The sequence below is a fragment of the Callorhinus ursinus genome, unplaced genomic scaffold, assembly GCF_003265705.2.
Source record: "Callorhinus ursinus isolate GAN/ISIS: 27379988/994484 unplaced genomic scaffold, GSC_fseal_2.0 scaffold159, whole genome shotgun sequence".
Taxonomy (NCBI): domain Eukaryota; kingdom Metazoa; phylum Chordata; class Mammalia; order Carnivora; family Otariidae; genus Callorhinus; species Callorhinus ursinus.
The window spans coordinates 28714-100802 of record NW_027397221.1 but is presented as its reverse complement, the minus strand read 5'-3'; the positions used below and the strand labels follow the sequence as shown (position 1 = coordinate 100802).

General features: G+C 36.4%; 2 pseudogenes; both read left to right on the top strand.

Moving 5' to 3' along the window:
* The first annotated feature begins 49230 nt into the window (after positions 1 to 49230).
* Positions 49231 to 49559, top strand: LOC141371979 (small nuclear ribonucleoprotein Sm D2 pseudogene; annotated as a pseudogene).
* A 387-nt stretch (positions 49560 to 49946) lies between these two features.
* Positions 49947 to 52428, top strand: LOC141371978 (serine/threonine-protein kinase MARK2 pseudogene; annotated as a pseudogene).
* The last annotated feature ends 19661 nt before the right edge of the window (positions 52429 to 72089 follow it).

Below are 72089 nucleotides of genomic sequence, written 5' to 3'. Positions count from 1 at the left end.
TAGCTAGAAGGTATCAGTAAACAGGGTAAAGAGAAGGTAAAGTTTTATTATTTTTTAATTATTTTAAGTAGGCTCTACACCCAGTGTGGAGTTTGAACTCACGACCCTGAGATTAAGAGTCTCGTCCAACTGAGCCAGCAGGCACCCTGAAAAGGTGAAGTTTTAAAACAAGTATTCTTAATTTGGGCTTAGACATAATTCTGGAATATTTCTAGAATCAGATTATTGTGTATAATTGGAAAGACGTAATTTATGTGAGAGAGACTCTATAGCATTTAAAACTCTTCAAAATATTTGATAGCTGTTGTTTAAAATACATATACCTCAATGTTAAAAATTCATGAGAGTAAATTTAAGAAGAAAAAACATAACTGGAAAAAATTCTAACAGCACTCAAGCTTTTTCCTTTATTGTTTCCCCCCTCTTTAAATACCTCACTGCCACTGTCATCCAATTATTTAAACCATCTGGATCCCCTTTTTAGTCAAGAAACAGTTCCCATTTTTTGTTCCTAAGCAATCATTTTTATTAAAAACGAAGTACCAGAATGACACAGTTTGCAGCAGTTTGCAAATAAAATTCTCCCCTGCTATTTATTTTTAAAAATTCTAGGAAAAACCTTATATAAGATTTAAAAATATGTTATTAAGAAATAGGTAATGATAAGAAACAGTTCCCATTTTTACTGCTTATCCTTGTTTCTGTCTTACCTCCAATGTTAGGAGGAGAGATCGTAAAAACAGTTATAGTGAAGATTTTTGACTCAGGGGAGGGTGGGTTGTTCATAATTTCATATGTCATATAATGATAGCTAAGGGGGTATTTATACTTGATAAGCACTTATAAACAAAGCCAGTATTCTGTTACAAGATATTTAGAAAAAGATAATCCCTTGGAAATTGCAACAAAAACGTACATTCTCCAATTTCAATTATTATGAGAAATAGCCTATGGGAGGGCAAAAACAGACCACTGCAAGGACAAAGTTGACAGAAGATATGAAATAATGTAGAGATCTAAGAGGAAAACTGAATGTTTTAAACTGGACAGGATTCCTTCAGGAATGGATCTTGGCTTGAATTGGAGTTGGGGCTGCTGATGGTGCTCCAGGGAATCCATCTTCCCTCCCTGGCTCCCAGGGAACACTGAGGGGTGATGAGCTGGGGTTGCTGTGAACCTATTTCTTAAAACTGCTGAGCAGACAGGCAGGTATTGAGTCTCCAGGACAGCCAGGAAGGAGGGTGGCCAGGTGGTAGAATTGCCACTCTGTAGGTGGGGACCCAGGAAAATGTGTCCCTCTGTAGACCGTACTGTGCTTTCTTCTGCTTTATGCAAGTGATTCCATAACTTGCCTTATCCTATTACCATGAAGAAGAGGGCATTATATATGGACTGTTGATTTTTGTCAATGAAATCATCAGTCTGTTTTGATAACTACACATTCCAAAATTAGGATACAGTACAATCCCAATCCATATTCTAATTAATCTATTTGGGAACCTGAAAAGAAATATATCAATTCCATTTGAAACAAAGAATAAATCAAAGATATGGCTTCTAGTTTGAAATGACATTTAGCTAGCTGACCACAGATGTACATTCTACTCCAATATTTATGAAAAACCAGAGAAGAATAAAAATAAAACAGTCCCCAAGAGTAAGACCTAACTGCTTGCCTAAATCTGGCCAGAGTATTGACTCTACGAGTTGTGAAACTGAGCTGAGGATTGCAATTGTTGTCTCATACTAGTTTTGTGTGGCAAAAACGCTAGCTTGAAAAATGCAACAAAATAATTTCTTTTCCCTTCTCTGCCCCCACGAGTTGTTTTATATCCAGAAACTTAGGGCTTCTACCACCCAGAAAATGGAACAGCTGTTTCCCTACTTGTCTGAATGACCCAGCTTTAAAGGCTATCAAAACCTCACTGCCTACTCTCACCTCTGACTGAATGGTTGTTGTTATTTTTTTTTTTAAGATTTATTTATTTATTAGAGAGTGCACACATGAGTGCGAGCTGGGGGAGGGGAAGAGGGAGAGGGAGAGAAATCCTCAAGCAGACTCTGTGTTGAGTGTAGAGCCTGACTTGGGGCTCAGTGCCAGGACCCTGAGATCATAACCTAAGCCGAAATCAAGAGTCAGACAACTGAGCCACCCAGGCACCCCTCTGACTGAACAATTTTTGTATGAAAAACTGAATATACAGTACTGATATCAACTAAGGTATGGAATATGAGGGAAAGGAAATTTGGTAGGAGAGGAGGGGAGAAAGGCAAAGATGATGAGTTTGTTTTGGGATATATTGATTTTTGAGGTGTTTATATGGACTTCAAAGATGATAGTAAGATTTGTACACATGTTTCTTGATTACAGGCAAGAAGAGGCATGAAACCCACATTTTCTGTAACATTATATTTCTACTCACATCAATCCACTGTACTCTTGATTCTATCCATCACTCTACTGAAATCCATTTTGTAGATTATCAATTCCTATTGATTAAATTCAATGACTGCTTCTCAATTTTTATCTTAATGCCTCTTTTGCATTTGAAAATGTTGAGGTGTCCCTCCTTAATGAAATACAAGACACTTTTGGCTTTAACTTTAAATTTCCTCTTCTATATTAAGGTTTATTTTGTGTGTATAATGTATATATGAACTTATGTGTGTATGTATATATTTCCTTTCCAACCTCAATAGCAGCTACCCTTCCTGTTAATTAAATTTGGATTTTCCAAAATTATCCCCATATTTTCTTTTCCTCTCTAGATGGTTTTTTCAGCCTAATTTTACCCATCCTCGCGACCTTATCCATGTTTTATAATCTGATACTGTTCCAATCTTTATCTCTACATTTCCTTTAATAGATATTTTCCCACTGCCAGGAGCATTTTCCTTAATATTCTTACTTTTTTGATTGCCAAAGCTCTTTGATTTATCCTGTTTTAGGACTTGATGTGACTTTGGTTACATATATATTGAGTCCCTGTTTTTATCTTTCAGGTCCCAGATAATGAGATATCAGAAATTTTCCTACTATTTAATGCTCACATATTCCATTTCTAGCAATGGGGCAGGTGAGATATGCTTACTCTACAAACACATTGAAAACTTTGTAAACAAATGCATCGTCGAATTAAATACATAGCTGAATTCCCAATAAAATGAAAAACTCCAGGGGTAAAAAGCAAAGAAGACAGAAAACCAGAGCAGTACAGGAATAGGCAACACATCTGGCAGTATGGGGCTGGGGAGATTGTTGCCAATCTCACTAACAAAGGAGCTGGGATCTAACAGTCTTATGTGGATAGGAGAGGACCTTTTATAAAGAGGAGTGTTGGAATCAAACTTACCTAAGGCATTACTAACAAATTTTGAAAAATGTAGATTGTTTGTGGTGGATATCATAATGACTTGGGGTTTAGGGTAAACAGGGTAGAGAGGAAGGGGAAGCTCTTATATTCACAATGCCCCATGGCTACTTTTCCACTCTAGACCAGGTCTTGCAGTTCTTCTCTGTGCTGTAGTAAGAGCTGACATTTTCTTAAGTACTCACTGTATGTCAGGTACTGTTCTAAGAACTACACATGTACCAGATCATTGACATTTGCAGTAATGATTTGAGGAAGGCATCATTATTATTTCCACCTTATGCATGATGAGTCAGAGAGGCACAAAATGGTGAAGTCATTTGGCCAAGGCCATGTACATAAGAAGATATAAATGTAGCATTCAAAGTAGGGCAGTATGAGTCCAACATTTTTTTTTCAATTTGTTATTATGAGAAATTTCACTTAGAAAAGTTGAAGCGTTCCTACAGTGAACATCCATATACCCATGTGGAGATGTTTTGTATAATTCTGCTGAATAATTTGAAAATAAGTTTCAGCCATAATGACATTTCACCTCTAAATATGAGGGTTTGCTCCTACATATAGGAATGATGCCACTATCATACCTAAGAAAATTAAGACTGTATCACATAACCAATATTCAGTCCATATCCAAAATTTCCCAATTGCTTTTAAAAATATATTTTATAGCTGTTTTTTTCTTATCAAGATTCATTGAATATTTGCACATTATGTTAGATCTTATGTCTCCTTAGTCTTTTTTTAAATAGAAAAATGTTCCGTCTTTTTCTTTTCTCACAATATTGACTTTTAGAAGCAGTCATGCCAGTTGTTTTATTGAATTTCCCACATCCTGGATTTGTCTCATTTTCTCATGGTGGTGTGTAAATGGGTCTTCTATAAAGCCTGGGTTTTATCTAAGTCGCTTGTCCTCTTCTTTAAGCTCCAGGAATGGAGTCATTTACCAAGGAAACACTCATTTTAAAAAATGGTGTTGCTTCTTTATCCTTAAGTAGAATGGATAACACCTTAAAATATAAGATTGTCTTTGGTAACTGTCACAATGGCTGGCATCAGGCCCTGATTATATTGAGTATGTTAGGAATGTATTGGCCTCTTCTTCAGTGACCATCCTGGCAGCAGAGTCCTGCTGATACACATACTTAAAATGAAATAACATCGGAGTACTTACTGTTACACATGGTTCAACATGTAGGAGTCTGTTTCTGTATGGGCGTGTATGTGTGTGTGTGTGTGTGTGTGTGTGTGTGTGTGCATGTGTGTACATGTGCACACATCAGCTCTTCACAAAATCTATATGTGATAGATATTATCCATCTTAGAAATAAAAGTAGTTATATAAGTATTCAAAGCCATTATTTAAAAGAGATTTGCCTAATTCTAAAGCCCATAATATTTCCACAATTCAGCTCTCATGCCAACGTTGATTGGCTATTAGTGGCTGAATAGAATAGTCTTGAGGAGGATTCTGAGGCCACACTTCTTCCTAGGGATAAAAAGGTGACATGGAAGATCCTCAGTGTCTGCTGTGAGCCCCAGGGAGGGTAGGGGCTAATACATTTGAAAAATATCTGAGACACCACCTGACCCTACAATGAGCAGGCTCCTATCTGGGGACACCATTTCTTTCTTCCTTCAAAGACAGTCATGGCTCTCCAAACTTTTATCATGCAAAGTATCCGTGTGTTGAGGTAGTAACTCTTCCAGGGCACATGCACGTTCAGGGGTGCTGGTGGTTGGGGGAATGCAGTGCAGCTCACATAGCTCCCTAACATAGACAAGAGGTTGCTGTTTACACCTGACTAGAAATAAGTGTATGTAAATGGTCCCATAATGTGTCCTCTAACAGATTCTACAGAAGAGAGCAGTTAATTTAAAGCCACTTCATGGGTCATTTAGAAGAAATCCACAATTTTGTAAGTAAGAAGTGCTGATTAGATGCTTTCTATTGAATTCTTCTTAGAAAGCTTCAGGCCCATGGAAAGTGTGGAAAGAAAAGCAACTTTGCAGGATGTCTTCTCCAGGCTTCACTTACCCCACTGTAACTGAAGGCGTTATGACACGGTAGAGTCATTGCCTTGGAAACAAATGGTAATTAGGAATGGAGGCAGATGATTTGATTGCATTATTAAGTCTGAGGTAATTAGAGACATAATTTTATTCCCTGTAATACGGCTATTAAGTTAGAAGTCACCAACAGAGCCAAAGATGGAAGGATGTGGTTAATGCTGAAAATTTACTCTCCATCATCTTTCAAATTCTGCTGCTATCTGCCATTTCCCAACCCAAAGCATTATTTCAGCATTGAAAATATCATGAAAGCGTATACTCAGGGATCACTTTACACTTTTTAAAATAGTATTCCACCAGTTACCTAACCTGAACTCAGTAGTCGAACCCAATGAGTCAGTGAAGCTTATCCCTTACCAATACTACATTTCAAGTTGACACTTAGTAAAGTTAAATCATTGGGCCATTATTACCTTAATTTGAAAAGCTAGAACAGGGTTCTTTTCTGTTTTTTTTTTTCTTCCACATTATGATGAGTATAGAATTCAGTGTGAAAAATAATACATTATAAAGAAATGTTGGACAACACAGTGGCATGTATTAATATATAATTCTAAAGGCTTTTGTCCTTTTCACTTATTTTGTACATCCACACTCATCCCCACAACCACAAAATGGAACGTGCTCTTTCATTATGGCAGGACCTAGGGACCCAGGCATTTTTTTTATCTCATTAATGCTACTATCATTTACTATACTCATTGGTGTATGGGCACCTTTCCATTACCAAAATGACTTTGAAAACAAATAAATGTACTCTTTTTAAGTTTTTTTGTCTTCAGTTAAAGGAGAAATTGTTAAGCTATATGTAAGAATCACTTGAGGAACTTGTTAAGACAACAGATTAATAGAATCTGCCCCCAGAGAATGAGACTATGTTGGTCTTCATTTGGGACTCAGAAATATACATATTTTACAAATACTGTGGAAAGATTTAATTCAAGTTATTTTCAGAACTGAGAAATACTGCAATTAGAGGGATAACAGAAATAGCATAATGGGGAAGTTACAAATGCCCTTAATCTTTCAAAGCCTTGTAGCTAGTATCCTCCATCTATGTTCTTATCTCTTTTATAAGTTTCTTCCTTCCAACTGTATTCCTAAGAGACCTCTCTAACCTCTGCAATCTGATACCACCCTAGGAAAGGTCATAAGGATGTGGCTAGTGGCTACCATATTGGACAGAGCATCTCTAGAATCTCAGGACATGCTTGCCCATATACTACAAGGCTTTTATCCTTTACTGGATAACCCTCTCTGAGATGTTATAACTCAAATGGGTACTTCAGCACAAGTCAGAAGTTCATTTCTTTCTTCTACTCCTGACTAATATTTGAGCTTTAGTTCAGTATCACCATCTGTAATATGATATTAGAAACCTTATTTGCCAGAGATTTTCAGAGGATCATTTGAGATAAGCCATTTTCTTTTTTAAATAGGCTTCATTTTAGAGCAGTTTTAGGTTTAAAGAAAAACTGAGCAGGCAATACAGAGTTTGCATATACTCTCGCCCAGTTACCACCCTCCCCGCAGTTTTCTCCCTTAATAATTACATCTCCATTGGTGTGGTACGTTTGTTACAACTGATGAACCAATAATAATACATTTTTACTAACTAAAATCCATACTTTATATTAAATTTCATTTTTTGTGTTGTACATTTCTTTTTGTTTTGACAAACACATAATGTGACATGTTCACTAGTACAGTATCTTACCTAAGTTTTGCTGCCCTAAAAATCCTCTGTGCATTACCTTTTCATCCTTCATCTCCACATGACTCCTAGCAACCACTGATCTTTTTATTGTCTCTATAGTTTTGCCTTTTTCTTATAGTTAGAATTATATAAAATGCAACCTTTTTAGGCTAGCTTCTTTCATTTAGCAACAGGCATTTAAGATTCTCTGTTGTCTTTTCATGGCTAGATAGCTCATTTATTTTATTTTATTTTTTTACATTTTTTTATTTTATTATGGTATGTTAATCACCATACATTACATCATTAGTTTTTGATGTAGTGTTCCATGATTCATTGTTTGCCTATGACACCTAGTGCTCCATTCAGTACGTGCCCTCCTTAATACCCATCACCGGGCTAACCCATCCCCCCCCAGAATCCTCAGTTTGTTTCTCAGAGTCCATAGTCTCTCATGGCTCGTCTCCCCCTCCGATTTCCCCCCATTAATGTTTCCCTTCTTACTATCTTCTTTTTTTTTTTTTTAACATATCCTGTATTATTTGTTTCACAGGTACAGGTCTGTCGTTCAACAGTCTTGCACAATTCACAGCGCTCACCATAGCACATACCCTCCCCAATGTCTATCACCCAGCCACCCCATCCCTCCCACGCCCCACCACTCCAGCAACCCTCAGTTTGTTACCTGAGATTAAGAATTCCTTTTGCCCTTATGAGTTGAAGACTTGCATCTACACAAAAACCTGTATATGAATATTTATAGTAGTTTTCTTCATAACTGTAAGGACCTGGGAAGTAACAAAGATGTCTTTTCACTAGCTGAAATCATAAACAAACTGTGGTACACACAAACGATAGAATATTTTTCAGCAATAAAAATGAGCTATCTCATTTATTATCTCATTTCAGCTAGTGAAGGACATCTTTGTTACTTCCCAGTTCTTTACAGTTATGAAGAAAACTACTATAAATATTCATGTACGGGTTTTTGTGTAGACATAAGTTTTCAACTCATATGGGCAAATACCTCAGAGCATAGTTACTAAATCATATAGTAAGCCCATGTTTAACTTTGTAAAAATTGCCAAAGTGTCTTCCAAAATGGCTGTGCCATTTTGCATTCCCATTAGCAATGAATTGCAGTTTCTATTGCTCCACACACTTATCAACATTTGGTGTTGTCAACGTTTTTAATTTTAGTCCCTGTAATAGATATATAGTGGTATCTCATTGTTTTAATTTGCAATTCTGCAATGACATATAATATATGCTCATTTTTTTTTATCTGTACATCTTCTTTGGTGAGGTGTCCAGATCTTTTGCCTATTTTTAATTGGGTTACTTATATTCTTAATTGTTGAGTTTGGAAAAGTTTTTTATCAGATATGTGTTTTGCAAATATTTTCTCCCACTCTTTGACTTTTGTTTCTCTTAGGTGTGTCTTCCACAGAGCAGAATTTTAAATTTTAATGAGATCCAACTTACCAGTTTTTTCTCTCATGGATCATGCTTTTGATGTTGAATTTAAAAACTGATTGCTAAATCCAAAGTTGCCTAGATATGCTCCTATGTTATTTTCTAGAAGTTTCATGTATTACATTTAGGTCTGATTCATTTGGAGTTAATTCTTATAAATGCTATAAGGTCTGTGTCCAGATTCATGTTTTTGCATGTGGATATACTGTTGTTTTAGCACCATTTGTTTAAAATATCTTCCTGTCTCCATTAAATTGCCTTTTCTCCTTTGTCAAAGATCAGTTGACTGTATTTCTTTGGGTCTATTTCTAGGCTCTATATTCTATTGCATTGATCTATTTGCCTATTCTTTCACCTGTATCACACTGCCTTGATTACTGTAGCTTTACAGGAGGTCTTGAAACTGAACAATGTCAATCCTCTGACTTGGTTCTTCTTCAGTATTGTGTTGGCTGTTCTTGGTCTTTTGACTTTCCATATAAACGTTAGAATTAGTTTATCACTATCCACAAAATAATTTCATGGATTTTGAATAGGATTTTCTCATACCTTGGACCAAGTTGGAAAGAAATGACGTTTTAACAGCATTGAATCTTCCTGTCCATGAACATGGAATATCTCTCCCATTTATTAGATCTTCTTTGATTTATTTATTCAGAGTATTGTTGTTTTCTTCATATAGATCCTGTACATATTTTGTTAGATTTATACCCAAGTTTTTAATTTTTGGTACTAATGTAAATGGTATTAGGTTTCTAATTTTAAATTCCAAATGTTCATTGCTGGTACATAGAAAAGCAATTGTTTTCTGTATGTTAATATACATCCTACAAATTTCTATAATTACTATATTACTATAATCATCTATTAATTTCAGGAGTATTTTTCTTCATGTAATCTGTGAAAAAGAAGATTTTATTTCTTCCTTCCCCATCTGTATGTTCTTCATTTCCTTTTCTTATGGTACTAGTTAGAACTTTCAGTGTGATATCTGATAGTACTAGTGAAAGACTACATCCCTGCCTTGTTCCTGATCTTAGGGTTATAGCATCTAATTTCTCACAACTAAATATATTACCTATAGTTTTTTTGTAGATGTTATCCATTTGAGGAACTCTCCTTCTATTCCTAGTTTGCTGAAAATTTTTATCATGAATGAGGTTTGGAATTTGTCAAATATTTTTTCTGCATTTATCTATATTATCATGTTTTCTTTTTCTGATTTAGTTTGTTGGTAGGATAGGTTGTATAAATTGATTTCCAATGTTAGTTAAGGCATATTTTAAATGTAGTTTCACACATCAGCATAACATTTGAAGACCAGGCATTGTTATGTGCATTCTCTTGACCAAAAGAGTTATCAGATACAAGGAGTAATGGGAAGGATAGTTGGGGAGAGAAAGCCAGAGTAAAGTAGGCTGTTGCTCTTGTTGAATGTTCTGCTTCAGGAATGTTTCTTGCTGTATGCAGAACAAAGACAAGCTTGTTTTAAACACACCAGCATAGTATCCTTAGTTATGTCCCTTGAGAAAGAGGAGAAGAAAGACTTCATGTTATATCATTTGGTTTATTGGACTTTTATCCTCCTCCTCTTCAGAATCAGAATTTCAAGATTGCTTCCAGAATTGTAGATTTTTAGATTTTACAAACTAGTAAAACTTAAGGCTTCCAATTTTTCAAAAAACATTTTGCCAGTTGAGGTTTTATCTTGAAGGTTTTAGGACAAATTATGAAGGGCAACTAAGGATGCGAGAAGATGCCACAACTCTTGCTCTGTCTACTTCTTTAGAAAGGAGGGCCCCAAGTGTGTAACTAGATCACCTATATACTGTATACTCCAAACTAGTGGTGGTTATGCAGGTCACATTCAAAATTAAGGAAGATCTTGCCTAAGAAAAGAGAATTTGGTAATGTATTGTATCTGTGATCTCACAAACATGCTTTAAATTGTGCTTAGAACTACGAGATATAAATGGACAGGAAGCTAAGATTGCCATCCTCATAGAGTTGGTAGCCTATTTGAGGAGACAGAACTAAATGAGAACTACCCAGGCAGGAGGCAAACTTTATACCATTGAGGTCCGACCCAAGTATTACAGAAAATAAACATTTTAAGGAGTCAAGAAAGTGAAACCAGAGTAGGCTGAAGAAGACAAGGAAGCCTGAGAAATGGGGATTTGATTTGGGCTTAAAGGAAGTGTAGACTTTAGGGTGCAAAAGGTGTCCCAAAAACATAGGAAGAAAAAAACAGCATAAAGATGGATTGTGACTACCGTGTGCTGCTTTTAAAGCATCTTCCTCCCATCTCATAGTTTTATTCCTTTGTAGTTCACATCTCTGTGTCACTCTCTTCTTTTGTTCTTTATTCTTTTTTTTTTTTTTTTTTGAGATAGTTGTCACTTACCAAGCTCCTGATTGCTGCTTCTCATTTTTTCGTACATATTACCACCTAGCTCACCAGCTTCCTCTCAGCCCTAACCTTTATCCTCATTTGGGGTGATTTCAACATACAGTTGCACAGTCATTCTGGAAATCTAGAACTTTGTTGCAAATGGTCAACAATCTCCCCCCCTGCCCATCTCAGCCACCAATTCCATGATTACATTTTCCAAGCTATAATCTCATCCCACAGACTCCTGCCTTCCGGCTCCCTTGCTGCAGTGTCCCGCATGAAACTCCTCTTCAACTTCATAGCAACCCCTCCTTTCATGGCTCTACTTTCCACAGGATGGCTCTTGGGTTCCCTCACACAGTTTGGATCCCATGGCTCATCCTCACAAATCATATTCTTACAAGTCCTTGGCTAGCATCCATCTTCCTTGTGCTTGCATTAGAGCAGCTTAACTTGGCTGAAGAAAAAACACAAAACTAAAGAGATTCTTAATCATCAAAAATTTATAATTATGATGGCCTTGGTACACTTGCAAAAATGTTGGGAAACGTGAAACCAAACTCTACTTAGGGCTTAAGACAAGCTTGCCCCTTATACTCTCTTATACTATATAGATGTCCATAGACCTGGGTCTAAATACCTGAAGCTATGAATCCAACTAAAATACTGCCTAATGAAATATGATCTTTCCTTCTGTCTTGACAAATACACCTTCCCAATGACCTGGAAAGCCAGCTTTTAACTGGACTCTTCAGAATTCTGTGGGAGCTAGCAAATGGAGAAATAAAGTCAGTGGCTTGCCCCTTTCTCTTCTCAGTACCAGCTCTCTCCCATGTGACAAAGGTCTTGAGGACATAGACAATGTGGTGAGCATGTCCATTTACCTTGCTCATTGCAACTGCCCCTCAGACCCTCCTAGGGCCTCGAGGTCACATGTGGTCATAGCCTGATCTTATCTCAGCTGGACAGACATGGGAAAGAGGATCAAACAGAAGTAGTCTTAGGCCACAGGACAGGGAATTCTGGGTAGCCAGCTACCCAAAGTCTAGTTTAGAGGGTCAAGGTCGGCTTTGGTTGTGCACATCCCTTTAACACCATGGCTAAGGAATGTGGTTGCCCAGCGAAGAGCCAGAGTGGGGACCCCTAAAATATGAGGTGGAGGGTCAAAGCCCTTTCTGCCAGGGCATAAGGGCAGTATTGGCTCAGGACAGCTCTAAGGAAAAGCCTCATCACATAGGCACAATGAGCTGGGCCAGAGGGAAAGCCCCTGTCATTAAAAGATTACTTGTTGTTAATACCATGTATTACAGTAACACAGCATGAAGCCTGATACTCAAACTCAGTTTTCATTCAGAGAAGGGAGAAAATTTTAAGATTTTAAGCTTACTCTAAGATTCCCAGGAGCTTCTGCAAAAGATGGCACAAAAAGCCATGTTTGGGGACCTCACTAATACAGTATGAACCAAAGATAAGAGGACCATTTATTATTAGATCTCTTCAGCCTCTTCTACTCCACGGTGCCTTGCAGCTTTGAGGGCTGCAGTCTATGCAAGGAGACACTCGGAGAGAAAGTGGCAGGGGGCCCGTTGGAGACCGCAGTGAGCCGCAGACCAATGCTGGTTCCCAGAGGGGAATGACAGCAACTCCATCAAGACCAACATTATGAGAGCACTTGGGAAACATTCCCAGGGGCCTTCCGGACTATTTTGGGACAGGGCTAGTTCTTGCAGGGATTTGGACCCCCCAGAAAACAAGTTACATGAGAGACCAGAAGCCAGGATACTTCTTACTAGTCTTCAGGGTGTAGTGGAGAGGTTCTACAGTCTAACTGTTTGACACCAGAGGGTTTTGTTTTGTTTTGACACCAGAGGTTCTTAAAGATACACATACTTGGGAAAGGGGATAGGGAAGAAATGAAGTCAGTTGGCTGGAGGAATTGCCACTTAGAGTAAAAATACCAGCTGAGTTTGCTAGGGAAAGAGGAGACTTGAACTAGCATTTTGTGATGTGTATTGTGTGCTAGGCATTATACATGTGAAGTTTAATTGTCAAAAGAATCCAGTGAGATAGGTGTTATTCCAATAATACCCGAGGCTCAAACAGGTCAAGAAGTTGCCCAAAGATACACAGTAGACAGAGATACGGTTCCTGAGCAATGTTAGTCTCCTCTGCTTTGCTGCTTTCTGTAATCACAGAAGTCCCTTCCCTAAGAGATTCTGCTGTCATCTTGGCAGTGAAGGTTATTTCATAAAGAAATTCTTGCATTCAGTGTAAATAGCAGCACTCTTTTGACCTTGGCTGTCTCATCTGTTTCATAGTTCTAGATATTAAATTACATTTCATTATGTATATGTCTGAAATAGTATTAGTTCCGGGGGGATATTAGAAGCTGTTACAGAAAGGGCCTTGCATATTAAATTGGCATGTCAGTATCAAAGAGAATATCGTTTTCATGTGGGTCTTTAATAAGTAATATTTGAGGGTAAAATGGAATCCAAAGTATATTTTGAGATATATGTATATATCTCAGAATACCACTTATATCTCCTTTAGCTATTCTCTCCCCTTCTCTCTATTGAACAGCTTCAATGCTGTGCTATCCTGTCTCTCAATCTCCTATCTAGGCTCTGTCTCTGCTGCTTTTTGAAGCTCCATAGAAGAAAACTCAAAGCTGGCTTTCTTGGCCACTGCCGGAGGACAAAATCTGGGTGATGGTGGAAAGATAATCACCATTTCTGTTGCTTCAAAGAAGTCTCATGCTTTAGTGCCATGTATATAAAAGATGAGCAGCTAATTGAATTGTGGATTTTGATGCCAGTTTTATGAACTATGTAAATCCAGTGCTAATTTACCATGGTTGCCACCTATAGAGTGACCCCATTATGCCCATGGGTGAGGAGAGACATGGCTATTACACATAGCAACTTGGTCATGAAATCCCTTATTTATGATCACATTCAGAAAGCCATGAACCTTTCCCACTTACTATCGTATTTTAATTCTCTGCCATACTTGTGAGCACACATATAAATGAGTGTGCATCTTTAAAAGATAAATCTCACACCAAATCCAGGGCGAATAAGTGCATCCTGTTTTATAGAATCTGTGACCTGACTGCAAAAAGCATTTTTGATTAATCAGAACTAAGATTTTAATAAAGAAACAGCAGGTGGGCTAACCACAAAATTAAAACTCCCAACCGTCTCAGAGTAATAAAGTCATAAATATAAAAGTGCTCAAAATATCTCATTTGCATCTTTGAATAACGTCCCTGTTTAACAAGGACAGGGCACAGACTTGACCAGCAGAGGGCAGTTGCTTATATATGTTGTCATTTCCTGGTTCAGTCTTGCTGCAGTATCTTTGTCAATCTTTCACCGCGTGATAGAGCAGGGCCTGTGTGCTAATTAACTGCCATCTGCAGTGTGTTTTTACCAGTGATTTTTACACCCAGTTGCTCAATTGCAATATCAAATCAACTGCATTTCAATACAGGCTGGAGAACAAAAATGTGCCTTTGGTTTCCTAATCAAGTTTGGTCAATTTAAGGATTCTTTTTTGCAGAACTGATGTCAATTTACCTGTGTGACTGTGGTATAGCCTCCCTGTTAGTAGTTAAAATTTTATGGCTTTTTGAACAAGGCAGATCAAGGTTTGAAATCAAGCTCTGCTATGTAATGGCTGTGTAGCCTTATAGTAGTTTTGTTAATTATGCTGGGCCTATTTTTTATAGAAAAACATAAATCATGACACTATAGCCCAAGGTTGTGTTGAAGTTTCAACATCTTAAGAATTTATGAAACTAGTACTTGAAGATTTTCGGCTTAACCTGTGTAAGTTACACATACACCCAGAACATAGCTCCCTAAGTAAAGCTGCCTCAGGAATGTTTGAGCACCATAACCATGCACTACATTTACTACATCTAGGCAAACAGTCGAATCAATATGCCCAACTGTTCTTTTGGTGATTGTAAACATGGCAAAGGGATGATAACAAATATATTTTATAGTTCATGATATGCTTTTACGTGCATTATTTTATTCATTCTCCATGCCAACTCTTTAGCTAGGCAGGACAGATGTTAGGATCTTCCTTTTACAGTGAGGAAATCAAGCCTCAGAAAGCTAAGCTATTTGCCCAACGTCACATGGTGTTGATAGATACAGAACTTGAACCTTGTTCGATATGATACCCAGTGCAGGGCATTTTCAACACACACCCTGGTACCTCTGAAGAGGAGAAATGACTCATCTCTCAGTGTCTATCTCTACATGCATAATCAAGAGAATTAGGCCAAGTTACCTCCCAGTTCCCTTCTAGCTCTGACATACCAAGAGGTTCTAACAATTTCCATGAAAGGGATGGTTCTAACTCAGCAGAGATTTGTCACTGTACTTGTACTATTCTTAGAAAATGAGGCTTCAAGACTTAGAAATACCAAAGAAACTTCTTGGAGGGAAGAGAGGTAAAGAAACATATGGTGAGGCCCTATTGGACCCTGAGTCAGTTAATCATTTGATTTTAAAAAAAGTCAACTGTTTCATTCTTCTCTTTAATACCCATTAAACCTCACCTCTATCATTATTCTAAATACCACCCTCTATGACAGTACACCATAATCTAATCCTACCAAATTTCTTTCTTGATCAATAAATTATAACACACCAAATGAACCAGCTCTCCCTCACTGCCATCCAAACACGACCCCTAAAACCAAACCAAATAACCAAATAACACTTACAGTCATATTAGCAGAAGTAATAATAATAAAAACATGTAATACATTCTCTATGTGTCAGGACTATCCTTTGTGCTTTAAAGGTATAATTTCATATGATTCTTTTTTATCTCATGAGGTGGCTACTTTTAATATCCATGTTATACAGCTGAGTAGTTTGTTAAAGGCCTCACAGCCATCTCTCCTGTGCCTTTTTTTTTGTGTGGTCTAGGCTACCATGGCTAATTTCCTGGTTACTGCAATAGTCTTTTTACTGGTCTTTTTCTGCCCTTATTTACCAACACATCAGTTTACAAGGCATCTGGACTAATCTTTCAAAACACAATTTAATTATGTCATTCTCATGTTTAAATCCTTTGTGAGATTTCCGTTGTACTTAAAATGCCAAAAAGGCATTTCTGGGCACAACTACTTTGTAATGTCAGCTCATGCCTCATCCTTCTTCAGTTATGAGGCTTTAACCACATTGAAATTCTCTTTGTAACTTGGCTGGACCAAGAATTTTCCCACTCCAGGGTATTTTCCCATGGGGTCTCCTGGATGGAATATTTTTCTTTCTATCCTTACATTTGTTAATACAATGCATACCTGAATTAATGTCATTTCTACATAGAGGCTTTCCTGGGTTACTTAGTCTCAAGTAGACACACAATTCTTTTGCTGAATACCCTGCTTTTTCATTATTCTTAATACAATTAGTAGTTGTATCCTTATGTGCATGTTTATTATTATGGGTTTCTTTTAACAAGGAAAGGGTCCATGCCTCTATTTTTACACTTTATATCCAAAATTTCACACAGTTACTTGAAGGGAGTGGAAATGAATTAAATAACAAAGTCAAGGATTCAACTTCTTCATCCTTTCTAAATGTCCTTATTCCTTTCTCCCCAATTTCTTCCTCCAAAAAAATGCAAGACATTTAAACAACCTATTCTTTAGATGACAACAAAAATTATAGAACAACATGAAGCCATAATTAAAACAAAACAAGGAACAACAAATAAAAGTTGCACAAGGATAATAAAAGAATAAGCAGGAATTAAGTGGATGACTCTCATTCCTTATATAAGATTTTCACCCTCTTTTTGATTTTTCAAATAATACTTGTTCATCTGACGTTAGCATTCCAGATATTCTGGATCTAACCAATAAAGAAATTATGGAAAAATTACTGGGGAAAGTGAACTAGCATCCACCCAAGAATTAAGAAGGTACTCAGGGATGAAACTGAGAAACCACTGGGCCCATTATTTAATTGGAAGGGCCACATGATGTATGTCATAAAATCATAATTATGTGAATGAGGTGAATGGTGACTAGTTCACCCAATCCTAGAATAATAAACTGGGAGGAAGTCTTCCCAACCCACAGCTTTGAAACTTTAAAGAATTACACATTACACTGAAGGGAAATAAAGTAACAAATTTTAAAATAGAGATACATTTTAGAGAATTGATATAAACTCATGGATATTAACATTATGGTATCCTAAATGGAATGAGGTCATTGGGTAGCTATCATTTAGCATCTTAAGTAGATGTCCTAGATCAAAGACATGCTTCTCTTTAAATCATGTTCATGTCATAGATTAAACACATATTTTAAAATCTTAAAAAAAAAAAACAAAAACAGACTCCTGGGTGGCTCAGTCAGTTAAGCATCTGCCTTCCGCCCAGGTCATGATCCCAGGGTCCCGGGATGGAGTCCTGCATCGGGCTCCCTGCTCAGCAGGGAGTCTGCTTCTCCCTCTGCCTGCAACTCCCCCTGCTTGTGTTCTCTCTCTCTCTGGCAAATAAATAAATAAAATCTTTAAAAATATATATATATATTTGATGCAATGTGTTAATTTACAACTTACCAGTGTGTAGTATTTTAGTCCACATTTGGTGCCAAATACTTTTTCTTATTTTACTAGAATTCATTTAAGTAGGGCAGATCTACCATTTATTAGGTGACTGCAGGAGTGAGTGATCCTCTGGGGCATATTGTTTCCAATTAATTCTGCCCCTCAGTGTATCAGAGCTTTCATCCTAAGAAGATGGCTCCCTACTCTTTGCCTCAGTGACCACCCACTAGGGTATTCTTCCAAGGGCTTTGTTCTTACCTTATGTCATTTATTAATTTGATTATCAGTAAATACTTACTGAATACCTACTGCAAACAGGCTAGGTGCTGTAGAAATTGGAGGGGGGGGCTTGATTACATGTTTCCACTTCTTACACACATGCAAGAGAAAGAAAAATTAATGAGCGATCACTATATAGCATGTGAAGTGCTACAAGAGAGATGCATGCAAAACACATAAGACAATTGAAGACAGAAAGTCTCAGAAAATGATATTTGAGTTTAATCTTAAGTGTTCATAGGGCAACACTTGGAAGGTGGAAAGAAAACATTTATGGAAGAGAAGAGATGTGCTCAAACATAATATGCTTAAGAAATGGAACTCATGGGGTGCCTGGATGGCTCAGTCTGTTGGTTGTGCAGCTTTTGATTTTGGCTCAGGTCATGATCTCAGAGTTGTGGGATTGAGCCCTGCATCGGGCTCCATCCTCAGCAGGGGGTCTGCTTGAGATTCTCTCTTTCCCCCTGCTCCTCCACCCCCCCAGCTCACTCTCTCTCTCTTTCTCTCTCAAATAAATAAAATTAAAAAAAAAATAGAATTCACTTTTGGGGGAAATGCCTGAAGGGAGAGGTAAGCATCAGCTTAAGAAGTCATACTTAGAAGATGAAACTCTGTTCTGAAGGAATAGAGACTGGGGCCACTAAGAGAAAAGCCTTCCTTAGATTTTGAGAGACAGATGGAGGATAGGCAAGCCTTCTGACTTCTAACTTGTTCAGCAAGATGGATTATGGTGCCATACTTTGAGATGGGAAGCATGGAAGGAGGATTAATTGAGAGTATGTGCTTGTGCTTATGAGGGAGAAGGTATATGAGGGAGAAGATGCTGAGTTCACCTTTGGACATGTTAGTTTTAGATACTTGTGGATCCTTTATGCAGAGATATAGAGCAAGCAGCTCGATACACAGTCATGGAGATGAAGACTGAAGTTTTGGCTAGAGATAATGACCCAAATGTCATATAAATGACAGTGAATGCCATGGCACTGGGGTGAGGATGTGCTGGAGATGAGGAAGAACATTTCGAGTGGGAAGACTAAATGATGTTATTTAATCAGAAGTTATAAAATAATGTAATTTTCATAGAGGAAAGTAATTCTGCTACAATAACCTCAACTTGGCAAATGGGAAAATGTGAGTACATAGCAAGCCTTCATTCAGTGAATGAGCATTTACCACTTGCCAGGCACCAAGAAAGACACAGGGCATATTTATACAAAAGCTATAAAAGTAACTTTCTAAGCAAAAGTAATTCTCACAGAACTATAAATTGTGTTGATATCCAATTACTATTTGCTAAAATTTAGGAGAAATAAGCTTCCAGTTCTGATGTAGCAACACGAGGAAGGGATATGTAAGCAAGTATAGTATTACCTCCTTGGAAAAGCTGAACCAGTATGGAATAGTTCTTGGCTATGGGTGGGGTGAAATGGAAGCATGAGAACACAATAAGACAGACTACCCAAAGACAGGACTCCTGCCATATATCCAGCTGGTTTGAAATATGCATTAATATCTGTCTCAGCAGCTCGTCTTGTGAAAGCAGCTGATCCGGAAGCAGAGCAGTAGGCAACAAATGATCTACAAGTAGTCTCTTTATTGCATTCACACTAAGTACAGGTGCCTGCTATTTGGGAATACCCTTCCTTGGGACCATGGATGGACATGACTACAGGAAGTCAGCTACTTCCTTCCTTCTCTGTCCACAGTTTCTTGTTAGATAGAAATATATTAGCAAAATAAGTAGAGGTAAATAGCTAAATGGACACCTAGACGTGTACTCAATGTGCAGAAGTCAAGGAGAAAGGAGGATTGGAATAGACTGCTGCCCATCTCTGAAGCCATGTGGGATTTTAATACCTAGGAGCTCTTCATACCTAAGCATATTCAAAGGTATTGGATTTTTCTTTGGCTATACTAAAAAGTAATTTGAGGAGAAATAGCTTGGGCAAGCCAGAAGCATTTGATGAATGTAAAAGGAAGGATTTCAGAGTTATCTGGCCAAAGAATCATTAAAAACAATTGTCTGTTCATCGGAATAGACCAGGAAGAGCCCCTCACCTTTTGAAAGCTTGAATATAGTATGGAAGTAGAAGGTTAGGGAAATAACGAAAGACTTTGAATTTCAATTACTTGAAAAATAATTAAAATTGATTTCTTATATATTTTATTGTGCCGAGACTTTAGTCATATTTCTGGGCCTGCTTTTAACCATTTTATGAATTAAGGTGTGTCAGTGACAGAGTCCTATGCTTACTCCCTCAGTAAATATCAAAACCCTCTCATGTCCTTTAATTCTTATTAACTCCATTTAAGTTAAGCTATAAAGGACCAACTGACCATTGAGGGATTGAAATTTTAAAGTACAGGCAAAATTAGAAAATGATATTATGGCTTTATGCACACTTGGCTTAGCACTTTAGAGTAAATAGGCAAATAGTTCTACTGTCTGTTTCAGTGGCAGAAAAATGAATAAATTTGGCATTATTGTCTACCAGATTTCATTAATTATAAACTCTGGGAATCAAGAGACCCATGTTCTCACACAGGCCTTTTTTATAACTATCTTTATGATCTCAATAAGCTATACCTTTTGGGGGCTCTCATTTTTTTCAACTCTGAAATGAGATTAAACTCATTTTCTCAACACATTCTGTGGGTCTGTGGAATAGTGTGGGATTCAAGAGTACCTAAGCAAACCTGGACAGGAAAGAGTAGTGTCATCCTAGGCTCTGGCGGATTCATAACCAGTTGCCACAAAGGATGATGAGATTTGCAGGATCCAACAACTTTTCTGTGCCTGGATGCAAGGAGGTTTGTGTTGTAGTTCGAATCTCAGAAGCCAGGAGCTGGCCCCTTTTCCTGATTCGAGGAAGCACATGCTCTTTTACCAGCCGCTCTCAGTTATCTGTGCCCTGAAACTAGCAGGAGCAAAGACTTCAATCAAATCCACATGGGTACTTGGTGCCACTGGGCATTATGTGATTCTCTACATAACACCGCAGCCAAAATCAAATCAGAAAGCCTGGATGGCAGTTGTCAGGGCATCCATGGCTACCTCCATGCTGAGTAAATATTGCACTTTCTGTGACACAAACTTTGCCAACATGCTCCTAATTCTTTTCTAGCATGAGGACTCCCAACCAGGAACTATGTCCTGAGAGATTGTAGCAATCTCTGAGTTACACACCATTTCACACACCTGTTTTTGTCTCTGTAAATTTGCAATTACTTTTCCTCCAGGCTTAGACTGATTAGAGCATTCTTCTTTCCCCTCCAGTTGTTACACAGGCAATTTTAATGTGAATCAGCTCAAATGCCAGACCAGGTCAAATCTTTAGCTTTTAGCCTCCCCAAAGAGCCTAGTTTAAGTTTAAAAAAAAAGAAGCCTTTAAGCCTTGCTGCATAATGCTGTCTCCTGGTCTCTGAGCAAGAAACAGGAGAGTTAGTAATGATCACAGTGGAGAATTCATTAAGCTGTCCTAATTGAGGGCTGGGGTGAGAGGGAAGTGAGGGCCCCAAATTTGACCTGCTTGGACCTGGAGACTGGAGTGGGAAGACAACTAACACTTTAGGGAGCATCTAAGAACTAGAGGCTTAAACATTTTATTTTACCCTCACGGCATCTCTCTAAGTTAAGAATTATAATCAGCATTTCACAGATAGCTCAGAGAGGTTAAGTAATTTCCCCGGGGTCACATATCTAAGACTAGAAGAGCCATGAATAGAATGCAGATCTCTCTACAGGCCAGTGATCTTTTTTTCTGTTTCCTAGCCTACTGGGGAGAAAAACCCAGGCTTAGGGAAGTATAAGGCAACATGAAGAATAATTTGGGGAGCTAGTTTCCTATGGTAGCAAGAAGCTGACTGAAGCGTGTTGTCACAGAGTTGGAGGCAGGGGCATGGAGAAGGAGCAGACGGTGAGTCTGAATGAGTTACAGGTAGAGAGGGCAGACTGGGAGAGAAAGCAGCCAGGGATCAGACTTTGTAGAGAACTAGCTGGGGCCTAAGAGTCTTCATAGAGAAGGCTCAACTTACAATCCTCTCACTAGCAATGAAGACCCTCCAAAGCTAGCCACACTGGTGTTCCAACCATGTTGCTAAGTCTCACATGCCCTGTGTCATAGCCAAGTAGCATGAAAATATGTGCGTCTTCCCTGACCTTCACACGCTGGAGGGCCTTTCCCCAGGGTTTGGAGATCTGTCTCTTCTCACCTGCCCTGTTCCTTCATCAAGACCCAGACCAACTGTCCATAGCTTTCTCTGAGTCCCCAAGGTGAAAAAATGGATCTCTTCCTATTGAATTGCTTCAGCACATTTATCAAATCCTAACCACATGGCAGTTTCTGAGCAAGCCTAGTATTCCCTGATAGACTCTCAGGTCCTTAAACGCTGAGGCAAGACACATGGCAGAAGCAGCAGCACATATTTGAAGTTTGAATATATTTCCCTTCCCCCTCTCAGTGTCCTTCACAGACACAATGCTCAGAAGATATGGGTAAACCTATCCATATTATGCTTGCTGTTTCTTTCTTTCCCTTGGTAAAAAACCACTGGTCATCCACCGTGTAAGGTTTTATTTACTAAGCACCAACTATGTAGATGGGCCAAGTCATGGAAGGCTTTGCCTGTCATGTCGAGACACTGGATGCTACTCTTGCTTCAGAGAGGTATGAACAGGTATGGCACAGGGAAGTGACATAATCAGACTTGTTTTTAGAGAGGCTCTTCTGGAAGCAATGTTAAGAGTGGAAGGAGGTGAGCCAGGAAGCAAGGAGAACAGAAGGATGCTGGCAGCATTGCAGGCATGAGGTGATAAAGGCTTAAATCAGTCTTTATAATGGAGAAGAAAAGAATAATTGAACTGTGGGTATATGTTCAGTGACCTTTACAGCCCAGATTTCACTGCCTGGTCATTTACAAATGATACTTAGTATCTGGCCATTCCTTCATTTCCACTCCATGGGGTTTAACTTTTCTTCCTTGTAGATTTGCCAACATCCTCACCAACACTTTTTTTTTTTTTTTAACTATCCAAGCAGGTAGGAAGTGAAAGCTCACTGTGATTCTGATATGCAGTTTTCTAAGGATATTGAAGTTTAGTCTCATTTCTTATGATTATTGTCCATTTGTATATCTTCTCTGGATAAATACCTGTTTATACATTGTATGCTCAATTACATGAGTATACATAAAATATTTTTTCATGCATTTGTATTTTAAATCATGTGGGAAATAAAAAAATAGAGTTACAAACAATAGAGTGATATGGGTTTTTATATTTCCCCATGTATTTACCTTTACTGGAGATTTTTATTTCTTCGTGGGGCTTCAAGTCTAGCATTCTTTCATTTCAATCGAAGGACCCCCTTTAGGATTTCTTATAGGGCAAGTATAGTGGTAATGAACTCCCTTAGCTTTTTATTCATTTCTTTATTTTTGTCTAGGTATGTTTTAATTTCTCCTTCATTTTTGGAGGACAGATTTGCCAGATATAGAATTATTTCTTGATTTTTTTTCAACACTTTAACTATATCCTCATACTGCCTTCCTGTCTCCATGGCTTCTGATGAGGATCAGAAATTTTACTGTTAATTTTACTGAGGATCTCTTGTGCTTGAAAGACTGCTCTTTTTTCTCTTACTGCTTTTAAGATTCTCTTTTGTCTTTGGCTTTAGCTAGTTTGATTATAATGTGTCTTGATATGACTGTCTTTGAGATTATCAGATTTGGCATTCATTGAGTTTCTTGGATTTGTAGATCTTTGCATTTCATCAAATTTAAAATGTTTCTGGTCATTGTTTTAAATACTCTTTCTCTAATATTGCCTGTGTTTTTCCACTTCCTGGTATCAAACAGGTCCCTTAGGCTCTCTTCATTTTTCTTCATTCTTTTTTCTTTCTGTTCCTCAGACACAATTTCAATTGTCCTGTCTTCAAATTCACTGAATCTTTCTTTTGCCTGCTCCAATCAGCTGTCGAGCACCTTTACTAAATTTCTTATCTTAGTGATGTTTCTGTGGGGGAATGAGACCTGGAGGCTGCCCATCCCACGCTTTGGCTGACATTACTCCCAGTGCTTTTTTTCTGAAGGAAGATTTTATTGGGGTGAAACATACCTTCAGAAAAGTGCACAAAGTTTAAGATTAGAACTTGATGGTTTCTGAGCAATCAAAGAAATAGAATACTGCTTGCTTTCCAAATCCTCTCCTCTACCCACTTTCGCCAACTCTCGAGTGTGACAACCCTCTCATTTTCAACAATGTTGATTGCTCTATACTCTTTCTAAGCTTTTGTGAGTGGAATTATCTTGTATGTGTTCTTTCATTTTCCAACAAATTTTACTCAACATTATGTTCTAGGGATTCATCCATGAAATTCTGTGTAGAATTAATTTTAATTTCTATATTTTTATTAATTAAGTTAATTAATAAAAGTAATTTACAATTAATTGAATAGTGAACTTAATAATATCACCATTCACAAAATTCATGTATGAAAGTACATATCTGTGCTTATATATATTTGTAGTAAAGAAATGGAAAATAAACTAAAAATTTCATTCTTTTGATATGTCACCAAACATCCAAACTAATTCATTTAATTTCTATATTTTTGTACAGTTTTTCCCTTTCTCCTGTTAATGGGCATTTCAGTGTGTGCATTTGTTAACTATTTTCAGTATTTCTACTGTGTGCATTTTTGTACACATCTTTTCCTGCATATATGTGCCTATCCTTAGGAGAGAAATATCTAGGTTATAGGACACATTGTTAATCAGCTTTAGTTTTTCAAACTGGTTATGCTAAGTGACAAGCCCACCAAAAATGGATGAAAGCGGTAATTTTACCACACCTTCATTAACATTTCCTAGTGTCTGTGATTTGTTCCTTTTGACCTTTCTAGTGTGTGAGTTGTGGCTTTCTAGTATTTTACACTGCTGTCAGTGAAGTATGAGCGTTCTGATTCTTCCACATCCTTGCTGTCCTTTTTAAAGTATTGTGGTGGATGTGTAGTGAATCTCATTGTGGTTTTAAGTTGTATTTCCATGATGAATAATAACATTGAAAATGTTTTGATGTGGTTATTGGTTACTCATGTACCTTGCTTTTTGAACTCCCTTTAAATATTTTGCCCATTACCCAACTGAGTCTTTCATATATAAAATATTTAGTTGTATGAGTTATTTATAAGTGATAGATACCAATCTTTTGTCAGATATATTTTTGTGAATTTCCTTTCTAGTCTCTGATTCATGTATTCATTTTCTTAAGGGTCTTTGCATAACCAGAAGTTTTATTTTTTAGTGGAATATAGTTTATCATTTCGATTTTTTTTCATGTGTGACCTAAGAAATAGTGGCATGCCTCCAAGTCATGAAGGTAGCCTTCTACTTTGTTTTATGAAAATTTCATGATTTTAACTCCTACATTTAGATCTTGTATATACCTTAAATTAATTTTTATGTATACTGTGAGGTAAAAGTCAAAGTTTATATTTTTCATATGTATCCAAATGTTCTAACACCATTTGTTGAAAGATTTTCATTTTCTCATTAGATTCATTTGGCACCTTTGTTGAAAATTATATGAGTGTGTAAGTCTATTTTGGGGCTCACTATAATGCTCAGTGGTTCTATGTCTATCCTTATGTAACTGTCACACTCTTTTGATTAGTGTAGATTTGTACTAAAGCTTGAAGTGAGGTAGTGTAAACTCACTAACTTTGTTCTTTTTCAAAACTAATTTAATAGTTGATGACATCTTCAGATCCATATTTTTTAGAATTAGTTAACCAAATATTACGTTAAAACTTTCTGTAAATATGGTTTGAAACTGCATAGCCTATAGATCAATTTTGGAATTATTACTATCTTAACAAATTGAGCTCCAAACAGTGTATCTTTTTATTATTTAATTCTTTAATATTTCTTAGTGGTATTTTATCATGTTCAGTGTACTGAAGCTATGTATTTTCACATTTCTTGTGTTAGATACATTTCTTAGTTTGGATGATTGATGACATATCAGAAGAATGAAAATTTTAATTTATTTTCCATTTCTTTACTACTAATATATAAAGATATATATTTTTGTACATGAATTTTGTATATGGCAATATTATTAAATTCACTATTCAAGTAATTGTTTTGTAAATTTCTTAGACTTCTCTATATAAACAATTACATTACTGCCAGTAAGGAGAATTTTATATCTCTCCATTTTTATGCCTTAATATCAGTTATGTCATCTATATCTTTTCTGATATTTTATCTAGTTATTCTATCAATTAAAAGAAAGGAGTGTTAAAATCTTCAAAAATGACTATAGAATTCTCTACTTCTTTTAATTACATCAATTTTTGATTTCTGTGCTTCTAAGGATATAATTTTTTCATCTTCTTGTATTGACTTTTCTATGATTATACCCCTCTTCATCTTTTTCAAACATTTTGGTTTAAAATATGTTATATCTGACATTAATATAGGAATTCTTGCCTTATGCTTACACTTCGCATGAGGTCTCTTCTTTTCATTGTTTATGTTCAAACTGTAGTTGTTTTTATTCTTAAATATTTGTTGTATGCAAGATATAAGTGACTCATGCTTTTTTCTGACCAATTTAACCAAATCTCTGTATTTTTTTGTCTGTTTAGTCCAGTACATTTAAAATAATTAATTGAAGATGCAGTCACCTTGCCAGTTTTTACTATCTGACTTCAGGAGAGAAATATACCTGCTAAGGACTCTGAGGCTTTCTCAGATCTTCTATAATATGATTGAATTTAGTTATACCATTTTATTCTTAAATATCTCTTTGTTGTCATACATTTTTCTCTCGCCCTTCATCATTGACTAATTTCTTTTGGATTATTTAAATCTTTTTTTAGAATTCCATTTTAAGTTATTTGTTGGCATTTTAGATATGCCTTTTTTTGCATTATTTTCCTAATAATTGACATCAGTGTTAATATAATAAACTTCTCAGTTTATTTAGACCTACCATGGAACCAGTTCAAATAAACTGGAGAAATCTTGCAATAATGCATAGCCATTTATCCCCACCAATACTTTGTTCTGGAGTTCTCATATATATTGTATTTAAATAAGTAAAAAATGAACACACATTGCAATATTATTATTTTTCTCTACACCTAGGTATAGTTTTCTTCTCATTTTTATTAAGATTTTATTTTTTGAGTGATGTCAGTAACATGGCTGGATGTGATTTCCCTTGTTTGTATCCCCTGTCAACTATAATAGTTTGGCATCCTTCTTTGAATGAAGCTGCCTGTGTGAGAACTGTGGTGTCCCAACACCATAGGCCAAGAGACCCACCTACACATGCATTGGGTAGTAGCTATATAGACGTCAGTCCTGGCCGTGGACCCTGCAGTGGCTCATGAACTTGTTCTATTACCCTCTGAACTATGGTCTGGAAGCCCCTGGAAAACAGTGACTTACATAATCCCCCATGGATGAGAAAGCCTTTGTGATGTCCAGGTCTCCAGAAGAGAAGTTCCACTCTCCACTGGGGGAAAAATAATTGAGTTTGGATGCATAGAGAGGATGTGAAAGACAGATGACTTTACTTATGTCACTGCTGCCCCCAAAGTGGCACTATTTAGTGCCAAGAGAGATCTTCTCAGCCCATGATTTCTCTCTCAGGGGAAAGAGAGAGCATGCCAAGGAGTACCTGGCTTCTCGAGCTATACAAGGGGATACCAAAGAGGCCTAATTCACTTTTAACCTACCCAGAGTTCTGAGTTATGAGCTGCATGACTGGTGTTGGGAAGAAGCTGGGAAAGTGACAGGACTCTCAGAAGGCATTAAAGGGATGTGGATCTTGCTGTATCACAGATTCCATTATGAAGCCCATCCATGAGCTGCTATGGATACCTTACCCACAGATCCCTCCAACTGGCCCATGGGCATCCCTAGTGCTCCTTGTACCTTACTAATACATATCTCCACCCTCTCCAGTCCAGCTCTCTGTGGGCACCTTCTTTTTTCTTTTTTCTTTTCTTAAAAACTGCTCAATTTTCTTTTTTTCTTTCTTCTTATTTTTTAATTTTTTTTAAAATAAGCTCTACACCCAAAGTGGAGCTCAAATTCATGACCTCATGATCAAGAGTCACATACTCTACCAAGACAGCCAGGCACCCGGGGCACTTTAAACAGTGTCAAATGCAACATTTGGCAGATGGCTGGTTAGCTTGCACAGAAAGCCAGCTTGAATCTGAAGGCCAGGGTGAGACCACAAAATTTAGCTTTACCTCCACCCTTGGGAAAGCGAAAGGGGCTATCAGCACATGGCATGGTATGTTGCAGGGCAAAGGAAGGCATACGAGCTTAAAAATTTTGCCACAAGATAAAGCGAGAAGCATGGCACAGGTGTATTCATAGAAGATCTGAGAAAGCCTCAGAGTCCCTAGCAGGTATATTTCTCCCCTGAAGTCAGATAGTAAAAACTGGCAAGGTGACTGCATCTTCAAATGTGGAGAGAGAGCAACAGAAGACTTCAAGGGAACCTGAAAAATCAAGAAATCATGGCATCAACAAAGGATCGCAATAATCTTCCAGGAACTGACTCCAAAGACATGGAGATCTGTGATTTATCCAACAAAGATTTCAGAATAGCTGTTTTAAGGAAGTTCCATGAGCTACAAGGAAACAGGGAAAGATAATTCAACAATATTAGAAAAATAATACAAGAACAAAATGAGAGGTTTAACAAAATGATAGGAATAATTTAAAAGAACAAGGCAATAATTCTGGAGCTGAAGAATACAATGAATGAGATGAAAACTGCAATAGAGAGCAGCAACAACAGAATGGGTCAAGCAGAAGAAAGAATCTTTGGATACAGGACCTTTGAAATTATCCAGTCAGAGAGAACAAAGAAAAAAGAATGAAGAAAGCTTACATGATCTAGAGGAATCTCTCAACAGAAACAGTCTGTAAATTATTAGAGTCTCAGAAGAAGTGGAGAATGGGGCAGAAAGCTTATGAAGAGAAATAAAGACTGAGAACATCCCAAATCTGGGAAGAAATTTGGATATCCAAGCTCATGAAGGTCATCAAACAAGCAATGATCAAGTTGAGAAGAACTGACATCCTGACAATATTGACTCTGTCCATGAACATGGAATATGTTTCCACTTATTAAGTGTTCTTTGGTATTGTTCATCAGTTTTGTGGTTTTCCTCATAAAGATCTTGCATACATTTGGTTAGATTTATAGCAAAGAATTTCATTTTTTGGATGCTAATTTAAAATGAATTCTGTTTTATGGGGCGCCTGGGTGGCTCAGATGGTTAAGCATCTGCCTTTGGCTCAGGTTGCGATCCCAGGGTCCTGGGATCGAGTCCTGCATTGGGCTCCCTGCTCCTTGGGAGCCTGCTTCTTCCTCTGCCTCTCTTTCTCTGTCTCTGTCTCTCATGAATGAATGAATAAAATCTTTAAAAAAAAATAAAAAAATAAAAAAATAATGAATTATGTTTTTAATTTTTAACTCCACTTTTTCACTGCTGGCATATAGGAAAGAAATAGACTTTTGTATATTAACTTTCGTATATTAACTTGCATATTAACACTTTAAGTATTTCACTTCATTCTCTTCTTGCTAGTATGTTTTTTTTTTCCTTTTTTTTAATGCTGGTTTGGTTTCTGAGAAGTCAGATATAATTCTTATCTTTTTTTCTCTATAGGTAAAGTATTGTATTTTCATCTTCTGGCTTCTTTCAGGATTCTCCTTGTCTTTGACTTTCTGTGGTTTGTAAATTATATGCCTAGGTGCAATTTTATTGATATTTATCTTGCTTAGTGTTCTCTGAACTCTTTGGATCTGTAATTTAGTGTGTGATATTAATTTGGGGGAAGTCTCAGTCATTATTGTTTCAAATATTTATTCTTTTCCTTTCTCTCTTTCTTTTTCTTCTGGTATTCCCATTATCTACATGTTACATCTTTTGTAGTCTGTAGTCTCACAGTCCTTACATAGTCAGGTTTTTTTTTCAGTCTTTGTTCTCTTTGTTTTTTGGTTTTTAAACCTAAAATTATATATCCTCTAGCTCCTTTAGCTCAGATTCTTTCCTGAGCCATATCCTGTCTTGTAATAAATCCATCAAAAACATTCTTCATTTCTGTTACAGTGTTGTTGTCTTTTTTATCTCTAGCATTTCTTTTTTGATGCTTTTTTTAGTATTTCCATTTTTCTGGTTACATTGTCCATGTGTTCATGCACGCTGTCTATTTTATCCATTAGAGCCCTTATATATTAATATATATATAATATATATTAATCATTGTTGTTTTAAATTCAAGTCTGATAATTCTCTCTCTTCTATGTCTGGTTCTGATTCTTGCTTTGTCTCTTCAAATCATGTTTTTTGTTTTTGTCTTTTGATATGCCTTGTAATTGTTTCTTGATACTGGACATGATATATTGGGTAAAAACAATTATTGTAAATAGACCTTCAGTATTGTGGTTGTGAGGTGTGGGCAGAAGGGAAGTGATCTATAGTCCCATGATTAGGTCTCAGTATTTTAATGAGCCTATATTTCTGGGCTGTTAACCTCACAAGTGTTTCTTAGTTTTTTCTCCCCACCTTAGGTGAAACAAGATGGCTCAAATGGGCTGGAATTTGATATTTCCATTTTCAGGTCATTTAGGCTCTGATGATACCACAGCCAGTAAGGTTCTTATTAACTAGTTTTCTCTTAGGACAGACCTATTCATGAAAAACAGAGTGCTCGGTGTATTTCAAAATGCTTCCTTTCCCCTACCCTTCTGGGAGCAGGGGGGAGATTTTTTTCTCTGATATTTACTGTTGGAATCTGGTCTAGCTTCTAGATGTAAATTTCACAATATTTTAGAAATCCCAGTATGAATGGATGACCCTGGAGTTTTTAACTCTCAGAGTTGTCCACATTGAGCCTGCAGCAATTTGTCAATTACAATTCAGGGTTTTCTACCCTGGTACCACTGGTTCCCACAGCAGTTTCTGCTTATGAGTCTATGTTCAGGTAGGTCATGACTCCCTGTATTCACCTATCTCTCCAATTGTGGTGGCAGCAGTTTTCCCTGTATTCTTGCCTCTCTCAAGGAACCTAGAAGAGTAGTGGATTTTTGTTTAGCTCTTTACTTGTTTGTTAGAATGGAGTGTTGGCTTCCAAACTCCTTCTATGCAGAATTGGAAAATATTTTTAAAATGGAGAACAGATTAAAAGTTGCCAGGGTTTTGAGACAATGGAGAGAGGGAGGGGTAGGTGTAGTTATAAAAGGGGAATGCAACAGATCTTTGTGGTGATAGAACTCCTCAGTATCTTGATTGTCATGGTAGATTTGTGAGTCTACACATGTGATAAAATTGTGTAGAATAAATACGCAAACAATATAGTTTCTTTTTGAGCTAGAGATCCCTGTGAAGCAAATTAATAGTTGACAGTATATGACTTCTAAGTATTATCTTGTCATTCTAGGATTTTAAAATTCAGTGGTTCAGTGTCTACTACAAAAAGTGAAAAGTAATTTGACATGAAATAATGACAAGGGCCAAAAGTAGAACTGTATACATCTAAGATTATGATTTAAGTATCACTAATGTCGCTAAACAGTTTAGGAATATGCAGTTTTTTAATTTATGAAACTATGTCGTCAATTGCCAGCTTACTTTCAAAATGGCTGTTGGTATATTCATGTTATTTTAAAGTATATAAATATAATATTCTGACATTGTCAGAAATGTTATTCTTTATGCCCTCCCTTACATTCTATTTTGTACAAATCATCTTGATTATTTTAAATAAAATCTTATATAACTTAGAAGAATAAATATAATTTAAATAGGGAAAATATTTACCTGGCTTAAAAAGAAGGCAAATGTGATCCATAATGAGAACAAATAATTAATTCCAGTGGGCTCAGAACTGACCCAAATGTTCGCATTTGAAGAATAAAGCATTAAGACAGTTTTTATGACTATATATTACATGTTCAAAGAATTAAGTAATGAAAAAAAAAGAAGTAATGGCATAGGAAATAAAACAAAAACTGAAATAGAATTTATAGAAATGAGAACTACAGTGTCTTAGATGAGAAAAGCACTGGATACGTAAAAAGCAGAAGGAAGAGCAAAGAAGAAAAATGGCAGTAGAAACTGTCTACAGTGAAATACAAGAAGAGGTTTGAAATGAATAGAATATCAATTGAGAGAATCACAGAAATCCTAATATATATTATAGGAATCCCTGAAGGAGAGGAGGGAAAGGGAGGACAGAAAACAATTTTTGAAGAAATAATGGCCAAAAATAAATTCCAAACTCATATTAGTTTTATTATATTCACGGTCAGTATTTATAACATTCCATTCTGTTTGGCAAACATTATTTCCACATTTTAAAAATATTAGTTCTGTGGTTAAATATATTAATGCTCTCTACCTGTCTTTTTGCCATTATTTTTGCTTTATTTTCTTGGTCAGCTAAAATACATCTTCCAGTGACTTCTTTAGAAAGGGCTAAGAGTAATATTTCCAGAGTTTTTGTACATTCCAAAAATGTTATCTGTTTCCTTTATGGTTGAATGACTGTGCTATGATTCTTGAGTCAGACTTTTTTTTTTTGAGAATTTTTAAGTGCTCAGTTGTTCATTAGCATTGAATATGGTTGTGGAGAAGTCTGAAGTCAACATTCTTTTTTTGCTTTTAGGTGACCTGATCTTTGTCCAAAGCTAGATGTAGTAGGACATTTATTTGTACTGACATTCTGTGTCATGTTTCCATAGGACACAGAATAAATTGTTGTCTCTATATTAAGACCTTGTTTCTGGAAAGTTTTCTTGAATAATATCTTTAAAGAAAGGTTCTATTCTAACATTTTTCTTTAGTTACCCAACATATACAATTTTTGTATCTCCCTAGCCTTTTATTTTCTCATAACCTTTTTCAGAACACTTATTTATATCCATTTCACTTTCCTTGCCTGTTTAATCCTTTATGATCTTTAGGGAATATTTAGCAATGTGTATCACTGACAATTTTGCCTTCATTTCTATGATTTGTATTTTCCTCTCCCTTCTTTTCTTAGCTCTTCTATTCGCATTTCATCATATTCTAATCTTACAATTTTATTTAAATTCACATACCTTTGTCTATATCATCATTTTTACTAATTGTTTTACTGCATTTTAAAATTCATAGTAAAATACTTGCTTAAGACTTTCTGTGTTGTGATGATGATGATGATGATTTATGATGAGTGTGTTTCCTATGTCCTTTGGTTTACTCATGTTTGTTTTTCATATCATCTTTGATCTGGTAGCCCTTCCTTTTTGATTAAATATTTCTGAAGTAAGCAATTTGATTTCTGAAACCATTATTTTCAGGAAAGTTCATTGGAGGAGAAGCCAGGCCTATGTGTCATTTTTCCTTTTGAATGAAGATAATACATGTGGCTACTTTTGGCTTATGTAACCCACTAGCAAATGGAGACAGACAGGAAGTTGAGAGCTGGTCATATACTCTTTCCCTTTTATCCATTTCTTTTGATACCCTTTCCACAGATGTCAAAAATTTTGGAAGATATTGTTGAGATTCTATTTCTCATTAACCTTAATTTTGCATGATTTCCCATTAGACAATGATGGAAAGGCTATTTTTCACATATCCAAATTAGAAGGTCTCAAAGATAATGTACAAATTTGGGGGGGGGAATCCTGTATTCCTACAAATGCATCTAAACCACAGGTTTTACAATGGAAAAGCCAAGATTTTGATATTGTCGTATTCTGGATTTTCTGATATCCTGCCTAAACTAAGAGAAAGCAGGATAAATAGCCCTTTAGCCTATGGGTAAAAGGAAATGTGATTTCAGGTAAACACATCTGTTTATACTTTAAAATAACTTCTCCATGTGGTCTACAATTGCTTTTCTATAAGGAGATGAGCAAGAGTGTTGAGGAAAGCAAATTGTCTAGGCCTGATCGAAGGCAGAAAGAACATCAAATTGGTTGCTGCCGTTTAAACATTCATTGACATCACAAGAACAAAAAAAAAATCAGAGAATTAAAATTTGTAGTAAAGGCTCCAGAGAAATGATGCATTTTTCTTTTTATCTTCTGTTGATTTATATTCCCAAGTTTTCTTTTGGCTAAAATGCAAGGCCACTTCTGTGACTACAGAGATCCATTTATTAGAGCAAACGGATAGCTGAATATATCATACTGAGCAATCAAAATTGAAGGCTTTGCTTGAGCATACATGTTTAAGTGGGTGGAGGCTGATCCTTTGGAATAGTCATCAAGAGGAACTATGATAGACTCTAAAGAATGTGATGATTGATAAGATATGGATGGGGATGGAAAATTTGAGAATGATGCCTAGATGTCTTGTTTGGACATCTGAGTGGATAGTTACATCTTTCAGTGAAATCAAAAATACAGAAGCAGCAGCAGGTCTGAGAGTATAAGATAATGAGTACAGCTTTGGACAAGTTAAGTTTTAGGTGTCTGAGGGATAGCAAGGTGATACCCAGTAGTCATTTGGATATATGGTCTACTGCTCAGGAGGGAGGTGTGGGCTGGGAAAGAGATTTTAAAGTCATCAACATCATGTCAAGGGCTTGTCAAGTGGAAACTCAAGTGAAAGCTCCAAGATTCATTTTATATCCAACAGACCAAATAAAATACCAGGAAATTCTTTTTGCAAATGGTGCATTTCTCTCTGAGGAATAGCATTCCTATAGTAGGAAAACTTTAATGTTTAAAACTCATTGCGGTCCCCCTGTGAAGTGCAGCTTTTGATAAGTGATAATACTATCTCTGTCCCTGTGCCATAAAAGCTATATTTAACCAGGAAAAGTCATAATGGAGATAATAAAAAAATAGTATACAATATTTTAACTTAATGAAACCAGGTTAGGGATTTCATCCTGGACTTCGTAATTATTGACATAACCTTTAAGGAAAGGAAGTTGTAAGAAAAAGTGGGAAGTAGAAGACTGTTTAAAATTGTGTGTGTGTGTTTTGTGTGTATGTGTGGTTTTTTATTGTGGTGAATACAAATAACATACAATCTACCATTTTAGCTATTTGAAGTATACATTTCATGGCATTAATTATATTTACCATATGCAACCAATCCCTCTATGGAAAGTAACTAGAATAAATGGGTACAGGGTTGTGTTAGTTTCCACAGCACATATAATAAGGGTCACAGTGTTTCCATTTGGCATGAAAAAAAAATGTTCTGGACCTAGGTAATGGTATAGGTGTCTTAGGCAAAGGTTTGTCTTAAAAAAGAACAAGGTAAAGTGGAAGTGGAGAGGCTTAAGATCTAATCCTACCCTTCTAAGTTTGAGATCTGCCCCTTGTACCTAAGACATCTCTCAAGGCTTAAATTCACTCTCTGTAAAATGAGATAATAGTATCAAAGGTATAGGATTGTTATGATGATAAAATCAAACTGTGTGGGTGTGTGGCTTATCACAAAATGGACATTTAATATATGTCCATTTATTTCAACCACTTGTCTCTGCACCTGAAGCCTAAAGTAAAATTGGTATGTATTGGACATTATCTGTCCTGCAGTTGTCCCCAGGCAGTGCCTTTCCCTTAGGAGTTGGGCATAGCACCAGGGAAGTGAAAATAGTTGAACAGCTATAAGCAGTCAAGTGCATGGCAAAGGCTTACTGTACTTTAATAGCATAAGTGCAAGTTCATTTGTAACACAGAATATCATATAAATAGATATTGAAATGTAGCCAAGAGATTTAGGAGGATCTATAGGACATCCACAGAATTCAGGGAGAAGTTGCCAGAGAGGTGTGTGATTTAATCGGTAAGAGATAATGAGGCTATAGTTGAAAAGTCAGCAGCAGGAGAAAGATGAAAGACAGGGAGTGTGGGAGGCAGAAAAGAGAGAGAAAGAGAGGAGATTTTTATTACCTCAGATTTAGTCGTGCTCCATGCATTCTTTATCTAGGGAAAGATGCAAAGTCATGTTTATCCAAAAGCCAGTGACACAAGGCAGAGGGACTGGCAGGAAGGTGCCCTGATTTCAGTTTTCTGGAGACAAAGCTTTAGGAAGGAGGAGTCCTGGAAGCTGGTGGGGTATGACTATGTATTTCAAAGAGATGAAAGAGGAAGGAATGTCACCTATTGACCACAACAGGGTTCTTTTTTTTTTTTTTTTAAGATTTATTTATTTATTTTTGAGAGAGTGAGAATGAGAGAGAGAGAGAGAGAGAGAGAGTACATGAGAGGGGAGAGGGTTAGAGGGAGAAGCAGGCTCCTCGCTGAGCAGGGAGCCTGATGCAGGATTCGATCAGGGGACTCCAGAATCATGACCTGAGCTGAAGGCAGTCGCTTAACCAACTGAGCCACCCAGGCGCCCGACCACAACAGGGTTCTTATAACTCTGTCAGTGCTTAGAACTAAAAGACTGGATTTTAAATTGTCAGAAAATCAAACTTTCAATTCACTGTTTATTCACTCATTTATTCACTTGTTCATGATTTATTTGTTAATCAACAAATAAAAGTTGAAAATTGATTTTATGCAAACTCCTAGGTATGGCAAAAATGTTTGTTAGGTGTTGAGTGACAGGAAAAATAGGAATGGAGAAAGACAAAATTTTAGTGTGAGAGGAAGGGCCTGACACAAAGGTAGGTGATTCAAGAATTTGAATCTATTTGCAGATGTCCCTGAATATGAAGTCAGCAGGCTTCTTGCGCTTCCCCAAGTATACTGTTTTAACACAGGTAGAACTCACTTTAAAATAAGGATCAATTACAAAGCTTGGTTATAAATTCTGTGAAACTTAAATCATATTTCCTCAAAAACACAGTGCTACGCATGGTAAATAGTTCCAATATTTTCTCCATAAATACCTCATTAATCACCAATGTGGCAGGGAATAAAACTACCAGTGGTACTACAGGTAGGCAATGAATCTCTCTGTGATGTCCCAAGGGCTCTGGTTTAGAAATACTGCCTTAATTGGATTACAGTGAAGGTGCATTTAACTATGGAAATTCAACTAAACAACACTGGGGGAAGTTAGAATGGGACAGAAATAAGGAGAAACATTTTCTATCGCAAACATTGGTCCCATCTGACATTTCACTCCTAGAGATTATGTCTAAGAGTAAACATGAGGCAGTGACATGACACTGTGGTGCCTTCAGTGGGTCTCACTCCCAGGTAGCCACCTTTACCTAAAATCACTGCTAAAAGTGATTCCTGAGTTAAAGGTGCACAGAAGGCTTTTGAGTCGGGAGTGTGGGGAGATTTTTCTTTATGGAAGACCACTCTTCCACCTCCTGGGAGCTGCATTTGTCTTCAAGATTTATCTCTTGGAAATTATTGGTTTCTTCTCCAGTGATAATGAGTTTTCCAATGAGAATATCTCTCTGTTTCTCCCCGAAGACTCTCACTTCCCTCCTCGATGACCCAAATTTCTGGACTTCAAACTCTGGTCTCAGTACAGCCCTGCGGCAACGCTCTGAGAGGTTCTGCATGTACCTCCCCTCTCAGCGACAGCCGCCAGGGGGCAGTACTGTCCAATTCTTTCCTCTGCTTCCTTCTACCAGAATGCCCCAATTGAGTTTGTCTCAGTACTGCCAATTTTATATTAGTACTGCATCTATATCGTGAGTTTAATAGACATCTGAGGACTGGATGAAGTTTCTAACTCTTAATAAGTAACATCCTTTCCACGAGTAAATGCAGTACTCCTCAGGAATCAACTCTTCTACCTCTGTGGCAGGATCTACTGTGTGAAGGCCTCTGTATCAAAAGCAGACTCCAACTTAATAACTGAATCCTTTTGCTCATACAAGTGGCAAGAGTAGGGATTACAAGCAAAATTATGGAATCAAGTCCAACCTCGTTCTCACCACATGACAGGCCAAGAAGTCGAGAGCCAGGATGTTGGGTAGGAAAGTGACTTTATTTGTAAAGCCAGCTAATCCAGGAGATGGTAGACTATTGTCCCAAAGAACCATCTCCCTTTGGCATGAAATGTGAGTTTCTTTCATGTTAGCAAAAGGGGGAAGCAGAAGTGGGTTGGAATCAAAAAGTGACTAATGTTTGTAGACAGTGAGAAAGGTCATGTAACTTTTTGTCCTTGGTCAGTTAATCTTTGTGTATAGGAATCTGGTCATACCATTCCTGCAAATCTTAAACATAGCATAGTCATTTCTCTACATACTTCTTTATCTCCTTAGGTGAGGTCAGTTTCTGGTAAGAAAGAAGTTTTTGCAAATCTCAGCTGTAAAGCAAAATTCCTTCAATGATTAACATGCCTACCTGTGGGGCTGAGCAGAAGTTTCTAAGCTGTAGGTCACAGCAGCAAGGGAAATAGAAGCAATATGGAGTCAGACATGCTAAGTTTCTCCCTGTTACAATTACAGCCACTGAAAATGGTGATGGGAGAAAGGTCTTTGTGTTGGACAAAGTATGGTAGGAAAAGCTTTGACCTCTATCAGAAGAAAATAGTACCCATCACTAGGCCTGGCACATGTGTGTATATGGTCAGTAGATACTGCATTGGAGGACTGTTGGCCAAAGTAAAATAAGAAACCCTGAGATGGAAGAGGCCCACATATTTCTTGACATGAATTACTATATTTGAATCTAAGTTACCTTCTATGATAGTACCATCATTTTATGAACTTCAAAGGAAGAAAAAAACTGTAGTCAACTTTCAACACATGCTTTCTCACGTAGAAATTTTGTTTTAGGTGTAGAGTTTTAATATGGGTCAGGGTGGTCTATTCTGTAACTTTCTGAGTACACGATATCTCTGTTTCATTGTTTGGCCACAGCAGATTATTTTTCAGGACATTTTAAATGGCAATTAAATTCAACACATCTAGTTCTAACAATGCAAATAATACATAAGTAAAGCCAGATGCTATGAGCAACTATAGCTGAGCTTACGCATATCGAGCAATGATATGTGGCATGATTCAAACTACAATATGAGTTGTATTGGCCTGTTGCTTGACTAGTACATACTGAGACACTCTATCTACTCCAAGGGATATCAGACTTCAGGAATTTGTACTAGGTGGAAAAAAAAACCATGCATCTTAGAATTTTTGAAATAGCAAAGATAAAATAGACCAAGCTTTCTTTTTTTATTGTTAGGAACTTAATAAATGTAAGGGTAGCTTTGCTCCAATCAAATGATGTGCAGATACTGGGAGAAGAATTAATTCTGAGGAAATTGATTCTAACATGTGGAAATTTGTCACCCTGACAGGAAAATCATTACTCCAAGGGATTTGCTGTCTGTACCTGGTAACAGATAGAAAGCTTGCTATTAGAGAGAGAATACCACTGTGATGTAGTGAAATCTTGAGCACCTAGAAGACAAGCTACCCTCTAATAATACTGATGGCTAACACCGTCATAAATAGAGTGCATCATGTGCGCCAGGCTTTGTCAGGCATTATTGCTACTAAACTTCAGAGAAATTTTAGGAGTTAAGAATCATTTTTAGCACATTTTGTTGATCAGGAACGGAGGTGCAGAAATCCTCAATAATCCACCTGATATTCCATAGCTAAAATAAATAGAGGAGGAGAATTCAAAATGCAAAGCTCAACTATTTTTCACTCTGCAATGCCGTCCCCTGGCAAGTTAGCTTGGGCCAATAACATTTCTCTTTATGTGCCAGGTGTTCATAAATTAGGCATTTGTGAGTTGGGAAGTCACTGTACAACTTCGGCTTTCTATCTTTAAGCAATCATGATTCTCTACTGGCTTCACTATGAGACCAGTCAACACAGGTGTACTTGGTATCAGAAGGTTTGAGAGTAAGTGTTTGCAAAGCACTTCTTTGTTTTTCTTTACATATTCTTCCTAGAGGTTTTTAGTTTGTGGATTTTGAAAGGTATTTTTCAATTACAATATTAATAGAGGTAGTTGTTAAAATTTTAATTAAATAAAAGTACCCTTACAGAAGCAAAAGAGTTTCCTTTTCCTATTGCTACTACTCCAAGGGTAAATCACTGTTAACACTTTGGTGTGTGTCTTCTATGATGATTTTTACATTTGTAAACCCATAAACTTTAAGTTTTATAAAAATTACATCAAACTATTCATATTGTTATGAGACTTGCCTTTTTTACTCACAAATATATTATCAAAACACAATCTCAATTTGCTCTATTTCAGCTAGAGGGAAATTATTGATTCATGTATTCCAAGGAAGGATTGAATGATTAAACCACAAGATCAGAATGGTGGAGTTTGGCCTTAGTATCTCCTCGAAGTAAGAATTAGAACAATCTTCTCTAATTTAGATTCTCTGAGATTGTCAGAGAATCTCATTGTCTCTTCTGCATGTGGCTGTCCAATTTTCCCAACACCATTTGTTGAAGGGACTGTTTTTTTTTCCATTGGACATTCTTTCCTGCTTTGTCAAAGATTAGTTGACCAAAGAGTTGAGGGTCCATTTCTGGGCTCTCTATTCTGTTCCATTGATCTATGTGTCTGTTTTTGTGCCAGTACCATACTGTCTTGATGATGACAGCTTTGTAATAGAGCTGGACGTCTGGAATTGTGATGCCACCAGCTTTGCTTTTCTTTTTCAACATTCCTCTGGCTATTCGGGGTCTTTTCTGGTTCCATACAAATTTTAGGATTCTTTGTTCCATTTCTTTGAAAAAAGTGGATGGTATTTTGATGGGGATTGCTTTGTGTAGATTGCTCTAGGTAGCATTGACATCTTCACAATATTTGTTCTTCCAATCCATGAGCATGGAATGTTTTTCCATTTCTTTGTGCCTTCCTCAGTTTCTTTCATGAGTATTTTATAGTTTTCTGAGTACAGATTCTTTGCCTCTTTGGTTAGATTTATTCCTAGATATCTTGTGGTTTTGGGTGCAATTGTAAATGGGATTGACTCCTTAATTTCTCTCTCTTCTGTCTTGTTGTTGATGTATAGGAATGCCACTGATTTCTGTGCATTGATTTTATATCCTGCCACTCTACTGAATTCCTGTATGAGTTCTAGCAGTTTTGGGGAGGAGTCTTTTGGATTTTCCACATACAGTATCATATCATCTGCAGTGAGAGTTCGACTTCTTCTTTGCCAATTTGGATGCCTTTGATTCCTTTTTGTTGTCTGATTGCTGTGGATAGGACTTCTAATACTATGTTGAATAGCAGTGGTGAGAGTGGACATCCCTGCCATGTTCCTGGCCTTAGGGGGAAAGCTCTCAGTTTTTCCCCATTGAGAATGATATTTGCTGTGGGTTTTTCATAGATGACTTTTATGATATTGAGGTATGTACCCTCTATCCCTATACTCTGAAGAGTTTTGATCAAGAAAGGATGCTTTATTTTGTCAAATGCTTTTTCTGCATCTATTGAGAGGATCATATGATTCTTGTTCTTTCTTTTATTAATTTATTGTATCACATTGATTGATTTGCAGATGTTGAACCCACCTTGCAGCCCAGGGATAAATCCCACTTGGCCTTGGTGAATGATCCTTTTAATGTACTGTTGGATCCCATTGGCTAGTATTTTGGTGAGAATTTTTGCATCCATGTTCATCAAGGATATTGGTCTGTAATTCTCCTTTTTGATGGGGTCTTTGTCTGGTTTGGGGAATCAAGGTAATGGTGGCCTCATAAAACAAGTTTGGATGTTTTCCTTCCATTTCTATTTTTTGGAACAGTTTCAGAAGAATAGGTATTAATTCTTCTTGAAATGTTTGGTAGAATTCCCCTGGGAAGCCATCTGGCCCTGGGCTTTTGTTTGTTGGGAGATTTTTGATGACTGCTTCAATTTCCTTAGTGGTTATAGGTCTGTTCAGGTTTTCTATTTCTTCCTGGTTCAGTTTTGGTAGTTGATACATCTCTAGGAATGCACCCATTTCTTCCAGGTTATCTAATTTGCTGGCATAGAGTTGCTCATAATATATTCTTATAATTGTTTGTATTTCTTTGGTGTTGGTTGTGATCTCTCCTCTTTCCTTCATGATTTTGTTGATTTGGGTCATTTCTCTTTTCTTTTTGATCAGTCTGGCCAGGGGTTTATCAATCTTGTTAATTCTTTCAAAGAACCAGCTCCTAGTTTCGTTGATCTGTTCTACTATTCTTTTGGTTTCTATTTCATTGATTTCTGTTCTGATCTTTATTATTTCTCTTCTCCTGCTGGGTTTAGGCTTTATTTGCTGTTCTCTCTCCAGCTCCTTTAGGTGTAGGGTTAGATTGTGTATTTGAGACCTTTCTTGTTTCTTGAGAAAGGCTTGTATTGCTATATACTTTCCTCTCACGACAACCTTTGCTGTATCCCAAAGATTTGGACAGTTGTGTTTTCATTTTCATTGGTTTCCATGAATTTTTTTAAATTCTTCTTTAATTTCCTTGCTGACCCATTCATTCTTTAGTAGGATGCTCTTTAGCCTCCATGTATTTGAGTTCTTTCCGACTTCCCTCTTGTGTTTGAGTCCTAGTTTCAAAGCATTGTGGTCTGAAAATATGCAGGGAATGATCCCAATCTTTTGCTACCTGTTGAGCCCTGATTTGTGACCGAGGATGTGATCAATTCTGGCGAATGTTCCATGGGCACTAGAGAAGAATGTGTATTCCATTGCTTTGGGATGGAATGTTCTGAATATGTCTGTGAAGTCCATTTGGTCCAGGGTATCATTTAAAGTCTTTATTTCCTTGTTGATCTTTTGCTTTGATGATCTGTCCATTTCAGTCAGGGGGGCGTTAAAGTCTCCCACTCTTATTGTATTGTTGTCAATGTGTTTCTTTGCTTTTGTTATTAATTGCCTTATATAATTGGCTGCTCCCATGTTCGGGGCATAGATATTTATAATTGTTAGATCTTCTTGTTGGAAAGACCCTTTAAGTAGGATATAGTGTCCTTTCTCATCTCTTATTACAGTCTTTGGTTTAAAATCTAATTTGTCTGATCTAAGGATTGCCACCCCACCTTTCTTTTAGTGTCCATTAGCATGGTAAATGATTTTCCACCCCCTCACTTTCAATCTGGGGGTGTCTTGGGTCTAAAATGAGTCTCTTGCAGACAGCATATTGATGGGTCTTGTTTTTTAATCCAATCTGATAGCCTGTGTCTTTTGATGGGGGCATTCAGCCCCTTTACATCAGGGTAACTATTGAAAGATATGAATTTCGTGCCATTGTATTGCCTGTAAGGTGACTATTACTGTATATTGTCTGTGTTGCTTTCTGGTTTATGTTGACAGGTCTTAGTTCTTGAAGCCATGGTTGAACCACAGGTCAGCTTGAGGAAAAAAGAATCCATATATTTCTTAGCCATAGCTGAACACCCAAGTCAAATTTTAGAGTCTGGAAGTTTGGCATGAAGGAGGCAGTTCAAGAAAAATCTCAGATATTTACTCTCAAAGAGCTGATGACCTAATTGGGGAAAACAAAACATTATATACAGCGCAATGTATTCTGTAATACAAGGATATGGGAGATATAGTTGTGATTTTTTTTATTTTCTAATAACAGTTATTATTTGGGGGTGCCTGGGTGGTACAGTCAGTTAGGCATCCAACTCTTGGTTTTGGCTCCGGTCGTGGTCTCAGGGTCGTGAGATGGAGCCCCACATTTTGGTGTTCATATGTCTGTCTTCCCTATGACATTAAATAATCCTTATAAGATAACGAAGTATAGCAATTATCTGTGTTTTGTATTTCTTCATTATAGTAATTATCCTGTATGTTTCTTCCTCAGCTCTGAGCTCTGCCCCCAAGAATAACAGCAAGTAAATTATTTATGTATTCAGTTCAGAATGAATTAATGGCATCAGAAAGGATGACCTACAAGGCTTCCTTTCTCCTTCTTTTCATCAATTTAAAATTAATGCATTATTTTGTTGTTCACGTTCTAAGTTGTCCAAGAACATTCATACATGCAGACTTAATTTTGTCTATAAGTAGCTCTTGTTCAGTCCCTCATAGTCGAAGAAAATTAATACACTTTATTTTCTGAAATTTATTTTCATTTTTTATTCATTTATTTCATTGCCAAACATGTTTTAAAACTCTTTATGGTCCTGGTCTTGAATTCGAATTGGAAATGTAGAAATACATATAAAATGGCCTTTCCTCCAAGGAGCCCACAAGCTAGTTGAAGAAACAAAATGGAAACAAGTTAATAGGATGTAATGATGCAGAGTCATGGACAAGGCTTGGTGGGGCCACAAAAGTGTGGCTGTTCCCCTGGGTTTGAATGGAGCCTGCTAGTACATTCTCTTTAAAACATGTGATTAATAGCCAAGACATTGAAACGACCCAGGTGTCCATTGATAGATGAATGGGTAAAGAAAATTTAGTGTACATCAACACACACATGCACACACACACAGTGGACTATTACTCAGCCATATAAAAGATGAGATCTTGCCATTTGGGACAATATGGATGGATCTAGAGGATATTATGCCAAGTGAAATATGTCAGCCCAAGAAGGACAAATACCATATGATTTCACTTATATGTGGAATCTAAAAAGCAAAACAAATACATAAATAAATAAAAAGCAGAAGCAGACCCACAAATGCAAAGAAGAGACCGTGATTGCCAGAGGGGAAGAAGTAGAGGGATGGGCAAAATGGTGAAGGGGAGTTGGAGGTAACAGGCTTCCAGTTATGGAATAAATAAGTCACGGGGATAAAAAGTACAGTGTAGACGATATAATCAATTGTATTATAATAGCATTTTATGGTGACAGATGGTAGCTACAGTCATGGTGAGCATAGCATAACATATAAACTTTTTAAATCACTATGTGGTACACCTCAAACTAATATAATGTTGTGTGTCACCTATACTTCAATAAAGAACAAACAAATATGTATGTGATCATGGAATGTACTTCTTAAAAACCTGATCATGGGAACTTTAATGCCCTTAAGACAAATTTGCTTATCTGGCATTCTGAGATCTGGCCATCTCATTCTACTCCACCCACTTTGCTCTCTATACTCCAGCCATATCAATCTTTATTCAATCCACTCATAATTCATTGCTTTTGCACTGTATATTTCCATTGCCTCAAAAAACTTTATATGTGCCTTACATCCTTCACTTAATATGTCTATCTTGATATCTATCTAAAATTTACAGTGGTGCCACTTTCTCAAGGAACCTATCTTCATAGTTGGGGGACTAAGAGCATCTTCACAGTCCTTAATCCATCTAAATAAGTCAGTTCATCTTCTTCTACAGCAGACACACTTTGCATTCAAACATACAGATTGATGGTAAAAGGATGAGAAAAATATATTGTGCAAACAGCATCTGTAACAAAGATGTAATGATTGTACATATACCAGGTAAAATAGGCTTTAAAACAAAACATGTTACTTGACATAAAAAAAGAACATTTTATAATGATAAAAGGGTCAATCCATTAGGAAGATATGATGATGATAACCATATATTCACCTAATAACATATTATCAAAATACATGAACAAAACTGACAGGAATGAAAGGACAAATAGATAATTCAACAGTAATTGAGGCTTCAGTACACCCTATCAGTAATTGATAGAACAACTACATAGATGATCAACAAGGACATAGAAGACTAGGGCAGCATTATAAGCTAAATAGTCCTCATAGACACCTAGAGAAAACTCTACCCTACACCAAAATATATTTTTTTCTTAAGTACACATGAGACATTCTCCAGTATAGACTATATTGTTAGACCATAAACTTCAATAAATTTGAAATGACAAAATATGAAATATCTTCTCTATACAAGGAAATTAGAAATTAATAGCAGGAAAATATTTGGGAAGTGCACAAACATACATATTAAACTACATACTTCTATATAATCAATGAGCCAAGGGTGAAATCAAAAGACAAATCAAAAATACTTTGAGATTAGAGAAAATGAATAGAGAGCATGCTAAAATGTATGAGATACAGCTAAATCACTGCTTATAGGGAAATGTATAGCTATAAATGCCTATATTAGGAAAGAAGGTATCAAATCAACAACTCTGAGAAAAGAACAAACTAAATCTAAAGTAAGCAGAAGGAAGAGAATAATAAAATTAGAGTGGAAATAATAAAAATGAAGAATACAAAAACAACAAAGAATATCAAAGAAACCAAAAACTGGTTCTTTGAGAAGAGCAACTAAATTGACAAACCTTTATTTAAACTAAGCAAAAAAGAACAAACATTCTAATAATTGGAATAAAAAATGAAAGAGAGGACACTACTACTAAACGTACAAAAATAAAAAGTATTATAAATGGAAACTATGAACAGTTGTATGCCAATAAATTAGATCCGTTAGGTGAAATGGACAAATTCCTAGAAGGACACAAATCACCATCACTGAATTAAGACAGTACACCTTTTAAATTTAAATTTATCACATTAAAATAAATCTGTAACAACTGAGGAAATTAGTAATCAAAAACTACCCACAAACTTGTGCAGCCACTCTGGAAAACAGTATGGAGGTTCTTCAAAAAGTTGAAAATAGAGCTACCCTACAACCCAGCAATTGCACTGCTGGGTATTTACCCCAAAGATACAAATGTAAGGATCCGAAGGGGTATGTGCACCCCAATGTTTGTAACAGCAATGTCCACAGTAGCCAAACTATGGAAAGAGCCAAGATGTCCATCAACAGATGAATGGATAAAGAAGATGTGTACACACACACACACACACACACACACACACACACACAGAGTGGAATATTATGCAACCATCAAAAATGAAATCTTGCCATTTGCAACAATGTGGATGGAACTAGAGGGCATTATGCTAAGTGAAATAAGTCAATCAGAGAAAGACGTGTATCATATGATCTCACTGATATGAGGAATCCTTAATCTTGGGAAACAAACTGAGGGTTGCTGGAGTGGTGGGGGTTGGGAGGGATGGGGTGGCTGGGTGATAGACATTGGGGAGGGTATGTGCTATGGTGAGCGCTGTGAATTGTGTAAGACTGTTGAATCACAGACCTGTACCTATGAAACAAATAATACATTATATGTTAAAAAAAAATGGTAGGAAGGGAAAAATAAGGGGGCTGAAATCAGAGGGGGAGATGAGCCATGAGAGACTATGGACTCAGAGAAACAAACTGAGGGTTCTAGACGGGAGGGGCATGGGGGAATGGGTTAGCCTGGTGATGGGTATTAAAGAGGGCACGTATTGAATGGAGCACTGGATGTTATATGCAAACAATGAATCATGGAACACTACATCAAAAACTAATGATGTAATGTATGGTGATTAACATAACATCATAAAATTTAAAAAAATTTAAAAAAAAAACTACCCACAAAGAAAAGCCTAGACCCAGATAGTTTCACCACAGAATTCTATTATCCCAAACATTTAAAGAAAGATGAATGCCAATTTTCACAAATGCTTCCAAAAATATAGAAAAGAAGTAAATACTTCCCAATTCATTTTATAAGGCCATTATTGCCCTGGTACTAAAACCAGAGAAAGTCATCACAAAAAAAAGAAAATTACAGACCCTTATTTCTTATGAGTATAGATACAAAATCTTCAGTAAAATACCAGCAAACCATTCTAGTAACAAATAAAAAGAATTAGAGTCTATGACCAAATGGGAGTTTATCCCAGGAATGAAAGGTTGGTTTAACATCCAAAAATCAATTACTACAATTTATCATGTCAGGAGAATCAAACCAACAAGCATGGTTATCTCAACAGATGCCAGAAAAGTACTTTATATAATCCAGTACATTATCACAATAAAATGATACTCAACAAACAAGAAATAGAAGGAACCTTTCTCAATCTGATAAAGGACGGCATCTAGAAAAATATAGTATCCTACTTCATATTGAAAGACTACATGCCCCCTCCACCCAAGATCAAGAATAAAACAAGAAGAACAATGTGCAAAAATCTATTGTATTTCTGTACACTTGCAATGAACAATCTGAAAATGGAATTAAGAAAACAATTATACTAGCATCTAAAAGAATAAAATACTTGTGATTAGAAAAACAAAATAGTGCAAAACTTATACTCTAAATCTATAAAATACTGTTGAAAGAAATTAAGATCTACATAAATGGGAAAAGATCCCATGTTCATGGATTGGAAGATTTAATATTAAGATGTCATATTCCTCAACTGATCTACAGATTCAATATAATCTCTATCAGAATGTCAGCTGATTTTATAAATTAAAAAGCTATTTTTAAAATTCATATGGAATTTTAAGAGACCCCGTATAATCAAAAGAATCTTGAAAAAGAAGTAGAAAGTAGGGGACTCACACTTCCTGATTTCAAAACTTACTACAAAACAACAATAATCAAACAGTCTGCTAAGGATAAACATATAGATTGGTGGAGTTCAACTGAAAGTCCAGAAATAAAGTCATACATCCATGATCAATTGATTTTTGACAAGGATGCCAAGACCATTCAATGGAGAAGCAAATAGTTGTCTATACCAAGGGTGTCCAGACAATAGCATAGCCACATGTAAAAAAATAAAGTTAGACTCTTGCCTCACATCAGAGACAAAACTTAACTCAAAATGTATCAAAGATCTAAATGTAAGAGCTAAAACGACTCAACTGTTATATCATAGGGGATAAGCATTACTTACTTTGGGTTTAGGAAAGTGTTCTTAGACATGAACCAAATTAGAAGAAAACAAAGGAGAAATAAAAGGTTAAATGGACTTCACCAATATTAAACTCTTGCTTTTCATAAGACATCATCAAAAAAGTAAAAACGTAGAATGAGAGAAACTATGGATAAATCATGTATCTGTTAGGGAACTTGTATTCAAAATATATAAAGAACTCTTACAATTCAATAACCAAAAGACAAGTAACTATTAAAAAGTGGGCAAAATATCTGAATAGACCTTTCTTTAAGGAAGAGATGCAAATGGCCAACACACACATGAAAACATGTTTGACATCATTAGTCATAAGAAGAGCAAATCACACCACAATGGGATGTTATTTTATACTAACTAGGATAGCTAGGATCAAAAAGTCAGATAATAACAAGTGTTGACAAGGATGTGGAAAATTTGGGACCTTCACATACTTCTGGAGGGAATGTAAAATGGTTCAGCTGTTTTAGATAACAGTCTGGCAGTTCCTTAAAAGCTTAAATATAGAGTTACCATAGGACCCAGTAATTCCACTCTTAGGTATATATCCAAGAGAAATCTGAACATATGGCCCTACAGAAACTTGTGCTTGAATGATTATAGTAGCATTGTTCATAATAGCCAAAAGGTGGAAGCAAAGCAAATGTCCATCGGGGGCAGGAGAAACGTGGAGGAGATGGCACAGACTGGGGGGGTGCAGCCATTAGCACATGAGGCTCCTCAACAAGCCCAAGAGTGAGGTGACCCAGAGGAGCTGCAGATGTGGGAGGAGAAAAAGTTTAACACATGTCCACTTTCTGTTCTCACGTAGTGAGAGGCAAAAACCACACCCAAGTGCTCATTAACTGCCACAACAGCCAGAAGCTCTCGGCCATGTGAAAGCCTTCGGCAGGCACTGCAACATGGTGTTGGAGAATGTGAAGGATATGTGGACCGAGGTCCCCAAGAATTCCAAGGCAAGGAGTCCAAGCCAGTCAACAAAGACAGCTATATCTCCAAGATGTTCCTGAATGCGGACTCAGTCATTGCTGTCCTGTAGGACTGCTCATCGCTGTCAGAATTCCCTCCCTCCTCCTGCAAAGACCTGCCCTTTGTAATGGAAATAATAAAGATCTGTGGTTTTTTCTAAAAAAAAAAAAAATACTATTTAGTCATAAAGCAATAAAGTACTAATACATGCTACAATATGAGTGAACCTTGAAAATATTATGCTAAATGAGAAAAGCCAGACACAAATGACCACATATGATATGATTTCACTCATATATGTCCAGATCAGGTTAAATGTACAGAAATAGAAGGTAGATTTGTGGTAGCTTAGGCCTGGGGGTGTGTGTGTGACATGGGATTTGAGAGGGATGTGATACCTCAAAGGGCATGAGGTTTATTTTTGAGGTGATAAATATGTTTTAAAACTGATGTGATGATGGTTGTAAATATACTAAAATCACTGAATTATACACTTAAATACAGGAACTGTATGGTGTGTGAATTATATCTCACTAAAGCTGTAAAAAAAAAGTGACAAAGCCACTGTTGATCATCCTCAGACTTGTAGGTTCACTTCTTGCTATGACCTCAACAGGGGCCATTGTTTTTTCTCTAAACCCTTATTTAGTCCATGGCTGGGCCTCAGAATGTGCTATTGAGGTTTGAAGTCTTTCTAGTTCAAGGAGCTGATTTCTGATGACCTGAGAGATACTGACCAAGCTTAGCTGTTACATCTCATTGGCATGGTGGGATTTTTGTCTGTTTTATTTTTTATTAATTTTTTTCTTTTTTCTTTACCTTATTATTTTTCTCATTTTTCTTTTCTTTTTATTCTTTTTCCTATTTTTCTTTATTTCTTTCATATTCATTTTATCATTAGTATTTTTTTGGCATTTCTGGCATTGTGTTTTGACTCCATTATAAAGATCAGTTTATCAGGTAGACTTGGAAATAATTTTCTTTTTGAATGGTTTAGACCAAACTTATCACCAACTTTCCCAATTTTAAGCCTACCTTGGGACACCTTGAGTGTAAGTCCAACAGTAAGTCCAACAACTGCAGGGCCTTTCAGCTATCTTTGCTGAGGAGGAGACCCATGTTGGCAACCACCAGTTCTTCATGACAATCTCCAAAGGTAACTTGGCCAAGCTGAAGTTGGCCTGGCACATCCTGACTGGGAAAGAGGGAGCCATGATAATCAGCTTCCAGAAAATACCCATGAAGTCAGAATCCTAAAGACTTTGAATCATCCCAACATAGTTAAAATATTTGAGGTGATCAAGACTGAGAAAATACTCTACATCATGGAGTACACGAGTGGAAGAGAGGTTTGATTACCTAGTGATTCATGGCATATGAAAGGAAAAAAGTCCTCGAGCAAATTATATTAGAAAGTGTCTGCTGTGTAGTGCTGCCACCAGAAGTGGACTGTTTATAGAGACTTAAAGGCGAAACACCTGCTTTTGGGTGTTGACATGAATAGTAAGTGTGTAGACGGACTTCAGCAGTAAATTCACCTTTGGCAACAAGCTGGGTACTCTCTGTAGCAGTTCCTCTTTTGCTGCTGCAGAACTATTCCAAGGCAAATCTTATGATGGACTAGAATTGGAGGTGTGGAACCTGAGGGTTATCTGATCTACAGTGGTCATCTGATCCCTGCCTTCTGATGCACAGAATCTCAAGAAGCTGTGAGAGCAGGTACTGAGTGGAATATGCCATATTCCCTTCTACTTTTCCATAAAGAGTGAAAACCTGCTCAAGAAATTTTGTATTCTCAATCCCACCAAGACAGGCACTTTTGAGAAAATTATGAAAGATCTATGGATGAACGTAGGTCATAAAGATGAACTAAAGCCTATCTGGAGCTATTGCCCGACTATAATGACCCCTAGATGGCGTTAATTGGTTATGTAGAGGAAGAAATCAAGGATTCACTGATGGACCAGAAATACGAGGTGATGATCACTTATCTGCTCCTTATACACAAGATATATGAGCTGGAGGGCTTCATCATTCCCCAAAAGCCCAGTCTGTGGCATTCCTTTCTCATCCCACGTGCTACAGTACAGCCTCTCTGCCAGCCAAGCCAGGGATTGATCAGGCCAGTCCTGCTCTTCCCATCTCTAATTCTGAGAATACTCAGAATTGAGTATTGTAATGTATTTTGTAATGTATATTGTACAATGTATATTGTAATGTAATTACAACCTGAGGAGGACTCGGAATCAAAAGAGAAGGCCAGGAGCACACGTGCCACCTCCCTGCCTACCTGTTCTGAAGAGGGAGAAGATCACTCCTCAGAGATAACCTTTCCACCAACACAAATCAAAGCTTCAGTTCCCCACTTTTGGAGGGAATTGGCCAGGCCTCCATCCAGAATGTGAAGAGCCTATGCTAGGGTCTGGGGCCTCCATGGCTTCTGCTTCTGGGGCAGTTGGCTGGATTTGCTCCACCTGCTCTAGAAACCCATGACAGCCTTGGTACAGCTCAGCCAGGCCTCTGGGTGGTGCTCTGCAGACACTAAAGGTGAAGTGCCTCAGCACAGCCCTGTCAACATGTCCCTGTGGCTTCCCTCTCTGCCCACACATCAGCAACAGTGCTGGAGCCCCAAACAGGAAACGCCTTCCACACCAAGCAGTACTGACATGTGCATAACCACCAGAGTTTGTCCTGTGGGAAGACCCCAGTCTGTCCATAGGGCAATAGTCAGGGCCAGCAGGGGACCACTGATAGTTGCCTCTGCAAGTTCAATTTCAAGTTTATGGAGACATCTGTGTTTCAGGTTTACCAGAAGGAATCTGAATGAACCTGAAAGCAAAGACCTAGTGGAGATGCTCAAACTTCACATGGTGGGCCACAGGGGCAATGATAAAAGAATATCTAGAGGCCAAATGGTGCTCACTGTACATGGAGTATGAAGATCACAACCTCCGTGGAGTCTGTTGGGACATCTGTAAGGTCCTGGACACAAACAGCTGCAGTACCAGCTAAACGAAAAATATGTGCTACTCAGCATTCACAGCTCCCAGGGCCACAAGGACTACATGCAGGGGAAGATGGAGGCGTGCAAAAAGCCACAGTGATTTCTCAATGGGTTCCACTTACATGGATATCCAGCATTTCTGTGGCCTTCAAAAACATTGCCTCTAAAATAACCATGATTGTTAAAGCCATGGAGCCATGAGGGAGACAAGATGAGAGGTAGGGTGGCGCTAGCTGCTAGGCCAGCCACTCTGCCCCAACCTAGAAGAAACTGCAGAGGTTAGATGGGTGTATTTCCCCTGGTAACCCCTCTGCTCTCTTGATTCTCCCTGTTTTGTTTGTTTTTGTTTTTCTGTTTTTCTGGGGACGGGGAGATGGTTCTGTTGAAAGAATCTCTCTTCTCTGTCCTTATGTCCTGCTTTTAGCTCCTAATGTCCGTTAGGATTTCTTTGAGCTGACTAGAATAAACCATTCTTTATAATAGACTACACGTTACATAATAAATGCATTTACATCATGCCCCCTGGTGCAAAAGGGAAGAAGCATATAGATGTAAAAGTCTCTGTGTCAGATAGTTTAAATGGTAATCACTTAAAATCAGGGGTAGCATGAGAAGACAGGAAAGCACTTAGTTGCTTCTGCAAAGAAAAATAAATTTCTTTTCTCTGGAATAAATATAAGCCAATAAAGCTCAGCCAAATGACCTCATGAGCATAAATGTTCTCCAGGCAAACACTATAAAGTGTTAAGGTGAGCATATCTAACCTGTTGCAATAAAGCTGTTCAATAAAAGCCCTTGGATTTCACACCTCTAGGATAGATTAAATATTTTATCTTCAAAGGAACAATAATCAGATAGGGAGAGTAAAGGAATTGACTTTATTTGATATTTGATTTACTTTCCCTGCCATTTCGATGAGTCACCTTTTGGTGTTGATCTTCAATTCAGCTGCTGTTGTAGCACCAGAATCCTGAGTGATGAGGAAAAAAGAATGGTTTCATTTAGGAGAAGTAAATATTCCAGTAGCTGTGAACTCAGGATTTAAAAATCATTCTAACTTGCTGAAGGCAAACAGACCTAGCATAGAGTCAAGTGAGAAGCAAATGGTAGAAATACCTGTGTGAGGCCAGTCCCTCGTTATATATAGTATGTGGCTGGTCTGTGGCTTGCCTCTTGTTATCTGCTTCATTCTCCCCCACCCCCAACTTTCTCCAGGACTCCTTCACCCACTGCCTTTCCAACTCTGCCTCTATAGACCAAGTGATTCCTTCATTCTCTTCATTCATCTAATAAATATTTCCTTAGAGGCCACTGAGTACTGTGCTCACCTGTGAAGATTCAATATTTAAAATAATTTATACTAGACAAATGCATAAACAAATATACTGTACTAAAAACTATTTTAGGATAGCTACTGATAGCTCTTGAAACAGAGAATGATATAATTACTTGTGGGTAGAATAACGAATGGATGAGCAGAAATATGAGCTGCAAATATATATGGAGCCACATTTTAGGAAGACAGAGCAGGTATAAATTCACAGAGTCTAGAAGGTTCTCCAAGATAGGTAATGGCATATAATTGGGCATAACATAGTTATGACATGTGGCAGAAATGGTGGCAGATTATATAGGAGGATAAGTTGAGATCAGATTTTGAAGACCCATAAAGAGCTTGGTCTTTATCCTGGAGTGAATCATCGATGAATATGCTAAGAAGAAATGTATATTTTAGGATGATCATTCCATTTTCAGGATGGAGAATATGTATTAAACATCCTAGCTTCTAGATTTATCCACAATCTGTAGAAAAAGAATTTTGAGACCACAGTTTTTGCTAACACGTATCAATTACCAAAGTTGTTGCTTTTAAAAAGATGGACACATTTTTAGTGAAATTACTGGCAAGTACAATTCTCCCCCCGATTCAGTAGGTTATAGGAAGATGAGGTTATTTCTACATATTTTAGAATTAGAGCAGGATATAATACGGTGAGTACAGAGACTCCAATTATCTGACTTTCTTTTGATCTTCAGTGATCACCAGTAGACAAAGATACTGAACTACAACCAATACTCAGTGAAAAATAACTGCTTATAGGAGGCATAATTTAGAATGCCAGTCCCATCTCACTCATGTCTTTGGTGAACTTTCCCTCCTGTAACCCCTATATATGTGATACGATAAGGAATCTGTCCCTAAAATCTGGCTGCAGGTGATTGGACCAACGATGGATACATGACCTAAGGACAATTAAGCCATTAAAACTGGCCTAATATACCTACTGCCCTAACTTGGTAAGATACTCTACCTTGCCACACAAACCAGGATCTGTGGACAGCCATCTTTGGCATTACCAGGTAACTTATTAGAAATGCCAAATCTCAGACTCTAATCAAGACCTCATGAATCAATACACATTTTACCAAGATTCCCAGGTGACTCATATTCGTATTACATTTTAAGAAGCACAACTCCGGACCAGCAGGTCTGACTCATGAAAATTTAAGTTAAGAAACGCTGAAAATAGGGGAGTTATTATCAGATTAGAAAGAAATACTTATAGAATATAACTGTATTCATGTGCATAGCCAACTTTGTGACTCCTGCTACTAAAAGAACGTGGAGCTACCCCATGTCTGGACTCTCCCTCTAGTTCCAAGCATTTAGATTCCTTCTGTAATGTTTCTGTTCTTAAATTTTTTTTTTAAGTCAAGTCTTTCATGTAGGGGCGCCTGGGTGGCTCAGTTGTTAAGTGTCTGCCTTCGGCTCAGGGCATGATCCCGGGGTCCTGGGATCGAGCCCCGCACTGGGCTCCCTGCTCAGCGGGAAGCCTGCTTCTCCCTCTCCCCCTCCCCCTGCTTGTGTTTCCTCTCTTGCTATGTCTCTCTCTGTCAAATAAATAAAATCTTTAAAAAACAAAGTCTTTCATGTAGATATTCATATTAAACTTTTCTTATCTTGGAACCAGTTTGAGATTCTTTGTTTCCTACGACGAAAGTTGCCAAAATAAAACATTTCTTATAGTAGCAATCTCCAAGGAGTTTACCTGAGCAAAGCTCCAGTTCAATCCAGTAATTCTAGTAAGAGCAACAATTTCTCTTGAGTATAAAATTAGCCACAATTCATTTCCCCCTGCCAGAACTGGTCAGTTAGGAAAAAACAGATCACTCTCACTTAAGACATGCATTAATCTCCGTAGGCTAGCCGGATGATATTCCTTGTACAGAAAAGGGACATTTACTCATGACCTGAAAGAAAGAAAGAAGCCATGTCAAGAGAAAATTGTCCTCCCTTTTCATAGGGAGAATCAGCAATCTTTGCTGATTTTTCTCTAGAGAGAAGAGAGAGTCTAATGTAGATATTCCAATTTTAAATTCAGGAGATTTGGCTTTTTCCCAAGACCCTGCCCGGAAAATCTGCCTCTTTATTGACAATTCCTCTATCTTTTGTTTCCATAAACTTCTTCAAAGAAAGTAGTATCTACCATGAATATTCTGTCTTGACCCATCATTGCAAGATATTTGACCTTGAGCTAGTTATTCAACCTTGCTGCTTCTCCATTTCTTTATCTATAACTGGGGTACATAGAAGCCCTGTTATTCCTTCTATTTGATTTTATTCCATAATCAAATCCAACCAAATCATATATATATATACACACACACATATGTGTATATATATGTATATGGTATATATACATATATGTATATATGCACACATGCACACATATACACACACCTATATATGTATGTATGTATATATATCATATATTTATGTCAGTAATTAGATATACAATTTTCTTTTTTTTAAGATTTTATTTATTTATTTGACAGAGAGACACAACAAGAGAGGGAACACAAGCAGGAGGAGTGGGAGAGGGAGAAGCAGGCATCCCGCGGAGCAGAGAGCCGGATGCGGGGCTCCATCCCAGGACCCTGGGATCATGACCCCACCTGAAGGCAGACGCTTAACTAACTGAGCCACCCAGGCACCCCTGTATACAATTTTCAATGTTAAATAAATGCAAGATATTCCTAAATTTTTCTGCGGTATCTTGGAGCTTTCTCAATATTTTTTAACAGTGGAATTTTTTGTTTAAAGAAAATACTGCATATTAAATAAAAGAGCTGTTGGTGTAGTTAAAATAGCTATGTGGTGATGAAGGTATATGATGTTACTAGAAATTAACTCTTCAAAGATTATAACTAAATGTGGGGTTTCCTGGAAAAGAGTGTGAAAATCAGATTTCTATATAACTTGAGACATCATATATTCATCTCCACAGCTATTTATAGTGCCTGAACTCTATTATCAGGAACATGTCAGAAGATCTCAGTTTAAAGGGAGGGAGATTTTAAAAAAATAAATGTGATACTATATAGTATTGCTAATTGATTTTTGAATAAGTGCTACTGGAGCACAAAGCTCTTATCAATTATCCCTGCCTAATGAAAGTAAGGGAAACTTTATTTGCCTAATAATGGTTGAGGAGAATATAAGTGAAGTTATATTTGACCTAGACCTTTAAGAATTTATGGGAAATTTTCTGTAACATAAGTGAGCAGGGAGCCCTCCAAGCAAGGGAAAACACAGGTAGGTAAAGCCACAGTGTTATGCGTGAGTGCCCTCGAAAGCAGAATATAGTCTAAAATTGAAGCTTAGTGTATGAGGGAGAGGAAGACAGAGGTGGAAAAAAGCAAAAAGATATGCTGAGACCGAGTTGTGAAGAACTTTGACTTTCATGAAGCCCAGTCTTTGCACAATAAATATTTCATAAAAGAAAACAAAAAGGCCAAATCATTATTTTGGAAAAATCTCTGGGGCAAAAAGAGTTTGCTGGTCGTCTCCTTTTGCTCCTGAAGATTCACAAACCATTCTGTCACCCTACTCTCTACTCTCCAGGGATATGACCTACATAGATTGCATCAAGGTGCTGCCTTGACCTCTAGTTCCAGCAAGGATCCATCAGTGGGAGGCACCAGTAGGAGACCTGAGGGATGGAAGAGAGGCGAATGGGCTATTCTTTGCCTTCCAGCTTTCTCCCTGATGGGTCACCACTGATGAACTCCATCCCTGTATCAAAGGCCACAGCTCCCACAGTGTGGCTTTCTTTAGGTTCAGGTGATCAGTTTCTACTTTTCCTTCTCTAACATTTACTTACTTACTTACTTATTTATGCTTTATTTACATTAGCATGGACTCAAGCATTTAAATTTTATTCACTGGGGTTATAATCTGCTACTATCACATATTTTCAAGTAAAATTGTCAGTCTTGGCTATAGAAGGTCCTTCAAGCTGACTCTAATGTCCTCTTGATGTGTCCCATCATTCCTTGAGTATTTCCTTTCTTTGAGGCTCAACACAATATTCTAGGCTCCTCTTGCATGTTTAGTGCACCAGCTGTAGAATCAGTTATTTCTCCCTGGAGCTCTGGTTCCTCTTAGTGGCTCTAGGTGTGCTCATTTCGGTTGTGGTGCTGCTCCTGGGCCCTCTCCACAAACAGACTAAGGGAAGGCCTACCAGTTTATCTTGGTAACTGCATATCTAATCTAACCCTAAAGGATTCATTCTTTTTCTTTTTAAAGCTTTTATTTATTTATTTATTTGAGAGAGAGAATGAGATAGAGAGAGACAGCATGAGAGGAGGGAGGGTCAGAGGGAGAAGCAGGCTCCCCACTAAGCAGGGAGCCCGATGCGGGACTCGATCCCGGGGCTCCAGGATCATAACCTGAGCCGAAGGCAGTGGCTTAACCAACTGAACCACGCAGGTGCCCCCTAAAGGATTCATTCTAATCTCCTTTCCATATGCTTAATGCCCTTCTTGAAGCATCAGATATCTGGTTGTCATTATTCTTAGTATATATTTATCTGTTTGTCCAATCCCAGAATATATGGGAATTAGTTTCAGAATTACTAACTCATATTACTGAGAAAAGGAAATTCCCTCAGGTCTAAGGAATGATGGTAGGTCTCTGTTGTCACTAGCCCTGGGATAGTGCACCATTTCTTACTGGTTTCCCTAAAACTCTGTGACACCTTTGCTAACAGTCTTTTTATTAGACACTCTTGAAGTAACCAATTGACTCTGCCATCTGCTCTCTGCTGGGGCCATAACCAATACAATGTGCTAGAGAGTGGTTGCTTATAAGGGGATTAAAATATGTAGTAAGAATCTATCTGCCCTAGCTTTTGTCTGTCTGCAGGCAATGAGAACTTTGTGTCAGCAACAATGAATTGATCCAGTTCTTAAATTAAACAGGAACAAAACTGGGGCACCTGGGTGGCTCAGTCCGTTGAGCGTCTGCCTTCAGCTCAGGTCGTGATCCCAGGGTCCTGGGATTGAGCCCTGCATCTGGCTCCCTGCTCAGTGGGGCGTCTTCTTCTCCTCCCTCTGCCCCTCCCCCCATTTGTGTGTGCTCTCTCTCTCTCAAATAAATAAAAGTTTTTAGAAAACAGGATCAAACTATAGTAAGCTAGGCAAGAAGAGCATTATATTATGAGATGTATGTAGACATAGATCTAGGAAAAGGCATCTACCATTCATACATTTCAATCAAATAAATACATAAAGTGTTAGACCAGCTGGTTATCCCACTCTGATTAATAACATTCTGTTATTTTGGCTTCTCCCCTTGTATCTAATCTGGGGACTACCTGGAAATTCCTCTACAGCTACTTCTTCATTGGCAAGACACATGAAGGAACACAGCATTTCTTCAAAAAACTATGTCATAATGTTGCATAAAGAAATGTTGGGCTGGGGTGCCTGGGTGGCAGAGTTGGTTGAGCATCCAACTCTTGATTTGGCTTAGGTCATGATCTCAGAGTTTGAGATAGAGCCCCATGAGGGGATCCAGGTTCAGCGGCGAGTCTGCTTGAGATACTCTCTCTCCCTCTCCCTCTGCCCCTACCCCCCTCCCTTTCTTTCACACACACACATACACACACACACACACACACACATGCGTGTTCTCTCTCTCTTTTTTTTTTAAAGAAATGTTGGGCTGGAAAACCTAAAATTCTCTAGGACTAGTTGAATGTGTACATTTACTGTTTTGAGTGCTTAAAGACATTTCTGGACAGAAGAAAATCAGAGCTGAGATCCTAAGTCTGAGAAAAAATTAGCTAGTTCAGTAATTGCAGTTTTTATTAACTGTGACAGGATTTTTCTTATGTTACATTTTGCAATAAATAAAAATAATCATGGTACTGGGAAACATGGAATTCCTGAGCACTACAGCTAGGACTTTAAAGAAGTACAAATGTTCTTAAGGGAAATGCAGTTATTTACATTGCATTTGTGTAAATTGCTTATGCTATTTGGTTCAGAAACAAACTCTTCTCATTAATTTTAAAGAAATGATGAGAAATGACCAACAAGGGTTGTGTTAAATTATTTTTATTACATCATTACTTTTAATAATTAAATCTTGAAAACTTGTGAAAATGTTCAACATTGATAGATCTGCTAAATCTACTTCGATGAAGATTTTATACTTTTACTTTTGTTCAATAAATAATGGTGGACAATTACAACATACTAAAGGAAAAGAGCAAGACATAAAATGGGAAATTCAACTACTAACTCAGATTAGGAATATTAAGAGTTGTAGATGCAATTCATGAGAGTTTGAAAAATAATATAAATGTAAATGAACATAAATTGGTCAGTTTAGGAAGATGCTAGTGAAACAAATTATTATTTTGAAAAAACAGGTAATTGGAAAAAATAAAAATTGTCTACATTTTTCTATTAAAAAATATGCTGATAGATAACCAAGTAGAAGTTGAGGGGAAATTTTTATAGAATCATTCCAGATAATACAGAATAGTAGAACTGGATTATTGCTATTTTTGTCACACTTAATGAATTAATGTATGTAAGCATTATTTTTCATTAGCTGCTAGCATCACAAAAATAGAGATAACTAGACATTATATATGCCTTGATGGGGGAATATAATACATAATACTATCTATGAATATGAAATATTTTTTCCCTCTCAAAACATCAAAACTGAGTCAGGTCAGGAAACACAAATGAAGAGCAACCTATTGAGTAACTCCTTGATGATATAATGACTTTTCAATCTCCATAGTAAAATTAAAAAAAAAAAGTTTGCAAGAGAATAAAAAGTACCTGTAGATTAAAAGAGATATGAAAACACTATTAACCAAGTGATAAATGATATTTTTGTTATTAGATTCTGATTCAAACTATTACAGAAATTAGTACATGAGTCAATAGGACAAATTAACTGGATATTTGATGAAATAAGGGGGTTATTTTATTTTTAGTTGAACAGTGGTCTGGAAAATATGTTAAAATACTTGGAGTGCCTGGGTGGCTCAGTTGGTTGAGTCTGACTCTTGATTTGAGCTCAGGTCTTGATCTCAGGATCCTGGGATGGAGCCCTCCATCCGGCTCCCTGCTCAGTGGAGAGTTTGCTTATCCCGCTCTCCCTCTTCCCCTTCCCCTGCTCGCACTCTTTCTCCCCCTCTATCTGTTAAATAAATAAATCTTTTAAGAAAAGGAAGAAAAGAGTCCTAATCTTTTACTAAAATAAGTCCAGCTAAAATATCATGATATCTGGAATTTGCTTCAAAATCATTTCATAGAAAAATAAGTAGGGGTATAAAAGAAACAAAACTGGCCAGACTTAACTGTTATAGAACTGGGTGGTGGGTGCATGGATGTTTCTTAGACTAGAAGATCAAATTTTGTATATAACTGGAATTTTCTATAATAAGATATAAAAATAAGTAAACAAATATATAAGGCAAATATAATGTGGAACACTAATTCAGTACAGGCAGTAAAAGAAAAAAACACCTTATGTTTTTCTCAAAGTGAACAAAAATTTCTTCTTTGTTATTTACATGTTTAAAAAAAAAGTCGTCTTTTGCCTGACTCTGGAATTTCCAGCAGTGAAAATTTCAATAGCATAAGCTTTCTTGCCATTCGTCTATCAGAAGTCAAGGCAAACCAAGAAACTCAGAAAAATTATCATTATATTTTTAATGACCAGTTTCAAATATCAAAGTCTGCTGCCTTGTATCAGATTTTCTAACTGGGTAGTATTGATATACAGAGAGGCCATCAATGTTACAATATTAAAATTTTAACCAACCGATTCGTTGGAATTTTCATATAGTTTTTCTTTTGTAAGGAGTTTTCACTTGATTCTCTAAATTTCTGAGATACATATCAATAGCATCTGCAGTAATGAAAACTTTCCTTTATCTTTTCCAGTATTTATATTTTTTATTTTTTACATTTATCTGCTTGAAATGGTGATCAGTGTGAGATATTGGTGAAGACAATAGCCATGCTTGTTTGTTCTTCCTAACTGGTTTTTAGTATGAAAGACTTCATAATTTATTATTTTTAATAATATTTAATATTATAAAATAACATTAATTTTAATAAGACCTTTTGGACATACACATTTTTCTAAAAGTTTACTTTTAAATAAGAAAAGAATGATGACTTCCATGAAATTATTTTTTTCCCCAAAATATTATAAATTGGTTTAAGCATGTTATATAATACATATAAATCATAAAAAGCAACATCATCATCATCATCAAAACAAAGACCCAAGTACAAACCACCCAATATAAATATATAAATACATATTTATATATTTATATAATATATAAAGAAATAAAATATATTCTTTAAAACCTACTTGAATGCCTTTTCATTAACTATATAGTACATTTTCTGCTTGCTTTGTTTTCTGATTATAGATTTTTTTATGCTCATTAAAAGTAATTTTTAAAATACTGAAAATTATAAAGAATAATATGAACAACCTGCAGTTTACCACTTAACAATGAGCACCCCTAAACTTTTGTGCACTTCCAGTGTTTAGTATATGTGCATATGTTATGTGTTTACAAAATATCATGCTCTTTTAACTTGGGTTTTTAAAAAAGTTTATGAATGTTTTGCTATTGTAAATGTTATTATTAAATGTTAAATCTCTGTGAGTATTCCTGATTATTTCCTTATGAAAGGATTGTGTTGGTGAAAATATTTTGCCATTCATTGTATGCTAATTTCTTATACGTACTAGCACAAACACATTTTTAAAGTGTTTATAATTCATGTAGTTAATGATTTTTAAATCATTTTAATCATTTGAAACATTCACACGGATTCCTTGGGCTATAGACAAATCACTCTATTTTTCTTTCTTTTCTTTTGAGTTAGCTGTCATCTGTGTTTTTATTCAACATTTTAAATTCTCAGTTAATAAATGTTACCATTTTCTTCCTTAAGATCAGGCACTGCAAACTAAACTGAAAACCCAAGTCTGTTTGTGAAATGGTGTGTTCTTTACACTATGTTGTAGGTGATGTTGGGTTTTTTAGGTCAGACTTTACAAACTCAAGTGAAATTTTTACAGGAGACATCAAGCCAGGGGTACTGTATTTCCACAGTAACTGTGCTATACATCATACTTGTCTGTGTTACAATTCCATCCCACTACTTTTTTCTTAAGTCTGACATGTTGAGAACCACAGAACAAAGTTAAAACGACAGATATTTATTAAACGTCTGGCTGCTCTATCTAATGGGGTTTAGAGTCTCCTGCATTTCTGGTTTCAGCTGCCAGTTCCCAAGCTAGTGATACCGCTGATAAAGGGTGGCTTTGACAGGGAAGAAGGGAGAAGGGCAATATGACTTGGGGAGATATAAAGGTTTCATAAAAAGGATTTTTAGAGCTGAAAGAGAAATGCCTTCAGAGCCTCTGTTAAGCCTCACTTAAGTTGATCCCAGGATATCATTACCAACTTCCTTATCAAATATGGCCTGAAGAGGTCAAGAAAAACCAACCCAACTAGGAATGCAGAACAAACTTTGAAAGTATAAGCTTTGGCAATGGAGTTTGGATTGGGGTATGGGTAAAATTATTGAGAGGTTCTTCTGACCTCACATTTTTAATATTTTAATGTACTGATTTTTTTTTTTCCTGACTTGCCTTCTAGCCACTCTTTAGTTAAGAAATGCAAAATACATTGAACACTTGACAGGGGAAAAGAGGTTTAGGAAAACTTTATTAAACCTTCTTAGCTCAGCCCATATCTGCAGACTGTCCATGCACAAAGGGATCTCACTTCTGCCATGAACATGTCCTGCCATGGTCCATTAGACCTCAGCAAGATACACCAGCCTGGCTCAATCAGTCTTCACATACACCTGAGCTCAAGTCTCTAGTGTTTGGCTGAGCTTGGGTGCAGTTTTCTGTGCCTTTTCCATGACATTGTATAATCATTGTATAATCATTTTTCCTTTTCTACTATCTCTGTTTTCATCCACATAATCAACTCTAAATTCATGTTTTTAATAATTCTCGAGTTGTTTGGTTTAGCTTAACATGAATGATTGATTTTTTTACCCTCTTGGACACACACAAGGAGTTGATGATCAAGTAATTAATAAGAAGTATTGTGAGCACAGCACTTTCTGGCTCCTGTGTTGCCCTGGCAGTTGCTGACTCCCTGGGAGCACATGCAGCTGTACCCCTCTTTAGCCTGTGCAGGAGTGTGTCTGCCACCCTACAATTTGTGGACCTCAGACACCTCCTGCACAAGGAACCCAGGACTACTCTTTTTGGTTAAGGTTAGCCTGACTTTTTCCTCAATGCTTCTGTCTCTTCCCAGCTCCCTGCCCTATATAATTTCATGTAGGAACTTAGATTTCATAGAACAAAAGGCAGGAAGGGGTTTTACCGTCAAACACCTTTTGTTTTGTACTGCATCACAAGACTGCTGTGAGTATATCTTGGGTTTGGTGCTAAAAGGGAAAATGTGAAGAACCCTAAGAAGTACTAAGTAAGATTTTGAGTAGGCGTATTGTAAAAATGAGTGATCATATCTCTTCCCTTTCTTGACATATAATTTAATACCACTGGAACTTTTAGCTCAGTTGTTTGGTTTATTTTCCACAAGGATTTTGAAAAGGCCTCAACAACCAGATTCGGAAATAACTAGGACTTTTCTTAGATGACTTGGTTTTAGAAACAATATACTCAATGTATGCAGAGTATTGTTTATTTTTAAAGCTTTGTTAATGACACACTGGAATTTTACATTCAACACACAGCAGTTGGACAGAACTAGAATTGGATACAGTTGCGTGTATCTGAGTGTGTTTTGTAAAACCTCTTCCCAGGGAACTTTCAACTGAGCTGCTGACATCCCAGCAACATTTTTCAATACACAGAGTTGCAATTTTAGAAGTATTTAAATCCTAAACCTATCAAATAATCTTTGCAAAATTCTCTTTTGTCATTAATTTACTTAATAAGTATCCACAATATTTTTGGAGGCAAGAACAAAACAGTAAGTAGGTAGAAACAACAAAGCCTAAGTTTTCTAGTCTTTCTAGAAGATCATTTTGGGTTCTTTTAGAGAGTCAAAGAGGGAAGCTATATTTGGAGCCAGAGGATATAATGGAAGGTGCCAGGTGTCCTAGGTTCACATGCACACCTACATTTTATGTACTTGATCTGAGATAAAATACATGTAGGCATTGTTTTAAACATTAAATTTCTGTATAAATAAAATTATTTATATTATTCCGAGATCCTAAGATATTTGGAAACCAGTTCCAGCCTCCATATAATCAGGCATAAGAGTAGAATGTAGATTTTACTCCTAATACTGTAGGAAGTTCAGTGTTTAATCTGTATCTACTATGTTTAATTTCTAATCAAGTATATAAAATAGGGATCCTTTATCTACATGTTTTAAATGAACAAAATTGTAGAGATTTAAAACTTAAAGGAGCACATATAACCAATATTATAAAAATAACTTAAAATAATATTTTGAGTTCCCTCCAGAAGGAACCTGAACTAAGTGGAATATCTTTCCTCCTCCCTGATCTCCTCTAGACTGACTAGTAACGTCATAGCAACAAATTTTCATTGGTTTTTTATTATAGGCTGAGAGCTAGGAAAATGCTTTCACACATTATATCATTTTTTAAGCCTGCATATGCCACAAGTATCAAAATGTTTTTGCCTGAAATAGTGCTATTGGGGCAATATGATGGGATAGACCCAGGGCTTGTGCACTTTCCCCTCTGTGCAAGGCAATAGAGATCAGGGGAAGTGGTAGAGAACATCTTGAACAAATAATATTAGGAAGCAATGTCTAATTTAGAAGGGTAAGAGAGAAAGGCAATCATGCCTTGAATACAGCAGAGAAGGGGAACTTTGCATTGAACAGCTTAATTCCTCTATATACTAATAGAAATGCATAATATCAAGTAATAAATTGCTTCTAGAATTCCATGTATTGATTCATCAATTCAGCAGATATTTATTAAGAGTTTTGCACCTTACACCTGCTTTAGGTTCTCTTGTGTATCCTCAGGATACAGAAATGAATAAAGAAAAAATATTACTTATTGGAAGATATATTTTATTACAAGTTTGGAATTAACTGATAATAACATTAGAACTATGTTAATTTGAAATATATAATATGACTAAATTTTCTCAAAAAAATAGAAAATGTGGCAGGGTAACAGACATACACTTAATTTCACATGATTTAACAGAGTTGCATCATCAGTGTGACTGGTTATAAAATATTCTACAGTTTCTGAATAATTTTGTGACTTATTGTGATGAAGCTAAAATAAAAAATATATTTTATGTGGCTTCAAGCACATGTTGATTTTTTTAATTCCTTTTGGTTCCTCCAATTGATCTAAAATCAGACTTACATATTACTAAAACCTTAAAAGCTGATCCACACAGGTTGAACAAAGCACCACCAAGGGGAAAGGAAACCTGTTTTATTTTCACAGAAAACAAATGTTAAGATTATACATAGATGTGTTCTTTATATTGGATATTGTATTAGAATCCTTATTACAGGAAATGAAATCGTTTTAGCACTCTAGCATTACTCTTCCTAGATTAATGCCTATAGTTACAGTTTTAAAATGTATAACCTGAAAATGAAGTAAATTTTGCCTTATAAGAGCGCACCATGATCTATGTAAAAAGATTGTCCATTTGGTGTATTTTTTTAAAGAGAAAAAGCACTTTCATATTAATAAGTAGCATGTGTATGAATTTTAGATTTTATAGGAGGAAATGGATAATCCACTTAGACTTATAGTACTGATTAATAAAATTTTGACATATTTTAATTCTAGTATGTTAACAAAGTGTTAAATTAGTTTCAGGTGTATGATATAGTGATTCAGCAATTCTATACACTAAGTGCTCATCACACTAAATGTACTCTTTAATCCCCGTCGCCTATTTCACCCAACATAGAAATTTAATAATTTTAAATAACATTATTCTTTAAAAATATAATTTAGCAATTTGAAGGGACATTCTAATAATATTAAAATCACCCAGAAATGAATTTGTAAATTTTAAACCACAGTAAATTACAGATAATGGCATATGCCCATGTATCCGCTACCTGGGATAGTGGACATTTTATTTTGCATCTTGAAATGTTTTAATTAAATAAATAGAAGGCTGCAGGTAAATCTAAAGCCTCTTTGTTATTTTCTGTAGTTCCACCCCCTCCCTTTTTTCCTCGAAAGCAAACATTATTGCGTACTTGTTTTGCATAATTTTGGTCCATGTTTTATTTATTTTTTATTTTATTTTATTTTATTTTATTTTATTATTTTATTTTATTTTATTTTATTTTTAAGATTTTATTTATTTATTTGACAGAGCGAGACACAGCGAGAGAGGGAACACAAGCAGGGGGAGTGGGAGAGGGAGAATCAGGCTTCCTGCCGAGCAGGGAGCCCAATGCGGGGCTCAATCCCAGGACCCCGGGATCATGACCTGAGCCAAAGGCAGACGCTTAACAACTGAGCCACCCAGATGCCCCTTGGTCCATGTTTTAAAGCCATTACTGTATATTTTTTATCCATAAAGACATGCCTATGTATGTGTTTTAATTCATGTAATTTTTATAACTTCACTTTTTCATTTATCTTGTACTTTTGAGATAAATTTAAGTTAATACAACACTATTTCAATTATTTAAATTGTTAGGTTTATTCACTTTATGAATATAGCATTTTTATCTATTCCTCCATTGATGTTCTTTTTGCCCGTTAGGTTTGCAATATGTTTTGCAAGATATACTTCATCAGTTTGAGGAATTGCGCTTCTTTTTTCTTTCAAGACTTTTTTATTCATTTGTTTGAGAGAGAGAGAAAAAGAGCAGGAGCATGGGGGGGGGCGGGCAGAGGGAGAAGTAGGCTCCCCAGTGAGCAGGGAGTCTGATGGGGCTTCATCCTGGGACCCCAAGTTCATGAGCTGAGTCGTGCTTAACCAACTGAGCCACCCAGGAATTATGCTTCTATTCCTATTTTCTGAGAATATTTCAATCATAAGTGTCCTTAAATTTATACACACACACACACACACACACACACACACACACACACACACATCCAATCTTGGGCTTTTTAAATTATGTTAATTTATTACTGCAACAAAGAAAACCAGCAGTTAGCTCAAATACAAACACCACTGGTGGTCATTTTCAGTGTCATATAGCAAAAATTATTAATAAGTACTATCTTTATGTAACAAATTTCCCAAAATAGATCTTAATTAAAACATAAACAGTGTTATTGAGATATAATTTACATATCATAAAGTTCACTCATTTAAAGTGGTTTTTAATGCTTTCTAATATATTTGCAGAGTAGTATAACCATCACTATAATAATTTTAGATCGTTTTTATCACACCAAAATAATCTTGTATCGAATAACAAACACTCTAATTTGTTTAACTTAAACAAGTTCTTTCTCTCCCATCCACACAATTCCCACCCAGCCCTAAACAACCACTAATATAATTTCTGTTTCTATAGGTATGTCTATTCTGGGCATTTCATATAAATAATATCATATAACATGCGATTGTGACTGGCTCTTTCACCTAACATATTTCATATTTCTGAGATTCATTCATGTTGCAGCATGTATCAGTATTTCATTCTCTGTTATTACCAGATAAATTCCATTACATGACATTCCACATGTTGTGTATTTGTTCATCCATTCATGGACATGTGGGTTATTTCCACCTTTTATCTCTTGTGATTAAGTTTGCTATGTACATTTGTGTGTAGGTTTTTATGTGGATATATATCTTTATTTCTCTTGAGTAGAGACTTAGTGGAATTCGGGGCTCATATGATAACTCTCTGTTTAACATTTTGAGGAATGGTCAGACTGTTTTCCAAAGGGCTGTACCATTTTGCATTCCTACCAACAATGTATGAGGGTCCCGTTTTCTCCCCATCCTTATCAAAATTTGGTATTTTCTGTCTTTTTTACACTAGTCATCCTACTCTTTGTGAAGTGGCATCTCATTTTGTCTTTCTCTAATAACTGATGGTATTGAGCACCTTTCATGAGCTTCTTTGTCATTTTTAAATCTTCTTTGGAGAAATGTCTATTCAAATCCTTTGACTATTTTTAATTGGATGATTTATCTTTTTATTATTGATTTTTTAAAATGAATATGATCCGCATACAATTATCTTATTAGTTATATAATTTGCATATAATTTTCCCATTCTATGCATTGTCTTTTCACTTTCTTGACAGTATTCTTTAAAGCACAAACATTTGTAATTTTGATTAAGTCCAGCTTGCCAATCTTATAACTTTTGCTATTGGTGTTATAATAAAGATGACTTACTCCTACATTTTCTTGTAAAAGTTTTATAGCTTTCCTGTTACCTTTAAGTTTATGATAAAGTTTGAGTTAATTTTTGTGTATGGTGTGACATAAGGGACCAAACTATTTCTTTTTATGTGGATATACATTTGTCCCATAAAATAATTTTTTTCTGTATCTTAACATGCTATTCTTCTGTGGTTATAATTTATTTTTCTTAAATCTTAATAAGGTGACTTACATCAATTTTTCTGTTATTGTACCATTCTTCTAATTGTGTTATGAATTCAACTTGGTCATAATACTTTATTTTAATACATTACTGAATTTCATTTATTAATATTTTACTTACATTTTTTCAACTTTGTTAATAAGTAAAATCATTCTGTTAATAATGAAAATGTCCATTTGTATTGCAATTTTTAGCCTCTTGAGGGAGACAATTTCCTTATTTTTCTACTCTTGAAGCATTTTTACTTATTGAGATTCAATAAAATATTATTTAAAGGTATTGACACCCATCTATGTATGCATATGTGTGCATGTATACACATGTACATTAGGTTATAGGAGAATGAGAAAGGACTTTTGAAAACAAAATAACTATTAAAATAATTTTCACATTATTTATTAATTTAATTACATTTTTGCTATTTATGTTCCTGTAAAAAAGTATTACATATTTGAAGACAGAAAGATGAACAACCAGCTCATTTTTATTTTCAAATTTACCATGAGTCCATGAGAGTAATTTTTAAAGTTTTCAAAATATGGCCAATTTTTAAAATTGTCCAGTCCAAATAATTAATTCAGACAAAAATTGCTTATAACTTTAAAGAACAAAGATTTTAATACCTTTAATAGGTAATAGATTACACAAAAAGGAATACTTCTCAATTCATTTTAGGGAAGTAGCATACCACTTTAAAAGCTAGCAAAGAACACAAAATAGGAATGTATAAAATATTTCTCATTATTTTAGAGATCAAGTTTCTATATAAAAATGAGCCAAAGATTTTTATCAAAACACCATAACCAAGTAGTGTTTATGCAATAATTAAGACATTTACAGATGGTTGAACTTGGAAAGCTGGTAATATCTAATGATATTTTAATGGACCTAAAAGAAAACAAATGTGGTTATATAGTTTTATAGTGAAAAGACATTTAACAGAACACAAGTGAAATATCTATTTCTGCTAATAATACTGAGATTAGAATGACACCTCTTTTAGATGATAAATGTCACCCTGAAACCATAATAATAAAAACAGTAATTATAAATAATATTATAATCATCACTTTAGTGCTTGAAACATTTCCATTAAATCAAGTCCATAACATGTCATATGTAAACCACTCTTCAAGAGATTTCTGGAAATTGTAATCAATCCAATTTATAAAGTAGGAGAAAATGAAAACATATAATTGGAAAAGGCTGGGAAATTCATCATTATTTGCAGATTATATGACTACCATGGCAACCTAAGAGCATAAAATGACAAAAATTATTAACCATGATAAAATTTCAGTAAGATGTCAGTTTATAAGTGAAGAATACAAAACAGCTTTCTATTTGTACCAGTAATCAGTGATAAACTACAAGAAAATATGTAAGAATAAATTTTAAAAGAAAATCATGGTGACTCTGAAGAAAACAAACAAATTACTGACTCATAAAAAGATGTACATTTAGAAAACATAATATAAGATATAAATTTTCATCAAACTTATCTCCAAAAGCTGTATCAGGATTCTTTTTTAGGAACAAACAGTTCTAAAGTTCATTTTGAAAAACAAATGCTCTAAAATAATATTTCAAAGTAATAATATAATGAAGTGTGAACTGTTTTCACGGATTTTAAGCCCCATTGCGATTCTGATCTGGCATACTTCTAGCACATTGATTACACACACACACACACTCTCTCTCTCTCTCTCTCTCTCTCTCTGTTACCCTTAAACTGGACTTCAAGGGCCAAATTCACGCTTTTCTCTAATGGTGGTCTAACTAAAGCTATGGTCCACTATGCAGAGGTGTCTCTTTTATGAATTCAACCAGTATCGACCTCTTGGTCAGTAGGATGTGTGGTTATTAGGATAATTTATTTGCTTTCTTGCATTATTTTAAAAAGTTAAGAGCAAAAATCTGTGTCAAAACCATTGTTAAGGTGAAGATTGAAATCACTGGATGTAGAGAAAATAGATGATCTTTGATCTTGTGAGACCTGGACATCTTACACTCATGGTAATTTAGCTTGATGTACTAGTTTTCATAAAGACCCAAAGTCAACAACAAACTGCTGGAAGGGGCCTTTGCATACTGTGAGCTTTGGAAGTTAGTGTAAAACTAAGTTTGGTACATCTCTCACTTCTGTTGCCTCTCCCCTTGCTTGTCTTCTGCATGACAATATAAGCTTATTGAGAATAGGGACCTTGTTCCTAGGACAATGAGAACAAAAGAACAATGCCAGACTTAACAGAATGTGCTTACAGAATACCTGCAGGGATAGGGGCAAAGGAGAACCTATGTCTCACGTACCTCCCATAGCACCATAGCATACCAGGATCTGGTGATGGTATGAAGATGGGGGAGGAAGGGAGAGGCTAATGAGTGGGCGAGAAGATGTTTTAAAGTCCTTTTCTGTGGAAGGGGACATTTCAGCTTGGTCTTGTCTCCCTTTTCCTAGACCAAGGACAAGAAAGACCAAGGACCCACAGGAAAACCTGCAAATTGGTTAAGAGGCTGCTCACTAACATAGAGAGTATCACAGCTTCAAGACAATCATCAGAAGCAATTCTAGAGCATTCATAACAAAAAACAAAATCCAGTATCCCTTCCTGCTTGCACCTGTGGTGGCCACACAAATGCACGGGGCGAGGGGCAG